The sequence below is a fragment of the Anopheles merus genome, chromosome 2L (genome assembly GCF_017562075.2).
Source record: "Anopheles merus strain MAF chromosome 2L, AmerM5.1, whole genome shotgun sequence".
In the NCBI taxonomy this organism is placed as follows: domain Eukaryota; kingdom Metazoa; phylum Arthropoda; class Insecta; order Diptera; family Culicidae; genus Anopheles; species Anopheles merus.
The window spans coordinates 14,674,597-14,736,681 of NC_054083.1; the positions used below are offsets into that span (position 1 = coordinate 14,674,597).

At 45.1% G+C, this 62,085-nt stretch overlaps 1 protein-coding gene across 5 annotated transcripts; it reads left to right on the top strand.

The window, feature by feature from the left end:
• Window positions 1-5,801: 5,801 nt before the first annotated feature.
• Window positions 5,802-51,577, top strand: LOC121591691 (terminal nucleotidyltransferase 5C). 5 transcript variants are annotated; one of them, XM_041912488.1, is made up of 3 exons: window positions 18,974-19,000; window positions 19,903-19,983; window positions 46,179-51,577. In XM_041912488.1, exons 1-3 carry the CDS (start codon window positions 18,989-18,991, stop codon window positions 48,054-48,056), a joined length of 1,971 nt encoding a protein of 656 aa, XP_041768422.1. In that variant the 5' UTR covers window positions 18,974-18,988; the 3' UTR covers window positions 48,057-51,577. The 5 variants fall into 5 exon arrangements, with proteins under 5 accessions (XP_041768424.1, XP_041768422.1, XP_041768425.1 ...); XM_041912490.1 differs by lacking the exons at window positions 18,974-19,000; window positions 19,903-19,983 and adding an exon at window positions 5,802-5,999; XM_041912491.1 differs by lacking the exons at window positions 18,974-19,000; window positions 19,903-19,983 and adding an exon at window positions 19,173-19,498.
• Window positions 51,578-62,085: the final 10,508 nt, after the last annotated feature.

The following is a 62,085-nucleotide window of genomic DNA, read 5'->3' on the forward strand; positions in this document are numbered from 1 at the left end:
GAGGGATCTTTTCGGAAAGCAGGTCACGGAAAAGGGGACGCTCTCTGTGCAGCGTGCCCCATATGCAGCCGAGAGGGAGTGTGATATGATTTAGTTTCACCAGGGACTGTCCGAATTGGCAACAACAAACTTTCCGTTGAACGGTCGATCATCCGAGCGATCTGCACGCCGATTCATCGCATTTCGTGTCGTTCCTTGGGGATCACGATCCTCAACAACAGCAACCGTTCGCCATTGCCACAGCGCAAGCTTTGTTCAGTTGGCTGGATGTTGCCTTAAACCCTGCCCGGGCCCGGTCAACAATTGGTCGGCGGGTAAGCGCCGAAGCTTGTGAGAGTTGTTATCAGCAGCACAGTTTGTGGGCTTTTTTGTTAGCCGCAAATGCAAACCCGCACCCCTCCCTGCACGGTACGTCAGTTGGTGGTGTTATGTTATCAGTGTGCGGTTTTTCTTATCGTTCCTTTTTTCCTCTTTTTGGTCATGCTTCTCTGCTTCTTTGCTGTCCGTTTTGGTGTTGATTAATTTTCGTGACTATTACTATCGCCATAAAGTCTTGTGCGCACTCAGGGCAGTTAAGCTTCCCATTCATTGGGGGTGCTGGCAATAATCTCTGCCCACTTGCGCCAACCTTCCCAAAGTGTGCGGTCAAATGTCATCAACTGAAACGATTATTCTTCTCTGCTTAAGCTGCGTACGGGGAGACTCCCCGCTCGGTCGTTCTTCGATTGAGATTTCGTCGATTGAGGTTTAGAATAAAGTAAATGTCAAATAAAAGCTTCGCTACGAACGTTTGCTTGCTACACATTCGCCGAGCAAGAATTATTTGTTACCCGGTTCGATGGACCGGTTTTTGTTGGCCGAACCGACGGCGGATGTTTGGTGACGTACGATCGCGTACGGGAGATTGGGTGGAAGAAAGCTGATAAACGACCATCCCAATGCCCACCAATTTATATTGCCTCCTATGGGCCACAACAACATAACACAGCATCCCGAATCAACGCACAAGATAATCCAGTGCTCACACGCCGGCTGGCCGATCGCTGGACGGTCTCTCTGCGCAACGATCGTCGCTTTCGAATCTCTCAGGTATCTCTCTGTTTCCATTTCGCATTCTCCCTACACACACTGCCGTGATGTCAGTTGGTGGTGGTGGCGGCAGTTCGTTTTAATACACGATCCATCCGGGAAGATGGGGTGCAACCGGTTTTTCTATCAGGCTTGCGAAGCTGTTTAGCTGGTCGATTCTGTGCCTCTTTCTGTGTGCCCTGCAACCGGAGAGGTAAACAAAACAAGCAGATGATGATGAACTTTGATAATGAGCCACTTAAATTCAGCTGATTTTCATGTGAGTTGTTATGTTTGCGTCTTTGTTTCACGCTACTGCAATCGAAATCAGGCACCGAGCGGTATGTATTGTCAGCTTTTGTTTAGCTGTGCTACTTAAACGCAATAAGCCTTCTGATGGTGTATCAAATGGTAAGCTAGGATATTTACTGAGCGACAGACATAAAAAGCTGTTATGCGTAGGAAGTATGATACTGTCTAAAAGCTCGAGCGAGCACTGTGATAAAAGCAAGCGAATTACATCGCCAAACCTGATAAGAGAGATCCGTTCTTCAGACGAATACTTTGACCATTTTTTGTAGTGCTATTTGTTTCAATTTCAAACTCAAGTGCCGTTGGATCGCAAACAAGAGTGAAACCTCCATTCGTCGCATGCGGTTCAAAGATATGGCAACAAAATGGAAAGTTTAGAACCCTGCCCGGATTGCCTGCGCGCACCACCTGCCTGGGGCCTCCCCGCACTGAACCGGATTTGGCCCTGCGGAGTTCAAATCTTTGTTTGCCAGCGTCGTCAGATTCTGAGTGACTCTCGTTCGCGCGGTTGAGAGTGGAACTGTGAGTGGTGCATGCGTCGCTTGCTCGCACAGTTATACGCTTCGGATACCAAGCCGACGAAACCTCTCCCAACGCTACCTGCCTCTACTGCATTGTAGCGCTAGTGCTGTGTTTGAGATTTTCTTCGGTTTCATTGCACTGTGATCCTGCGAATGATCAAAATTCAATAACATTGGAATAGTCCAATGCAGCTAAGAATCGTTTTTCTCTGAGGGTGAAACGAAAAATGGGTTTGGAAAACCTTAAAGCTACGTTATCATTGAAACTTTTGAAACGGCTAGCATATACGCATTTTTGAATGACTTTTGGATGTACAAGTATTTGATGAGGTGTTTTACATTTTTCGTCAACGAATAAAGAAAATATTCAAAGCCATTTGCTAAAATCTAGGATAAAAATACAATAATTACAACCATAAAAAGATTCAAAATCTTCCACGGTTTTGATAAGTAAACACTATCCATGTAACGTTGTTTCGTGCATTATTTCATAATTTCAACTCCCTTTATTATCAGCTGTGTCTGCCACATAGTGCGGCAAGCCTGGCCCCCTAAGAGTATGGGACGCTCACCGACCGAATGAGTGCACCGTGAGTGCGGTGCTGCGTGTCTCAGCGCTTTTGGCTCACAACGGTCACCGCTCGGAACGTTCGCCAGCAACGATTTAGTATTTTTCGAATCAGTCAGTATTTAGTTGTTGTCGAGAGCGCAATTGGTTGTGTGTAGAGGGAGTCCCGACAGTCGCGTTTTATCGACAGAGAAGTGAAGAAAAGGTGCAGAGGAGTTATTGTACGTACGAAAAAGGCAGCATCAGTATCAGCAACTTCAGCAGCAGCAGAGCACTAGCAATCGCCCCAGCATCAGCAATCGAAGCAACAGTGTGTATCCATGTGGTGAAAATAGATAATCAAGACCAAAGCAGCGGGAGCAAGAGAGTGAGAGAAAAAGGACGAGCTTTGAGAAGTGAAACAGTAGAACGAAGGAGAAAACCTGAATCGTAGACGTTGTGGGGGAGTTAAAAAGAATAAAAAAGATCGCACACCATCTGTGGCAAATAGGCATAGACGGCTGTTAGCGGTAGTCGAGGGGAAGAGACAGTTGCAATAGCAGCAGCCGTAGCAGCAGGTTGAAGGCAGCATCATCCGCACGGTAGCCAACGTAGTAACAACCTTCCACCAGAAGAAATTGCGATAGAAAATCGAACGCCAAAGTTTCACTTCGAGCTAAATAAAATAATCTCCTTCAATTGACCCTCACAGCGCATGCTGCCTCTTCTTGCAGCCTATGGGTGCATATTTTTTGCTCTAGTGTCTCTCGAAAGCCTTCATTTTTTACACACATTAATTCGTCTAGGTAGCATTTATTTGTGTGTGATTTTATGTGTGTCTAAAATCAGTGTGGCAATTTTCTAAAAAAAAAGGTTCACGTTTTGAGCCTCCCCGATGGTGGATCATGTTGCCATATTTGTGGCCTGTTTGCTTGTGCTCTTTACCACCTGGTCATCTAGATACGTGTCTTTGCATCCAATTTCCTTTGCGTGTAGCTTTTTTGCCCCTTACGTACAGGATTGTAAAATGGAAGTGCGTTTAAAAGTTTCTACGTGTGTGTATTTGGGGCTGCGTGTGTGTATTTCGTGTGCGAATGTATCTAGTAGTTGAACTCGCGTGTTGGCAACGTTTCAGTTCACTCTTCAATACACAGACATATTTCATGATGTTTGATTGCAGTAACCAGCAGCTAAGTTGGACTTGTGATTGATGAGGTTGTTTCAGGCTTAGATAGGCACATAGATTAATTGATTTTTCAATTGACTTCTAAAAAGTGAATAGCTGCTTCGTGTGTTCCGTGCCGAAAAAGATGTCGTTTGTAAAAAATGGCTTCAAAACCGACTTTTTCTCTCAGATTCTAACCTATCCTACATAAATAATAATGCAGACCATAGAAGAATACATTGCCTTATTGATGATAAACTTAAATAAAGCAACATTGAACCCTGTATCTGTTCGTACTGAATAAAAAAATACTTTTTGGAATAGATGAAAGGAAAAAAAGAATGGATCGATTCCCGCATATCCTTCGCCCTACGTGTTGTCGGCGTACGAGAATAGCAGAAAACAGAGTGAACATAAAATGTTGAAGTGGTTAGTGTACGTGAGGTTGAAAAATAACGCAACCCAGTATGAACATACGTGACCCACCACCCGCTCGCGTATAAGTTAAGAGGTCAAACAGGCTGCAGCCCCGAGGCTTTGGTTCCATCTTCCATACTGCCATTGCGAATACACGCAAGGCCACAACACACCGTCAGCAAATGACGAAAAACTGATCAAATTGGGTAGTTCATTGAACCTTTGTGTGGCGAACCCTTAGTGTGTCATAGAACGTTCGGTTACCTGTATGAAGTGGTGCAGAACGTGGTAGCAAGACGGCATAGGCGCAGTCAGTCGAAAGTCCATGCCTTCATTTATTGATCGGCCATCGTGGCGATGTTTTGTCGTGTGTCTATCATTATTGTAATCATCATCATCATCATTGGTGCTGTCGTGTGTTAGCGTGGGGTAAAATGACAGAGCATATACCATTGCAATACGTCGCGAATCATCAGACAACCATCAAAATGTAGAATATAAATCGATACGCTTGATATGTATAATCGATTTTGTATCTAAACTTTAAGTTATAAACATTTAATAGCTTTTGTGCTCTCTTTTCTTGCTGCATATTAGGAAAGCACACACACGTGTCTGTAAACGAAAGGAAAGTCGGACGGTCTGGGGTATGTGTGTGAGTGTTGGTGGGTTTGCATTAAATCTAGCAGAATAATAGAAACGATAATCGCAATCTGTTGGTAGCGCATCCGAGTAGGCTACCGAATTGTGCTATGACAGATCGACACATACACATACAATTCATGAAGTTTTCTCTCTCATCTCGTGCTTAGAGGTGCATAAAAATTAGAAATGAACCATTAGAGTGAGTTCCTTTTGTTTCCGTGTAGTGTGTAGGGAAACAAATTGGGTTACAAAGCTGTTGCATGTGCATGAGCTCTCAGGGTTAGCACAGTCTACAGAACTACAGCTTTTCCTCGTTGCAGAATGTGTTGTGTGCATGTTTTGCTCCAATTTAATCCACTTTTTCGTGTTGCAGTTTCAGATTCCAGTGTGGATAAGCCGACCAGCGCAGGCAGACAGTGGTGTGACAGCCCCGTTTGCCCTCTGTGACGATCGCCAGCTGCAAGGTGGAATAGATCCAGCAAATAAGTGTGCGTTAGTGCGTGTAGTGCGTTAGTGCCAGCGAGACAAGGACACGGTATCCAGACACAAAGTGTGCCCCCGTTTCCCCCAACCCACCCCACCCTAGGACTCTCAACCGTACTGCTACGCGAGCTCCGAAACGACGAATATCGATCAGACGAGTGCTGCTCAATCGATAGGCAAACTCGAGATCGGTTCGCAGCATCGTTCAGGTGTGGTGTGTGTGTGTGTGGTACAACTGTTAGCAGCGAACAGTGCGTGCGTGCGTGCTAAACGATTCAAACATCTCCATCTCTCTCCCACTCCCATCCGTCGCGTTGTGCACCAGTGCTCGTCGTCGCCTGATCCCGCGGTTTTTGCTTCTTTTCGTTTTTCGTTCGTTCGTTCGCGTGCGGCCATCGCATATATCCGCAAGTGCAAGTGCAACCAGGTGTACTCCACATAGCAGTTGAGCAGGGAAGGAAGTCTCGGAGTTAAATCGGAAGCAAAAGAAGCGAAGCAAACGGCTTAGAATTCGCGAGTGAAAACGCAGCATTAAGAGAGTAATACAATCGGCACCACTCTGCTGCTATTTTGCGGAAGCTGCTCCTCCGGTGTGCGTGTGCGGCCTGTGCTTGTGTACCGAACCGTGTGTGTGCACGGTAGCAGTGCGGCAACAGCAACAGTTGTAGTAGTAGTATTAGCAGTAGTCGACGTGGTGCGTACGTGTGTGCCATACGCGGTAGTAGACGGCTAACTGTGTGCCCAGCGCAGTTCTCCTCCCATCCATTCTTTTCCCGCGCGGTGTATCAACGGAAAATTGGTTTTCATGATATCTGCTTGGATAAATCCCTATAATGAGAAGGTATGTGAAAATCTCGTTTTATGGTGTAGTGCATTTGGTGTTATAGTTTTGCTTTAGTTACTGTTTCACTGTTTCAACTAGTTGCGACTCTGGGGTGGATCGATATGACGATTGTAGGCAGCGGGGGTGGGGGTAGTTGGTAATGAGGGATGACGCGTATAAGTATTGTTCGCTTCCATATGGTGGATGTTGGGAACACGTGTCGTGCGTATTTTGTAACGTTCGTTCAAGGGTTTCTATTTGCTTTGGACATTTTTCATTCTACAATTTTTTTCGGAATATTGTACCATGTGTTTTATGAAATTTCATTTAGATTTGTGTGTGCAGAGATTTTGAAGAAGAAACGTTGTGATCAGTAGAATGGTTATACTGGAATACCATGTTATTTTCTTTAAAAAATCTTTTAGACAATTTGCATTTCCGTTTCATACTTAACATGGAATTGTGCACGAGTCTTTTATTGTTTGCTTGTATGGCACTATTTTATACTTTATTTAATGCGAATAATTTATACAAAAAATGCTATACAAACAGGTAATATGTGGTACAATGAGAGGCAGCTCGCGAGATATGGGAAAAATCCCACTGCTCCCTAGTTGCTATCGGGTTTTCGTTGTCCCGTAATTGCACCGGCACCTGCATGCATTTTCGGAGTGAACAGCAAACGGCGTACGATTCGTTTTCTCTACCATTTTTTTTGTTTCCACTAACGCGAAGAGAGTTCAGTTCAGTTAGAAAAGAAAAAAACAAGGAGAAGAATAAAAAGAAGAAGAAAAGTAAAAAAGAAGCGCAACACGTGCTCCGGTTGGCGCGCGCTATCCAGCGCGAATGCGCGTGACCGCGTGCCCATACGCAACCGCGTTACTTAGCGTGTTGTGCTTGGGCGTACAGCAGGAAAATTGTACCGAAAGCAGCAATGAAACTTCGCAGATCAAACGAAAGAAAACGCTCTTGCCGAGCGCGTTTCGTACCGAAAGAAAAAACAACAACTATCGGTACGGTTTCCGATGCAGTTAGCAAAAAGGAAAAAGGAATCCGATGCGTGTATGTGTGTGTGTGTGTGTGTAGGAAAATACGTCAGGGAAATGGAGAAGGAAAATAGTGAAAATTAGCTGGTAGCAAAAAGTGGACGCGAGACGAAATCAGACCCAGGGCCCCCAATATCGACGAAGCCTCATTTATACTGACCCACCACCCGCCAGCCAGCCCATCCCTTCCATCGTGCAATCGGCTAAATTCAGGCAGCTCAGTGAGCCATTAACGCTACAACGCATCCCGTTGATGGTGGCGGCGGCGGTGGCCACAACGCCGGTCGGTGTAACAGGCATCAGCTTTCTCTGTACGGCTCCTCAGTCCGCCTCCACTCCCTTCCTCAATGCTCACACGCTGCAGTAAAGGTTGCCCAAAGGCAACTGATAGCGTACCGCTCGGGTACAGCGAAAGAAATTCAACAAATGGTTGGTGTTTGAGTGTTTGCTAACGTGCAACAATTTTGCCACCCAAAAACCTTTCCTATCGCAGCCAGGCTTTGTAGGTGAGGGGGAGGGAAGAGAGAGTGCGTGTGTGTGTGTGCCGCACAAATGAATTTCACTCATGAAACGCGTTTTAAAAGCGTTCAAACCACGTCCCACCCTTTTCGTCAGTGGCCCCGCCGTTTGCTGGAGACGAACGTGTCACACCGTTTCCATCGTCACTGAGGGTGACGCTCTATCACATGTCCCCCCTGGAAGACGGAAAGCGGTAATAAGTGTGTGTGCGTTTGTTGTTTTGCACAAAAGTGTCTTGTAATGACCGGCAAAAAAATGGGGAAAAATCGAGAACTACCATGCTAATCTAGCACTGTAATGGGCGCCGGGTGATGGGGCGCGCCACGTTATCAGCCTTGGTTGCGTGGGCGAATTGTTGCGATGGCGCAATTAGGTTGAGGTCAGCGCGTGTGCTACACTCATGCAGCGCATTATCGCTTGGTATATTATATTAGGCGTGTTAATAGCTTTGTAATAGGCAATTTTCGTCGCGACACATGAATGAATGCGTATTATTTGTCGGCCCAGCTGGATCAAACGCATACGCGTGGGGTTGGTGGCCCGCTGCCAAATAGTGGGGCCCTCTGCCTCGATAATGCACCACCATTATAGCCCGCCATTCGTCACGGTAGAGGTGAGAATTTGTGAAGCCAGACCGTTTTTCCCTCCAGCGTAGGCGCACTGGTTAAAGGAAGATCCCATAACGAGAGAGGCGTTGATGGTATATGAGGTGCGAGTACTCTATGGGAGAGAGGCACGGACAATGTCTCTTGACGCATAGAGTCTCTGTTTTGTTAAGACAACCTAGTTTTAGGTGTTGTAAAGGTGAAACAGAAAAAAAATGGATACATGCTCAAAATTTCTCGCATCTCGTGAATTTGTACCCCACTGTGGGGGTGATGCGTGGGTTGGAACAAATGTGGCCACGACGACAACGACGGCGACGCCGGCTTCTACTGGTTCTATTATTACCGTTGGGTGGGCCATTTTCCTACAGAACGGAAAATCGAGATACGAAGCAGCAACTTGTTTTGCAGCATTTTTCGAAGAATTTTTACGAGATTCTAAATTATTTCTTTGTAAAGATCAAGAAAGCAAGATGCAAAAATTATGCATTCATGTTGCTTTTTCGGATCCTATATTTGGCGTTATTAATGATCATTCATCAATAATTTATTTCAATTGAAATAGATGAAGACTAGCCGTAAAACGTGATACTGGTGCATGCTGTTGACTGTTCGAACGATGATCGTGTGATCAATCGCCTCGAAATTTACAGTTTAACCAACAGTAACAGTGTCTCATGTGTGTGTGTGAAAAGGGACAGATACTGTCAACCTGTGCTGTTAGGTAAAACATTGCACAGGTTCACAGCGAACCCGCGGCTGGTGACGTGGCGGCGCGCACACTGAATGAAAAGATCGCGTTGTACACCGCCACATCACACAGCACAGCTCGTCAGAGGCAGTGTAGAATGCTGCTCAACAGGCGTTCGTTCTAAAAAAAGATCGGCATAGTCGTATCACGCCACCCCCATCCCGAGTCGTGGTTTTTCCTTTCCCCCTGCCACATGCTGGCACGCTGTTGTGGCGGCTTCTTGGCAGGAGCGCAGTGAAAATTTGCTGTGAAGAATTTTCACCGAAAAACGGATCGCGGGGAGGGTTAAAGTAAGTGATGTTTGTCTGCCTGCACCTAGAGTCGGAGCGTATGTGTGTGTGGCTGGGCTAGCTTGAAGGATAAGTGCTGTTGTTGCTTTTGGTCGGTTTAACGAGCGACGGAAAGGAAGCGTTAGGTAAGGTTAAATAATGACAAAGAAATACGCATGAGCGAACGAGACACGCAGCCTGGCTTTGGTGATCTCTCCCGCTCTCTCTATTTCTCTCTGCTCTGTGATGGTCACTGATTGCATTGGCATTGGTGTAATAACAGCCTTGCCCCCTTGTAACGTTACATTACGCTCTGATGACTTCCGCTAAAAATGGCAACGGGTGTAGTATCGGCTACCGAATGTGTTACAGGTGTCACGCAGTAAGACGGTCGCCCTTTTGCACGTGAACTATGGTGAATGATAAAGAGAGCATGAAGAGTAGAATGAGAATGGGTTGAAGAGAAAGGAGAGCGGGGGTAACAGGTAGTCTGCACTTTAGTGCACCTGCTTTTGTCTGGGACGAGGATGCAAACGGTCCGCGAGTGCTACAAGATGGCGCCAAGGCTTTTCAATGATGTGGTGTGGTGGATTGTTGGTGTTGAACATTCCCTGTTTCTACCTTGCTTCTACCGAACTTGTACAAAGCTTGCATCCAATCGCAACCGTAATTTTCTTTTCCCCGGGAGCTGAACAAATGAAATAGTGTTAATCCCCTCCCCCTCCCATTACGTACAGCGTGATAGTTCGTCCCTGATTATGTAATGGGTAAACAGTTTTGGAGTACGCCTCTCTGCTGCACGGTATGACCTTGATCTTATTCGTGCACACACACTCATACACAGAGACACAGCGCTTGTGAGTGCGTTCGCATTATTTGCATGCCTGCGATATGTGGAAGAACGTCAAGACGGGTGCAGGAAGAAGAAGAGCGCGGTGGAGATTTGTTTCACTGGCAGTAGTCGTAGTCGATGATTGTCGTTAATTAACATGAGGTCCCTCCTCCCTCCCAGTGGCCATATTTGCAAATGGTGTTTTATTCGCCATCAGCTGCTACTGCTGCTGCTGCCTCAATCCACTCAATCCACGAGTTATTTTACGTTGCGTTGATTGGATTGTGCGCTACATGTGTGCATGGTTCTGGTTTGTGTGTGTAACTTTAGCGTTATCGTGTGTATGGTTGAACTCTTATTTCAATCAGAGATTGCTATCGCACGTGTGTGTGTGTCTGTATGTGGTAAAATGGTGTTTGCATGTGATTCAGCGGCTCCGGTCAGAGATTGATCGATAGTTGAATGATCTCCCACGCTTTATGGGTGGCGGCTGGTGAGGGGGAAAACGTTTGGCGTGTGCCTGGGAAAAAGCATTCCCGAGTAGATCTGGGTGGGCGAGCATTAATTAATCTTCAATCGATGGATTGTGGAGAGGTGCGGAAGGGTTGAGCTGGGCTTTGACGATTCAGCGTTGAGTGTGTTTTTGATATTTTTTTGTTCTGGAGTCGTCTCCGGTGCATTTTTATCGCTTTGTTTTATTGTTCTGCCGTTGCATTTTCAGCTTCGGAAAAAACATAGTCAGGGGGAATGAAAAGGGATGATAACACTCCCCCACACACACACACTCACACTGGACACATTGCAAGTGTGAAATGTGACCCACAACACGTGTTCCAAGCGCGCCTGGTTGTTTATCGGAAACATGCAGGATCACGCGTGTGTGTGTGTTTCGCTGATTTTAAAGTGATGGGATTTCCCTCACATTGTTAGTGCACTCAATAAGTAAAACCAAATAAATGTAAGGGAAGTTTTTTTTCGTTGCTACATTAGAATGGAAATAAAAAAAAACAACAATACTGTCGCGAATATCATTTTAATTGCTGTGCATGCTTCATCCTTTACGTCGTGCTCACGGCTTTCGTGACGATATATTAAAACCGATTTTTGTTCACCACACTAGCAACTGAACAAAACAATAAATGCACACTTTGTTACTGCAGACGACCTCTCCATTCCACTCCCCCTTCATTTGGAAATTAGTTGCTCTTCGATCAAATGCACGAAGCGGCGTCTTCAACACACACGCTCAAAACCTTGAATGATGGTAATGAAAGTAAACCACCATTTCAAGCTCATGCTGCTGCTATTGTATGTCGCAGTAGTAGCAAGGCGGTGCCGCGGGGTTGATCAAACAGAAGAAGCAGAAAAAGAATAAGAAGGTGAAGCAACAGAAAAATGCATACATGGAGCCCCACGCCACACCGCACACTGTCCATGCCCATTAACGGTTGGTGGCAAAATTATGCAAGAAAAACTCCCCATAGAGCCGTGTTAGAGCACTGCTGCCTCGTTGTGCATGCATAGCTGCGCCGATTGGAATGTGGGTGGGGTTGATGTTTTTTGTTGTTCACTATTTTAGTGTGTTGTATTTGTTGCTTGCTTACTCACAGCACCGTACACCAGCATATTCAATGCTTCTTGGCAGTGCTGCATGCCGGCAGCGACGCCACCATTGCACCATTGGAAACTCCAAAGTGTGTTTGTATGTGTCCTGGTCGAAGACGCTCCGTCCTCTAGCGCCAGCACTTTGCCCCTGATCGACGGAAAGTGAAACTATCCGCTATTCCGTTCCAAAAAATGACAAACATGTGCCCGGAATCGCTAAAAAAACGGTATGCCATGATGGGGGGGCGAGCCAAATGTGTGTTTCTTTGCGCTGTTAAATGCAAATATTTCAATCGATGGTAACAGTTTTCGAGCTAACAGCGTTTGAAAGGGAGTATGAATGAGGGAGGATAGTGGGGTCTGCTGGGTTCATTAGATTGGTCCAGCACTTGAACGCGTCATCATTGAACGACAGCAATTAACACATTCGTATGCGTTTGTGGGAGAGAGAGGGCCACTGTGGACAATGATGCACGATGCTTTCACGCGATGCAATGGCAAGTGAAAGTAATTGTAGCGGTGCCGCGGTTCAATACCACACCACACGCGCATTACACGATCAATCGTTATGGACGATCAGTTGCGGGTTGGCTCTGGCTGGAGTAAGAATTCCAAAGCAAGCTAACAATTGGTTGGTTTTGTTGTTACTGCTGTTTGCAGATTGTACAATGCCATAATGCGATGGTATGTGCAAATAATTTGCATAGTGAATGATTTGGCAATTGTCTGAGGGTCTACATGACGCAAGTCTTCCTTATAGATGACTTAATGCAATGTTTAATGCTGTAATAAGCTACTAGCGCCAACACAGCTTGCTCTGCCTTCTCTTACGCACCGTGGAGTACAAAACACGCCAAAACAATGAGGATGACTATAAAGACATAAATAAATGACAAAATTTTAGTTGTCGCGCTTACTGCCGTATGCCAGTAGCCACAGAGAGCTCCACTATCAAATGACACTGCAAGTTTCCATCTAATGTGACCCATTTTTTTGAAGGTTGTTTGCTTCACAGTGCTTGCTCCTCTCACAGGGCAACAAACCAACAGTAAGCGATGCGAGCCTTGACTTTGAGTAGAGATACTTCAACAGCAACTGCTGATTAGCAGCAGTCTAAAGCAACATCAGGCCGCGTTATCAGCAAACGGTCGTGCCAAGACAGCACCACCTGACCGCAACATTAACATAACCGAAAACAAACGGTTCGATAACCGAAATCTCTCTCGGTGTGAGAGAGCCTGTATGTAAGTGTGTGTGCGCGCGTGCGTGCGTGATGCCTAAAGCGCACTGTATGGAATGAAGCCACCTTCATCGTCCGTCCATCCACCAACATCGTCCGATAGTGCGGGGTGATCGCATTTCGCGTTAGGGGGGCCTTATCAGCTTGCTTACCAAATCCATACGCGGGGTGGAGAATGTTAAGTAAAAAAAAACGAAAACAATAACAACCAAAGAAACAAATAAAGGGGAGAGCCCCGCGCCGTGCTATCTTCCTTTGCTTTCATGGTTTATGACCGCGACTTACAGCGAATTCGCGAATGTTAAACACTTGTTGGAGTATGTATCTGTGTGTGGCTGTATTTTCCTGCCCGCGTAATCCCGATTAGAGCGTCTGATAAGGCAAATGCGCGATGGGATTGTAACGCCTTTTTTGCTTTGTGTCACAGGGTGCAGACGCGTTGCCGAGGAGGCCCTTGGCCTTTTCTGGGCGTAGGTGCTTTCTGCTGAATGAATGGTTGTTTGCTCCCTCGCTTTCTTGAGGACTAGGTGGCTGGCAAGGCGCGGGTATTTTCCATCCAACTCCATAGTGCAGCACATTCGATCGAGCTCAAGCACGGGGGGCGATCTTGTTTTCGGTACCGCTGATAAGCCGCCAAGGGTACGCCACAAAGAGAGAAAGAACATTGATAAATTAGTGCTACCGGTCGAAGGGGGGCGCACTGTTGATAGTGCTCGAGGGGACGTTAACCTTCGCCCACCGGAGGTAGACCCGCTTACTGGGCCTCTAGGTCCTGAGTGTAAATCTGGCATTTGCGATCGCTTGTTTGGTGATTGGTGTGATTAATCTCGAACAACTAATTGCATACACAGATTTGCATCGGCCGAAAGATTGTTTGGGTGTGTGCTTTTGCGCGGAGTTTGCACTTTTCTTTATTAGTGCTGGCAGCATGCAGAAGATAGGCTCGGCTAACTAATAGGGACGTGCAGCACTACTGAATATACAATGAATATAGAACGTCAACATTCATTGAGGATTAAATTATGTACCAAATTAACGAAAATATATTCTTCAACTAATTTACCTGTTCCTTAAAGGCATTGTAACTATCAAAAATATCGCAGACTGATATTTATAATACTCGTTAAAAGCAATCATAAACTTCATAAGGCTTGCAATTGAATATAGTTCAACCAGTGGAAGATTTGGGAACACTGTTAAGTATTTCGCTTTAGTTGATGTCAGTCTAATATTTTTGACCAGATTTTTGTGTTAATGTTGTAATCGAAACAACTATAACTAGCCCTTTTAATGTTTTTTTTTACAACATTGTCGTAATTTTGTTATTTCCACACTTGATACAATTTTTTGTGTATCACTTTACGTTGAAAGGAGGATAATTTAAATTCAACGATATCATGATCATGTTCAACATCATTAAGAGCATAATGTTGCCGATACAATGAATATATTAACCAATCAAATAGTGATGTAATGTTATATAATCGTTTATCTCTAAAGAACGCAAACGATTTTAATGACAAACATGTTTTTATCCTTTCAAACATTTCGCAATGCCTTTAAACCCTTTCAGAAAGAATCTCCCCCATCAAAGAATGTGTTTGATGTGTCATTGATGCCCTAAAAAGGAAAACTCGCTCTTTTACCACCGGTTCGATTTGGTGCCGCCCGCTATCGTAACTTGTCGGCGACAGCTTGTCGCTTGTGTACCCTTTTCTCTTTTCGTACACACCACCTCTTCATGAATGAGAAACTCTGTGTGTGTGTGTGTGTGAGTGTGTGTGTGTGTGTGTGTGTGTGAGTGTGTGTGAGTGAGTGTGTGTGTGTGTGTGTGTGTGTGTGTGTGTGTGTGTGTGGTGTGTGTGTGTGTGTGTGTGTGTGTGTGTGTGTGTGTGTGTGTGTGGTGTGGTGTGTGTGTGTGTGTGTGTGTGTGTGTGTGTGGTGTGTGTGTGGTGTGTGGTGTGTGTGTGTGTGTGTTGTGTGTGTGTGTGTGTGTGTGTGTGTGTGTGTGTGTGTGTGTGTGTGTGTGTGGTGTGTGTGTGTGTGTGTGTGTGTGTGTGTGTGTGTGTGTGTGGGAAGTGAGAGGGGGGGGGGGGGGATAAGTGAAAACCGGCCGGTATTTGTTTACCTTTCCGTACGTCCTGTATACGTGGCATTGCAGGCAACCAGGGACGGTCAGTTCCGTTCGTTGGGGGCCGAAAATAATCTCTGTCGTTGTGTTTGTGATGTGTGTGTGTGAGTGTGTGATGGTGTACATCAAGGGGAAGAGATGCAATTGAAAATTTGGTAGACAACCAATGAAAAATAAAAAAAAACCCCTCCAACAAGCTAACTGCTGTTCTACAGCCAGATTCCGAACACCACACAGTGTAGCATGTAAAAGAGAGACAGTGTAGCATGTTTACGTGCTTTACATACAGGCTGTTAATTTTAACCGTCCACAAATATGTTCGATGCACGACTATGTGGAAAACTTTTTTTTGTGCCTTCATGACGCGGTGCAGCAGCTTTGGGAACTGTCAAAAAGTTTGATGTTCGTTAAGATTTGGAAATTTGAAAAGTTTGTCATACACAATCTCATGAACGAAAAACTTTAAAGCTGCTGTCACTCGCCCTTCTAATCGTTCCGTAAGGGATTTACCATGAGCGGGTACTTTACCGTGTACCATACGCTTCCGTTCTCATCACACTACAACACCAGCACAGCTTGCAGACACAGACATTGAGCAAATAACCATGCGCGTAGGTGATGATAGCCGACCGTCCTAAGCCCGGGGTAGTGATCAGTATGCATCATACGGTATACCCTTGCCAACTAGGAAAGGAATTCGACGTTGAAGTTGTCATGCGTGGTGTTGCTTTTTGTTTGTTTGCTTTCGCTATTTCTCCTGTGTTGTGTGCATACGCGCGCCATATCACGTTGATTTACCTTGCGCTAGAGTGGCTGCGCGGGATGGGAAAGGAAACAAAAAACTGCAGCGGCGATGTACTACAATTACATTCGCCGGCGTAATCAATACATGATGTGCTGATCGCGCCACTGCTGCAGTCGCGCGTTAGTTCCCCTACTGCGGTTCTCCCGCGCTGCGTTGGCGTCCGATCGTGGCGGTAGAGGCTGGCGAACGTGGCAGAAATCGGCGCGTCGCTAGCACACTGCTTTTGTCGCACACCGGGTCGGAAACGACATCGGTGTACAAAAATATGCACGGCTTCTATTTTTATCCCGAAAACGTCGCCGCCGTCGTCGTCGTCGTGCAAAAGAAGACTGCCGTCCATATACACGCGGCCTGTTCCCTTCCCAATCCGATGTCAACCACTGAATTTAAAGCTCTTCCTATTAACCTGCTACAACCAAACCATGGCCGGTGCATAGGTTTTTTGTTGTTGCGGTTCGTAAAGCAAACCTATCCCAAGAATGGATGGGAGCTACACGGTAAGGAAGGTGACTACGGTTTTATGATAACTTTCCTCTTTTTCGTGCAGCATTAAACCCCCATTTAAAAAAACATACACACGCGCACACAAACACTCACACATACTGAAAACAATACAGCAAACTCGCATCTATTGATTGCGGCAAACTCTAGCCACTGTTGCTAACAACAAAAATCGTTGACCAAGCGTCATCCTTCACGCGACTAAATCTCACACTCTCTCTCTCTTTTTCTCGTGCTCGTCTCGGTTTGGTATCTTTGCCAATGTGCAGTGGAGCAGAAGGGGATGATCCTTGAAACGGCCAGGGCTGCTGTGATGATGCATTTAGCCCGGTGTCTCCTCTTTTACTCTGGCTCACGCTCTTTTGTCTTGCAACAACTGTCGCCGCAAGTGATGGCTGCGTGGCTAAGAAATGGTCAATCTATCAGGTGTCGGTTGTTTGTTGATATTGAGTCGTTCAAAAACTTGTTTTCGGAGGTGAAAGTTACAGGCGAAGGAGCGTATTAATTATTACAAGGTTTAAACGTAATTCAATTTTGATTAAAGTTTGCAATGTTATATCCAAAACCAAAATAATAGATTATTTTCAACACGTCTCTGCGTTTTATACTACGGAGCTTGGAAAAATCACCTGTGAAATTTAACTCTTTTTAATAAAATCAACCAAAAAAGTAGGCTGATTATCGCAGTGACTCGGTAAACCCTGTAAGATCAGAATAATTTTGATTCATGGTTTTGCCACTGATTGTTGCTATAATTATATCATTGTAATCACTGCACATGGAAAAAGGGTTTAATAATCTTTCGCGGATTTACTTTGGTTTTTCGTTATGTTTTCTTTACCGTGGTGCAATTGGCTAGTTGCTGAGTGCGATTTTTTTATCGTCTGCCCATTTTTGCTCCATATGTGACACCAGACATTTATAATTAAATTGGCGCCCATGCACATGTACACATACACACATATACGCCCATGCACACATGCACAACGAGCGCTGGGTCACCACAGCACAACTACACGAACCATCTACCGTCTCAGTCGACCGTACTCTCTAGGGTAGGCCGCGCAACGGCCAAACACTAGAAGGCACAGCAATGGGAAAATGGGTAAAAGGTTTTTCCCGACCGACGCGAGCCGCGTAGGACTCGGCTCCAGTCACACCAACAGACCCGACCGACCAACCGACCGACCGACCGGCTGGCTGGCGGCAGCGGGTGTGCGGTTGGGCGACTGCGTCGATCAATAGTGTGAGACGGATGAGAACGTGTGTTACGCTCGTCCGTTGTGTCTCCCGCTACATTCGCATGGCCGTCCAGATTGTAGGAGCACTTGGGTGGCGTACGGATTTATGTGGCACCGCTGGCCTGACGTGACAGTATCGGAAAAGCGGCCCACCATTAGCTTTTTGATGGCTTAATACGGAAAGTTGCAAGGGGAGAATCGGCATAACCGTTTGACAGTTTTGCTGTACTGCGTGTCAGCGCAGCCACAAGGGCTGAGGGTGATGTACTGGTGAATGCGTAACATTCACAAGACAGAACACGGTTTTGGTATTTTTCCTTGTTGATGGTTCCGTGAGAACGGAAATCCTTACCGAGGTCAGTCACGTGGGCGCCCAACACTTACTGGAGCATGGCTTCCCTGCATTCTAGGTGGGAACATTTTTTAGCTTTATTTCCGTAAAAGAGTGTTCCTTCTGGCTGTGGGTACACCAAGCGCGGAAATAATCGCGGTATCTTTACATTTTCATGCAGCTAAACCCTCCGTTAGCCCACCCCTCCCCACGAAATGGTGCCCGATTTTCACGCAACCCAGCCCGCGACGTCGGCGCCATCGATATTTTCCGAACGTGCAAAATTACACTTGTTGCTTACACCGTTGCTCCATCGTGCTCCAGTGGGCTCCAGCGTGTCCAGACGCAGCGAGTACGAAGTCTCAATGCAGGTCAATAATGTAATCTGAACGCTGCTGGAATAGTCGGGGCGTCTAATGTGTACTTTGTCGGGTGCTAACGGCCCCTTTGCATGCGGTGGAGTCGTTATATGGGCGTCCGGATAAAACTCGGCAAGAGTCGGCATGATTCCTTTTTACGATCCTGTGTTTGGTTAATTGCTGCTGCGCTGCCGTGTGGTGGGAAATTTACGGGGTGAGCTTTTTTACGGTCACTGACGGAGGTTTTTTACTTTTTTCAAAATAGGAAATGGTATGGTGTTTGCAGGGAAGGCAAAAAGGGTCTGTTTGAAGGTCATTTTAAGCAATTTATGTTTTTTTAAACTGTAACAATCACTCTCATGCCTTAGGAAACAATCTAACGTTTACAATGCACAAAATTTTCACAACAGGTTAATATAGCAAATATGTACATTTTACAAAATATGGATTCCTACTGCACAAATGTACGCTCCCGAAATGTTGCCAAGAGCGAACGTGTGCTCCCACTTCAAAGTTTCGCCCTCGTATTCGGCAACAGACACTCACACATGAGAGGTAGCCACTCATTTTCCGACGAAAATCTTCGGTAGGTTGTTCACACAATGAGTGCCCAGTGGATGGGAGTGGATAAGCGATCGGGAAATTTCTATCCCGTAGGGCACTGCAACGCCACGAGTAGCCATTTCTAGCAATTTCGAGAGTGAGCGCGGGGAGTGATCTATCTGTTGTGCTAGAAGATCTCATCAGATTCTCTGCCACGTTTCTCACGTGCATGGTTAGGCGTGTAAGTCTCGCATTTTCTCTTTCTCTCTCTCTTTCTCCTTCGGCTCTTTCGGCATACCAAAGTGCGTGGGCGGTCAAGGAAAAATCACCCCAACGGCCGCACGCTGCAGTGAAAAATAAGGACCGAGAAGGACACACAGCGCTTGCTGCGTTGCGTTACACTCTCTATCTCTCTGTGCATTGCCTCACGGTGTATTGCCACGGCAAGAGGCAACGCGGAAATATTGCGTCTTCGGAAACGTGAAAGTGAAAACTCAACGGACAGACGGCCGCAGTGTGTGAGCGCACACGGAAAACGCTAATACACGCGGAAGCACACTGTTAATTCGTGCCGCACACCGTACCATATGGTACGAGAATTGGGCGCATTTCCAGCAGCCTATAGTGCAGTGGCGCTGTGAATCATTCTCATTGCCGCATCGGTTCCGATTGTCCGAGTGTGTGTTTATTATGTTCTGAAAATAACATGCTGAGACGCGTTGGATCGACTGCCAAAGAGGTGTGGAAATATGTGTGGGGTTTGTGTTTGTGCTCTCTGTGTCCCCCCCCCCTTAGTTCGTGCGGGTTTTTTTAATGTTGACTAAGAAGACGATGCTGGCTAGTGTTGTTTGCTTTTAGCGCCTTCTCAGAACAGCTAATCGATAGTGACTGGTGGCAAAAGGCTATAAAACAATCATTACGCGTGCAATCGAAAGAAAACATTAAAAAAAAACGCTGTAACATATGGAACGCGTTAAATCGTGTATTAATAATTTTGAGTTCAGAGACTTTTGGAGGATTTTACGTAATCGATCAACTCGATGTAATCAGCTTAGGCATTTTTTAGTGTTTGTGCTGTGTCAAACAAAATATGACTCCATTTTATTAATTATGTTTTTCTCACACTTTTCTATTTCTTTACAGGTAAGGATTGACTTTAAATTGCATTTCACAAAAACTTACTGCAACTGTAAGGTACTCGAAACTGCGGCATCATCAAAAGTGGTAAAGAAATGTTTTTTCTTCTATTTCTATAAGCTATCAAACTGCACTTTTGAACAGTTGAAAATATTTCAAAAGTTGAATATTTTGAACGATTATCATTAGAGGATTATCATTACCGACCATCCAATTTTAATCCTTTAACTTTTGTTTGGAAACAGCTGTTTGCCAGATCGCTGAAACTGGTTCAAATGGAATGCAGATTATGAATGGAGGTTTGGGTTGGTGCAGTGAAGCGCTTGGGGAGAAGACGACGGGTAAGAAGGTGTTGTATCAAGACTTGGACAACCGACGAAGGCCGCTTGACTACTTTCACTTTTGCACCTGACGAAATCACACCGCCAAATGTGGGGTTGACGGGGCCTGTGAGTTGTGCGCGGCATCATGCAAGCACACACACACACACAAATATATACACACATGATGAGCATATTGTGCAATAGGCGTATCGGAATTCCCTCCCTTCCCACGCTTAAAACAAGATTCGGTGGGGCGTCGGTGTGTCACGATTGAAGGGGTAGCTTCAACGGGAAAGCTGATACTGACGACCGACCTCCAACGCGCGCCGGTTAACCGACGATCAAGCTCGCCTCCAATTTGTGGTTTGGTTGGGTTTTGTTTTCTTCCCGACGACCTTGACATTTCGTGCGGTTAGAGGACGGGACAAGGAGAGCTTCCTTCTCCTAGAAGCTGGGGTTATTTATCCTGACGGCAGGTTGGTTTGTTGCCGAGTGACAATTGGTTGTTGGGTGCTTTGGGACGCAAAATGTGGGAAGTAGGGATGATGATGATGATGATGTAGCCGTCAATTAAAAATTGCTTTCCAATATTTGGGCTTTGAAGTCGTTAGGCTTCCTTGAATGAAGGAGAATAAACACAGTGGTTAAATCAACACACTTTCAGATTGTCATTTATATCATTCCTGCTGCGTAGATTGGAGATACGTTGACGCTGTTTATGGAAGCATAAACACACAAGAGGCGAATATACTGTTACTGTGTAGGACGATCGATACATTCGCCGTTGGAATATGTTGACCTATGTAAAGATTGAATCAGTGTAAGATGGTTTAACAATCATTGTAACGAAAGTTCAGCAATCATTGTACAGCGGCTGATGTTGATGTTGATGTTGTTGTGGTTGAGTCATACTTATTTCTATTTTTAGTACATGGATTATTTTTTACTTGACATAACATCCACATCTGGTCTAGCCCAGCAGACACGTTGTCTGATTGGAAGACTATACCATGAAGGACCCTAGAATTTCAACTACAAGCTGCGAGGTCGTAGGTTCACCTCATTGAATTTGGCTCATACGCAAAGTTATGTCACATTCTTTAAAGCCGCTAATCACAAGGGTCCCGTTGCTGTGGGACTGCACAACATTTCCGACGCTTTTGAGCACGTTAACAACGTGCCGGTGGCATATTTTACCAATCACACGTCCTACGGTAGGGACGCTTGATCTTCAAACGCGTCGTTCTGCGCGTTCGTCCCGATGGCGCAACTCCTTCAAAGGCAGCCCAACATTAAAGGTAATCGTATTGAGAGCATAATGTTTTGTTTTTCATTTTTTGTGTCTTCTTTGAGTTCTCTTTCAAACACGTCCTATGGCGAAATCATTTCAGGGTTCGTTTGCACAATCGTGCGCAAAACATTCAATCAATGCACGCGCAAAAGGGAAGACGCGTATATTGTAAACAAGTCATTTACATTACAAATCATCGTCCCTGCCGGTACGTGGAAGTGAACCATGGTAGCACACCGATATACGCATGTGTATTATATTTGCTCAGCTTAGCAACAAATCACAATTGGAAGGAAATCGAAGAAAAAAATGGAAATAAAGCAAAAACAAGTTCTTTTATATACAAACACATTGGGCGCGGAGCGATACACAAAACAGCCCCGACAGGTCAACTCTTTCGATCGGTGGTACTGAATTTTGAACTAAAACCCCATAAGCTGCACGTGAAGAACGTGCAAAGAACATTTTCTTGGAAAAATAAAGACACTATGCCACTCGACGAACGTCAAACAGAGGCGCAACTGTTCAAACACCACGGCACCTCTGCGCATATGCCGCGTCTTCCTGCAGCTCTTGTTTTCACACGTGTAATCTTAACGCGTACACACCGAGCACAGTGCACCGTGCAGGGATCCAATTCTGTGGCGAGGTTTCAATTTCATTTGACGACATTGAGAGCAATTTGTTCGTCGGTGAAATCTCATTACAATAGAAGATCTACCCGAAAGCGCACTAATGAGGGTTTGCTCGAGATGTGTGGCATTTTAAAGAAACCAACCAAAAGACTTACACATGTGTGTGTGTTTCCTTATGAGGGACTGGACTGGCCCACCTTTTATCATACGTTGACCTTTGCGTAACCTTGGAGCGAGGATTTCATGATAATTGAGTTTGAAAGCTACGCAGCGCCTTGCCTTTCAAAACTCTTCTAATGCTTCGGTGCACAGGACGACGGCACACCAAATGTCAAGTCCTAACGCTGAATTGTTATGGGGCACAAAGAGATGATTGGGAGTGGTTGCCTAGTGTGTGTGCATAAATCTGCGATTGATAAATGGTTCCGTTTTGGAGAATCTATAGCAATATTTACCTATTGTTGAAGCAATGAAAATAATGGTCATTAAAATTCAGAATGTCTAATTGATTACCAGAAGGGACTGTGGGTGTTGATTGTGTGTATTTTTCTTCAACGTGGAACAAATTACGGATTAAAATAATTGGAATAGTAATCACATTTTGCACTGTTAACCATTGACAAAAGAAAATTTCAGCCGCATACCCGATTTTGATGCCAATTTTTGTGAGTTGCAGTACTATGCGATAAAGTTACACGCCATTGCAAAACTGTTCGTTGATCTGTTGTCTTATATTTTTCAAGTAATGGATAAAAGAACTTCACCTAAGAGAATTAATTCTTTTAATTGATATTACCGGTTCTGCACCAGAACATTATCCCTCGCCCGCACCGAAACACAAGAAAGAGGCATCGAGGTTCATTGAGAAGAATTGAAGTTTGTATGTAATGAAAAGTTTGTGCAACTTTCACCCAGGGCTAAAACAAGGAGTGAAATTAGTGGCGATGTAGCAATTGCAACAACGAGCATCGTTCATTAATTATCACCAGCCCACACCGAGGCGTCCCACACTTGCTATTGATAATGACTTGTCGATAATAAAAACAGCTTTGACGTAGTTCGGAGCAAGAAGGAACCGACAGCCACGGAAAACACTCGGAAAGGTGTTTTTGTCTTGCGATGCCTGAATGGAGATACTCCGGCGCTTGTGTTGACTGTTTTACCATTACTCCTTACCTTGCCGAGTAAACAGTACGACACACAGCGCACTTTTTTGTTAGTTTTGTAACTTTATTTTCGAGACATTTTGGGTACCCTATCTGCATACAAACAGCATCAGGAAATAGAGGGTGATGGAAAAAATACCCGTAAAAAACAAATATACTATGTTTCAATAGAGACATATGTTTGTTATTTTTTTTTCGTCTGCTGATGATAGTTACGAATGGGAGAAAACTGGTGGCGAAATCAACTTCGCTTTGGGGGGGAAGGCACGCATCTTCCAAGTGGGCAGGATGATAGGGAACGGACAACGCAATACCGATAACAGCGCGGGCACCATCACACAAAATTATCAATCATCGAGAGCCTTGTTCCTTATTTCGCTGGTTGGTTTGTTGTTTTTGTGCGCTTTTTCTTTCTATCAATTAACTACCAATAATTGGTGACATGAGCCATCCATCAGCAAGTGAGCGAGGGAACGCAATAGCCGGGGTGGAGAATGAAGGAGAGGCCTTCCGGTTTGCTGATATTGTGTAATAGGCCATAGGGTGGGTGACCGTACGGAAGAGGATGAGTTTGGCGCTGTTTGGTGCTGGTAGTTGGAGTGCATTGAAGCAATATCGGTAGACCGATGAGATCATTGAACACTTTTATCGAGCAGTAAATTTTTCCAGTTGATGGGGATAGGAAGAAAATAGAAGGAGTGGGAGACGAAGATGTGATAATTCAAGGACATTCTTGATTGGAGAGAGTGTCCCCAGATGGATGATGCATTTTATGTTACATTTTAATTTGTATTGAGCTAGTAGAGTTGCTTGAAGGTGTAGATTAAAGCAGAGGAATAAGTTGGGGCCTTTTTTATGCGCTGTCAAACCGTCAAGAAGGGTTTATGAGCGGATGGTTTCGAACCATAGCTGTGATTTACCCGTTCCGCCTTAACATGGCTACAGACGGTGTCACTTCGTGCGGAACAATTTGCCATAAATAGCTGTCCCATGGAAGCCGAGCAACATGAGATTCATCTAATGTGCTGTCAGCGTCATTCCACTGTGTTCAAGGTTTCACGCTATGGTTAAGTTGCGTTTGGCTACAGCGGAGGGGAAAGGGAAAACATTCTTTTGCGCAGCACAGGTGAGAACCATTCACTACATTGCATGCCAACAGTGGTTCTTCCTCACGTGTAACTACGGCTCCGGCCGACCATGTAAAGGGCCATAGGCTGCCGTTGGCTAGAAGCCTCACTAAAGTCTGTGATTGCTAAAGATTTGTAACTCCTCATCAAAACTGGGCAGGGAAGGGGCCGGGCAAAACGTGGATTAGCGGTGTAGGAAGGTGCTCAAATGAATGAAAAGATTGAACACTTCTCGGCTCCCCTTACCACGGTGAGCTCCAGAAGGTGTTAAGACAGTGGGGCACGACGATCACGATCGGAAGACATGAAGGTTATCCAGTTCTGCTGCCGGGGACACGTACGCTCTAGCGGAAAGGAATTTCTTACGATCACTTTTCGAGCCCATGGTGTATTTTCTTCGGCCGGCTTCGGGGAAGCACAGCGGCAAAGTGTTAGCCTCCTTACGATGTTGGTGGTGGCAGTGGAAAGGGGGCCAATTATTGCGCGCCCCATCCTAAAACACAGCTTATGTTTTCAATGTACGCAAATTTATTCCCTTCATCGGTGGCAGTTCGTTACGAACAGTAAACAAAGACAGGCAAACCTACATACTGGTTCCAGGAACACATTCCGCTTGATGCCTGCTGGCAGGCGTAATCTGGGCGACAATCACGTGCCTGCGCCTCGTGCGTTTAGAATCGGATTAGAACAACAACTTGGCGTCTCCATTCATGCTTATCATTTTTGTTTTTTGGTTTGCTTTAACATGCTTAGAGTTCGTTGGCTTGTTATAGTTTGGTGCGCCTCACTGTTAGGCATAAGGGCGTACAGCATATTTGCTTTATTTTTTTTTATTTAATTAAAGTCATTTTTATGCATTATTTACATACAAAACAGAATATTTTGTAGTAATAACATTATTTGTTTGTTTTGGTGATATGTTTTGAGAAGTGAAGCGATCAAACTAACTTATTTGGGGGATGTTCGCACTTGAGCAATTCCTTAACATCTATTGGAATTTGTTATCCTGTGTTAGAAGCCCAACATATTTGCTAGTTTAAATCGAGTACTTCTTCGTGACATTTAACTAACTTTCCCTCTGTTAACCAGCCAGTAACATTGTGTTCAAATTTGACACGTTCAACCTTTGTATCCACTTATCCAAATGACGATTGTTTATACTCAGTTCGATGTGCACTGGCCTGGCACAACTGTTAACAAAAATGGGAAAAAGTTGGTTACCTTCGTGCCATTGTTTGTCAACAGCAACATTGCAATGTAATGTACATTATTTTTGGGTTGTTGTGGGTGTTTCTTTTTTCCGTTGTGCAGGTGCCACAATTCATTTCTCAATTTATGTTTGTAGCATACATGACAGATAGTAAAAAAAACAACTATCAATAAATAATAAAATCAAATAGCTCTGAAATCAATCGCTTGGGAAATTCCGCACGTTCCGCTCGTGTGTTGTTCTGCTTCATTGCATGTGTGTGTATATGGAGTCTTTGGAGGAGGGTGTTTGGTTACTTTGGCGTAAACGGCAATCGAATGGCGCCCGTAATTTCCTCGCCCTCTAGAGATCAAACTGTCCGAAATAATTGAACGAGGCACACCGGCCTTTGACCGATTTGCGGGTTCAATCCTCCTCCAACTCTCTCTCCCTATCTTTTGCAGTGGTAGACTTTGTTTCGACTCAAATAGTGAATATGCCTGTGTGATATGCGCCTTTGTCATCATCAATTGCCACCATTCCAATAAACACACTCCCCTATTGACTGTGTCACTATTTTTGGGTGCTTTTAAATAACTGACCGTGTTTTTTTGTTTCGTTTTGTGTTGCTTTGGTCAGCTTGAAGAGAACACACAAACACGCAGCCATGCACGAACTGTATAAAAACCAATTTAAAAACATAAATTTGGCAATTTCATTCGGCCTGACCCGTTCGTGGTTTTGCTCATTGCACAAGCGATTTTAGTACGCTCGATTGAATGTGTTTTTGGGGGTGTTGTGATGAATTAACACCACCGCAGCAACAACAAAAAACTGACCACCTCATTTCCTCATGTCTATCCTCACCTATCAGTATACATCCCTCTGCCCCATCAAACGCTATTTTTATTAGCCCCATGCATCGATCGGCACAAAAAATTGGGCTGGAGGCGCGCGTTGGCTTTGTTGGCGCCTTTGTTCAGTTGCGAAAGTGTGGAAATCGCATTTTGTACCGGCGTTGGAAATCGAGCGAAAACACTGTTTCGCTTTTGCTTTTGCTGCCTTTTAGGTTATTAGAGGGGCGGCAAATGAAGAAGAAGGAGAAGAAAGAAAAAAAAAACATTTCCAGCACGATTCCGTACTGCGCCAATGCAAGCAGCGGTCTTACTTTCGATGCAAGAAGCTCGCTGTTTTTTTAAATGGTTTACTTTCAAAGGTGTACGATTGCGCGCTTTTCCATGGCTGAGAGAGGTGTTTTGTGCGGCACGAAGCAAAAATCAGCCGAAATGTAGAACCTCTTTTGCTACGTAATTACATGAAGAAATATGTGGGCCACACACATACACAGACAAGTACACCACACAATGTTCAAAGGCCGAAAGGGCACAACAAGGGAGAAGAGGGAAAGGACAATGAAACGAACGCACGCTAGTTCATGAGGAAGGAAACTGAAAGTTTGGAATTACGTTTTGCATTAGAAATTGAGTAGAAATTTAGCTTTGTTCCAGTTCCTATATTTCATAAACACAATAATATAAACTTAGTTCAAGTTTGCTATTATTTCATGTTTAATTTGATACTCTGATGTTGGAAGTATCGTTTCAATCAAAATATAACTGGCCTGGCCGTCCGAATGAGAATTTGAACAAACAAAAAATCAGATTTAGTCGAAACCTTGCTAGTTCTCGGCACCATAATATGGCTTGAAAGTAGCTTGTGTCACCACACAACACAAATTTTGCTTTTTGTTTTGGGCAGCGTCCGTAAGGCGTCGCAAGCGTGCACCGAGCGAACCAAACAGGGAAAAGTGAAATAGCTAAAAGCGAGTTCAACGTGCCGATCGATTTTCGCCTTGAAAAATGGCGCATTACACCATGCAGTGCCCGCCACCTCCACGCCTCCTGCCCGGAACGTAAGTTCGACCACAACAGCGTCCATCTGACCTAGCGCGCGCACGGCGGTGTGCGTTGCGTCCCTCTCGGTAGGTGTGCAATTTACTTGCCCCGGCGAGAGATTGCGAGCCGCACTAATTGGGGCGCGCTTATTATCTTAATTGAAAATTGTGCACCGTGTGGCAACTGGCTCGTTGCTGGCAAAACATGTCTTTTGCTAGGTCTAGCTGCACTGCCACGTTAGTTTTTTTCCTTCTTGTACTTGTGTTTATACTCATTGAATTTCCAGCATGTCCTGGCGTGTGGCGTTCGGTTTTCTTCGGCCATCAGAAGCGGACCTCGTCCCGGCTGCCCGAACACTATTCGACCAGCTTCTCATATCGTAGGAGAAGAGGGACGAAAAGAAGAACGAAAACAGCAAAAATATTTGTGCGAAATGGTACGTTAATTCGCAGTAATCGCACCGCAAGATCGCATCGCAGAGGCTTTTGCAGAGCGCCGGCGAGAAAGAAACTCGGGCAAAGTCGGACAATCGGCGTGTGCATTTATTGTTTGGGTCAGTAGGCCTTCGGACGGCGGGTGAATGCACCAGATCCGCCGGCCATTCATCGGAACGCGTGCCGTTGCTGCTGTATTTTGTGGTGCATTAGCGTGCACCATCGGTGCAGTTATGCAACGGTGGCGGCTGCTACTGCCCGTGCCACGGTGACGGTGCGGTGAAAATCCAACCAGTTTCATATTTTCCTCGGCGCCCGTCTACGCGCGCGCTTGCTCTTAATCCATTCGGGTCGAAAAAGCATTCCCCACGATGATGATGATGGTCCACAGTGCTTTACAAAAGCCGTCTCCCATCATGGGCAGCTGGTTGCTGGAGTGCACGGGATAAACGTGGGGGATAGGAGAAGCAGTGTCGAAAAGTGTTGGGTTGATGAAAGCGATCGTAAAGCGTAAGAGCGGCTGCGACACGACAGCGGCGACGACGACGACGAAGAATGCGACAGAGGCTGCAGCAAGTCCACGCTATGGCAATATCAGCCGTATTGTGTACAGTGTTTGGAGGGGGGGGGGGAGTGGTGAGTTTATGCTCAATCGCATGGAAGCATGTTGACATGCTTGATTATCCACCACAAACCGTATGTCCGACCCTTCCATGACCGTTCCCCACCTCCTCCTTCGTTTCTCTCTGTAACTGTGTGTGTGTATGTGTGATGTTTTAGCCATTAACTACTCGGTCGCGTCGCCAATTGCCACGTGCGATTCAACTAAACGCGCATAAAATTCACACATCATCGCGCGGGTAACGGGCTCTCCGTTTCTCCGCGTGCTTTCCTACAGCAATGTGTTCACGATTGCACAAAAGCCACGCTCTTTAGCTCCAGTAGGAGCAGGGCGGGCGCTCGCCGCGCGCTACACATGAATGGCCGGTGATGATGATCGTCATGCTGTTATTGCATTAGTTTGCCTCATGCCGATTCTGAATGGAGTGTATTAGAAAAGTTTTGCTGCTTGAGTAATAATGGTCAGCGTTCGAGGTTTGTTGGTACGTGCGTGCTTAAATGGTAGTGAGATTTGCATGAGTATTGAACACGTAGCGTGAAGTAATTTGGTTTAAGATCGCATTTCTATTTCTAACATAACGGCAAACTTCACTCACTTCGTAATCAATCTGCATCGTTGTGATATTTAATTCTTCGAAAAAGAAACAACTCATTCATACTGAAAGCCCACGGACGTGCAAAGATCGGGATATTTTCTCGCTGTACTGGAATATAAGGTTCCTGTTTTATAACTTCTCCATCACACAAACGGAGCCGCTGCTTACGGTGTGTCGTCTTCCAGTGCGGCCATACATCTGTTGCATCTGTTTCTAGCGAGCATGGAACAGCGACAGTGTATCGCTCGCCGCTCTATCTCTCTCTATTAGCAGCACGCTGTCGTCGTGGCATTCGTGGTGGTGGTGGTGGTGTGCACTGTTGCCGATCGCTTACGTAACGCGCAGCGGCCATCGCTCCATCGATATGTCCACCATATGCCGGTCAGCTGTTTTTCTCATCCACGAAACCTCGGCGACGGCGGCAATGTCGGATCGCCAATTGTCATTGCTAGCGACAGTCGGGGATGGTTTTGCCGTCTTTCGTAGGTATTGCCCGCCATCTTTCCCGCTCTGATGAAACGACACGACGGATGCCACCACCATCGCCGGCTCCTACAGCAACGTCGGTAAAGCTGATGGGAATCATCACAGGCGTCCATTAATCGAATTAATCATGATGATTTTATAAATGTAATAATCGGCTCCCGGGGGGCTGCAAGGAATGGATGATTGAGACTCTGCGGCAGACCAATTGGTATACGAGCGTTGTGGAGTGGTAAAAGTCGGGTGCTGTTGGAGCTAATCTGCGCCTAATGGCTTAACGTACGGTGTATATTTTTGTGTATGCGGTTACCAACCAACGGTCGCGCTCCAATTGGGGACAAACGAATGATGTGTTAGTTTTATTTTGCAAGATAGTTAATGGAAGCGAGAGCACTGACTATTGCGATGAAGGCACAAAAATTGTGTTTTTAATTGATGCCTTAGAATTGAAATTGTTGTGGAAGTGAATTCATGAATGTGCAAAACAAAACCTTCTAGAACTGTCATGCTACAATGTTGCTCTCTAATATGATTCAAATCCAACGATCATCCCCTTCCGGTTTCTACCACAATGTAATCGAACCTACCCTCTCGTCAATTACCTTGTGCTGGAATTATCTCATCGAAAGCGTGACATTTAATCTAAAGCCACCCACGAAAAGTCCTGCCGTGCGAACTGTGTACGTATTTTGCACCAGGGCCGGTTTTAGTTGCTCTTTCTCTTACTCTCTTTTTCTCTTTCTCTCCCTCTATCTGTATCCCCAAGCTCCAAACGGGTTCAAAGCTCACGTAATCATACACCTCTCACGGTCAAGCGGAGTGTTAGGGCACAGGGGCTTTTACAGGAACGAAAAAAAAAACGGAGCAAACAGGTTTCCGGTTCGGTACGCTCCACCTCTCTCGGAGGGCAACAGTGTGCACAGTTTCACTGTCAAGTTTACGATAAAGCAGCGTCACCACCCAGGGCTTCCACGTACCGGATGCAGCGACCGACCCGGTGTGCCTGTGATATTTGGCACTGGGCAGAGGCTCGTGCAGCTCCGGTGCCGGGGACCGGTTTTTGTGTTTTTTCGTACCCCGTGGGCGATATGTTCACCGCTAGCACGCGTGGGTGGATGTTATCCTGACGGCTCGTTACCGGGGTGACCCACGGGCTCCGGACATTACCGTCTCTTGCGAAAGGTCTGCGCAATGGTAGTGTTTCGTGGGTCTTTTAATGCCTTAGCCTAGGGAAACATCTGGCACGAGGGTACCCGTTGGACGGTTGGTTGGCTTTTGCCATGACGCGAAGGTAGCGGTTGATGCTGATTATTTTAGTTACAGCAGCCCTAAAGGTGGCGGTGGGTAATAAATTATGCGATTATTTCTCACTTTTACGCCCGTCCAGTATGGTTCAGTGACCCTCTGTCTTCAGGCAACAGCAGTGACACGTCCCTATACCATCAAAGCAGCCATCAAACTGCTGGGGATACCGGTTGACGGGCGCGAAGTATTGCTAAAACTAGGGACAACGATCCGAAAGGCACCCGGTACTATAAAAATCGCCCAAGTCCCGTCATCCTCCCTATTCGATGCGGCATCTTTCGGCACCTTTCTCAGGTGCGTTTCGTTTCTACGCTCAATGGTTCGTTCAATCGTTCATCAACCTCTTTTTCTCGTGCTGACCACAGAAAGTCAAGATAGAAGACAAGCCTCTCCAGCGGTTATGCAAGCGACAGCGAAAACCAAAAACGAAACGTTTTGCATCGAACGCGTTTATCCGTGCGGATCTTCAAGTAACTCGTCTGCAAAATTGGCGGCCAGTCGGCAACGATTTTCAAACCGTTGGGGCATTAGGTAAGCTCGTATAATGAGTTTCTTCGGTGGCCGTTGCCTTCGTGACGGTGCGAGCCGACCTCAACATCATTGGTTGATTGGATTATTTGGGCCTCTCTGAACCCTACCACCAGAGGTCTCGACAAATGAAGGGAGGGTTTACTCTCTAGTGCTCACCTTATATCATAACACTGATGAAACTGCAGATCGGATAGTGAAAGTAAAGTGCCATTAAAAGAGCTAGTAACGGAGCAAGCTTCGATTTCAGTCATAATATTTTTCACACATCACGTGATATAACAATATAAGGCGCTGCGTATGCTGGTTTAGATCATTTGTTCAACGTTCTAAGCGACACACTATTGACCGTAGATTCAAAGCCTGATGATGACTATGTTTATCTCTTGAGCATTCTTTTGAGCGTTACTAAAACGAGTATTATTTCAGATATTTCAAATAAAACATGCACAGGGCTGTGATGTTTTGCTACACATCTGCTTTCTAAACTTAAGGTTCCAGGGGAGATTAACATTCCAAAACGATACGGGTTTGAAGTGGTTCAGTTTGTTTATATCTTTTTAAAAAAAAGCTATATTATGTTGCTACAGAATAGAATACTGATCAAACAAACACATTGTACTAGAAATGGCGGTACAAAATACGTCAATCAGATGGCGACGTCATTGGCATTGTTTTTGCCTGCGTTTGTACAAATATTTGTTTTTGCAGCCTACAAAGAAGCCCAATGATACCGCCCGAACAGGAGGATACTAATCGAAATAAAGCGACATTGCTGCAAAGGCCAAACTAGCAGCAAAGGGCCACAGGTGTGTGGGGCAGTAGGGAACGCGCAAAAAAGCCTTAACCAGATTACGGGCCCCGGTGTGGCCACGCAGCCAATGGTGCACATTTTAGCATTCCTTTAGCATTCACGTGATGTGCTTTGGAAAACCATACCAAGCCCTGGCAGGCGGAAATCTCACCCACACCACCGAACGCTGCTGGAACGGTGGTTAGTGGACGCGTTGATAAATAATAATACTGTATCACTTCAGAATGCCCACAGCTGCCCTACCTTTTGGTGTGTAAATGGGGAAGAAAGAGCGGTAAGGGTACAAAAAAAAAATACAAAACGTGACCATCCTTAAGCCAGGCGGCGTGTTGGAGTGTGGTTCAGGCCACTGTCGGCTGGGTATCGCTGCAGGAAGTGAACTGTGGCTCGGTGGCGGGACACGCACGACCGCACCGGGAAAAGGCGGAGGCAAATCAGCAACGGTATTCAATTCCGCCGTTTCGTGCTTTATCGTTGCAACAGTAGCGCGGTTGTTTCGAGATTGTGTTAATAAAGGTTGCGGTTTGTTGTATAGGGGGATGTTTCCTAGCCGGTGTCAAAAGCCTTGAAAGTGGTAGGGGTGCAGGATGCTCGAAAGAAGCTGAGGGCACACGAAGAGATCATCGCTCTAGCGCTTGTAACAAAGCACAAGCTGGCAGCCTGTCTGTTTGATCAGTACACACGCCCTCGCTGGTCTATTGGTTTGCAGAATATTGTGAAGGAAATAGTGTTCGAGATAAGCAACACACCTTCCATCAGAACCTGGGTGACTATTCGATTGATTAGAAGGTCATAACTCAGCCCATCGTTCCGGATTGCAACCCGGACGCGGAAGAATCTGAAATATATTTTGCGCAACTTCTGACCATTTCAAGCTGATCTGCGATTGGTTGTTGACGAAGCCTCCACGCTATTGAGTTTTGATTTGACAACGTTCAAGGAAGTGCAGAAAATTCTTCGAAAAGTTTAGCATCTCGTAAAAATTTGGCGACTTGTGGCTAAAATTTGCATTTTATAGCGCTTGATAGGAGATGAACACGTCCTGCCCTCTACCCACCCATCCGACAGCTCATTTCAATTAGCGATCGATGGGAATCCGATGCAAAAGATGAAACCGGTTTTTCCACGAATGCTTCATTTGCATCGAACAGAGCAGGCTTACTTTAATCCAACCAGAATGTCATCTCCATCGAACCCGGGTCTCTGACATTTTAGCTAAAGCACACACACGCTGCGGTTTCGATTCTAATACGTGGCTGAGATGCGGGAACACCTCATGAATGCTAGAAATGTAGCTGCCAAATTCCAGCTATTCTTGAGGTGCATTTGCAGCGCAAGTTACGGCGTGAGCGAGGCATCGAGGGTTTGTGGCATGGTATAATACAAAATGACTGCCAACTCCCATGGAGCATGCAAAAACACGACACCGAGTACTCAGTCAGTAACGGTCGGGCAGGGCAGCCTTTAATAACCCATTACAGTTGTTGTTGGCTGCTAATACGGCGCAACACTGCACTGCACTGGAAACAGAATTGTGCACGAGCTCGATGAGTGAACGGCACATGTTTTCGATACACACAAACCGGATGCTTGACAACTTTACGTTCCATCAACCAACAATCTGAACCAATTACTCGGCAGGGCAATACTACTCATCGAGGCTAAGTGCATTTAATTCGAGTACTGTAAGGTTGCTAGCTACAAATGGGTTTATATCGTTGCTCAATTTTTGTTTGTCCAGTACACATTTAGAGTTGCTTAAGAGGAGTAAATGATGTTTGATATTATGTCTAATGGGAAAAACAAATGTTCACAAATTGCGTTAATTTCCGAACGTGCAAAACAGGGGTGCAGACTTTCTGCACCTTCGAAAGAGTTGCTTACACTATACGCCATCGTTTCGTCATGTGCATGTATGTGGTGATGACGGTGCTATAATCAAACTGCAATTAATTTCATAGTTCACCTACATACAGCAACATTGTATGTAACAATGGCTTGCTTGTTAGCACAATACCATTGGCAGACACTGGCCACGATTACTATCACCACTTTATTGGTAAAATGTGTTACACTAAAAAAAACTCAAATAGAGCACGATTACTTTCACTCGTTTTGTTTTGCCAACTTTGTTCCATTTCACAATAATAGAAGGATTAGGTAGTTTTTTTTTCTTTTCTGAATTATTTCAACTTTGCTCGTGTCCCGTTGGTTTGGAGTAGAGATAAATACGTCCTCGGACGTCAAGGCAAACCGAGCGGAAGTGGCCGGATGTTGTATGGATCAAGAACTGTAAGCTCTCAATAAACGATTCGTCGCAACGTTGAGAAGAGAAGGAGCGGTTTGATTGACAAGCAGTAAAAAAAATCCGCCAACACAAATTTGTTGCCCCGCTGCTTGACTTATCAATCGTCAAGCCGCCCCGGAGATAAAACTGCCCACACTCTGGTAGAAAATCGGTCTCAGATCCTGATATCACCCCGCGGCGGCATTGGCCAGTATAGAGCGTTTAGAAGCAAAAAAAAAATCATAACCAATCCTCTCACCGCCGGAACCAATCGCCGGAAGACCTTCTTCACGGTCAAAACTAGTTGAAAGTGTGGGATGTGAAAACGGGGGAGACGAAGATGGAGCACAATTTGTTTGAAAAAGAAAAGACCAAAGTCAAACAACAGATTGTTTGACTGCGCGATCGGGAATAGTAGCAGCAATTTCCATGAAACGCGTACCAATCGACTGCATACAAATGTGTGTACGCCCCCGGACTCTATAAGGTGTGTGTGTCTAGATGGGTGGGTGAAGGGTGTAAATGCACACCGAACGTGGAATCAATAATTAGCTAATTGGATAATAATTGGGCCTGACCGTGTGTGAAGTGCGCTCGCTGTGCTGCATGTACACGTACCGAACAACCCATTCCAACTTCACTGTTAGCCGAATGTACGAAAGCTGCACGAAACTGTTGAAGAGCTAGTTACACCCGGTGTGCCGATGCTAGGGCGTATCGGCAGATTTTCAATTTCATTTGCAGCCTAGAGTTTCAAAGATCTCTTGCGAAGTCGGACGCACATATCCTGCTCAATTCTCGCATTGCACGACGACGTTGATTGGCGCTGTAAGTTCAACTGCAACAAAATGTCTAGATGCTTATCGGCCGTGTGTACGCAAGTGTGTTGCCCTTGGGAGAAATATTGTGATTGATGGCTCTTGGACACATGGTGTGGCTTGAGTCGGGCGGGCAATGAGTGCACTGATTGGTTGAAACGCGTGCTATGTACAAAAAAAAATACTCAACCTCAACAGAAGATATATGAAATATCATTCATTTCCATCATCATCTGCGTCCGCTCCCGTGTGCAGGCTCCGTTTCCCGTTGAATGGCACGATGCTTGTCGAAAGGTAAAAAGTGGTGGGTGGATAATTTATTTGGGACTTCCCGATGTTCAGAAGCTCAGTGCTGCACGCCTATTTAGCAGTGCGCCAATTTGATACACATTCTTGTGTATCTTTGCATATATTCGCAGGACGCATTTTGCGTGGACGTGGACGAGCAACTTGTACACTCAGTATGACACCGGAGTTTATGTCAATAGCCGTAAAACATGACGGCAAAACGCATATATGTACGCCATAACCATTTAGACGTCCATAGTCATGCCCGGGGATTGATCGAATGAATAACATGACAAAACAAAACACGCATATAAAAGAAGAACCTTATAATCACTTTAAATTCGAGAGTATTCGGTTGGTTGGGTTGCGGTCACAAATTGTTGGCGACCAGAACCGTCCCAGCCTGGCTGCCCAGGTGAATACTCCAGGAAGCAGAGCTAAACCTGACCGAGGAACGAGCGGTAGGGAGTGAATCCATTTTTGTGCCATGCATGCTTGCAACTGCCCGATCGGATTGTATTTATGGTTCGAGTGCATGCAACAGATTATGGTTGCACATTCCCTTTTAGTTGCAGTTATCAGATCGTTAGCTACATGTTGGAGTTTGAGAACCACTGAATGGAATGACCCGTTCTATTTATTAATGTATACATTTGTGTGTGTATGTGTGTGTGTGTTTGTTTTTGCTCTGTTACTGCTACTAATAAGCGCTCCGATTGGGTTCTAACCGTTGCATGTTAAATTTGGTGCTCCTGATAGAATCGCGCTGCACTAGACAAGAGCACCGAGAGTATCCAGGGCGTATCAGGGTGTAATTGAAAGCGACAAGACCCGCGATACAGAAATGATCTGCCATGGACACTGGGTAGGAAGGCAGGGGAATAGCACTACTAGCTCGCCGTCTACACACAGGAGGGATAGTTCAGTGCACGTTTCCGCCACGACGTCCGCGTGTGTCACGCTCCCGGTTCGCGCGCGTATCGACGCAGTTTGCAGTTCACGTGTCCGGACGTGTTCGAGCGTTCCCGTGTACTTTTCCACACTTTCACCGACCGTGGGGCGGAAGGTGGAGTTTGGACAGTGATATGACGTGCTGGGTGGGAGGGCATGTTGCGGAAAGTGTTTGCGGGTGGCTGTTTGGTTGTTCGGTCAATATTGATTTGCGGGACTCTCGTGTGGGGTTTCCGTTTCGAAGGGCAGGGATCCGCGGCGGTAAATGGTGAACCCTCTTCAGGTGTGTGCAATTAACGATGCACCGAATGGGCGGGCGAGCAAGCGCGTTATTTTCATAGGTTGTTTTTCACCATTCTGGCGATGCAGCGTGCTGCACACCTGACCCGGGCTTCGAGCGAAACCCTGCGAGAGTGTCGCGTAAACGGACGGTTCAAAGTCGAATGGCGGAACTCGGTGTCGGTTTTAGGTTTTGTGTGTTCCATTTCCGGTATTTAGAGGGGTAGGGGTGAATACATTTGGATGTTTGTAGCCTTTCGTTGTGTTGCGGTAAATTAACACACTCAAAAAATCATTGTGTATGTACCATCACTCGATGATTTGACAGAAGGTATCGAGTATTAGGTTACTTAAATGGGCAAAATGGACATGGGGCTTAACGTGCAAAAAGTAAGGCGTAGATGGGCTAATAGAATTGAGTAATTGTCTATTGCTATTTTTTTTCGTACAAGCGGCTTTTGTTCAATTGTCATTGTCGCAGAAATATTAATGAACAGGGCTGAAGAAAGTAAGCAAAAAGTGAAATTAAATTTAACAAGGAAATGATTGTCTTTCGCTAATTTTGGGTTTTGTTGGTTGGGAAATTTCCGATCGATTTCATAACGTTTCGTCGTTAATAAATCGTGGGAAATACCATCCAAATTTCCTGCGTTTTTAATCACCCTCTCGGATGATGTAGATAAAAATACGTTCAGACAGGCGATAAATGAGCGGCAGGTTTAAACAAAAGACGTCATACTACAGCTGTTCCTCAGCTGATGTTGTGCAAAGATTACTAGCACTCTAACTTGTTTTTGTATTTCTAGCAATTGGCGCAGCAGAGGTTATCGCTGAATGCTCCCCAATTTGTAACGAGTTTGTAGATGCTCAACAACGACGACAACAAAAACATTACTGTTTATAGCAAGCGTCATGAAGAATTAAGTGACTATGGGGTCCTGTGCAAAAACTATCGTTCTCATCTACAAAGCAAATGTTACTAAAACTAAAAAAATAAAACAAGCAATTAGTGCTCTGGAGAGCAGCACTGAGCTTGTAATACAAGTTCTAAGCGTATCTTGTCGTCTGTGCATATAAACACACACACGTACAGTCCCCCGGACACTATCTTGCTCGATCAGGAGGTTTTTGCGCATTGGCAAAGTTGCCAGTTTTGATCGTGTACTAGCACGACTACTTCATTTGTTTTTTTCTGTCTTTCTTTCTGTCTTTGATAAAACGCATTCCTTGTCGTACGACGTCTCCGGGTGTCTGGTATATTAGTGGTAGACGGGGCTGTTTTATCTATTGTCGAATCGGTGCAAGCTCCATGTTTCCTGACGCTCGCAAAATGTTTGTAGTGCTTGAAACAAGATAGAGCCTTTACATTACAGTTTCGCTGACATACGTTGAGCTTTTCTATCACAACGTCGTGACAGGACGATTGAAATTTGAGAGGAACAAACAGGCTCGCTTGATACACGATGTACACCGCCGTCTAGCAGTGTGATTGATAAGCGAGCGATGGTAATTACCGAACCCCGTTGTGTCATCAAACATACCCAAGGTGCGTGTCTGCGATCGTATCCTGTAACGCGCTGATTGTTAAAGTTTATCGTCCATTGTCGCATCCCAGATAGATATCATAGTAGGATAGATATGAACATACTCACACAGCGTTAAAGAAATTTAATTTGAATCATTTGTAGCTCTAAACATTTCATTTCTTTGCCTTCGGCGTTAACTCAAGTCGCACCCATGCAGCCCGATGTAAGCACACCTGTTTGAAAATACTCTAAAGTGTAATTAATAACATGAAACGACGAAGTAAGAAGACCTTGAATCTGCCACCGTCCGGTTGTCTTGTCTTTTTTCATTCGATTCCGTTCTGCGTCGCTGCCCATGATGTGTAGCAGTCCTTTCTGCATTGCTGCTGCTACCTACAGACATCAAGGCTGTCTTTACGTGTTTGGTTTCCCAAAACCCTTCCAGTGAACGAGCATCCATGAGGTGGAGGAGTCCCCTAGGGCTGGCACTAGTACTATTACTACTCGTCAAGGGGAGACGGCAGTTAATTTCATTTGCTGGTTGGTGCACTTTCGTTTGCACTATTTTTTCTTCGTCGTGTTTCGTTTTCTTTCGTTGTCCTTCTTCTGCTGCATCCCGCATGCAGAGAGATGCAAGCGGTGGGGCAGGAGGTGGCTGGCCAGGGGATCTGTGCCGGTTCCTTTTATGTATGGCGCTGCTGTGCGTGCTTCCGAACTGGCGTGACTTGCCCTTAAATGCATGCTACTCGCCTGTATTGTGGGTTTTGAGATTGCAGCAGACCAATTAGGCCTTTCGTGTAGAGAGAAAGAGAGGGAAAAAACAAAGCACACACACAAATCGAGGTCATTTCAATGGTTGAGCCCTAGTAAAAGCTGCCATGTTTGCAATTTTCGTTTGATTTTTGCTAGAGTAAAAAGAAAAATATCATCATTGGCAGCACCAAACAACAATAAACAATCGTTTGTTGATATTGTTTATTTCGTTTCAAAACAGTGTCTCAATTTACCTATTTACATGTCGAAACAAGACACTCGTCAGCATCGAGGAAATGGACTTTAGCAATCACACTAAAACATACACACATACGTGGTCAAACGAGCCGTAATTTAAAGCCCACTGCAAGATCGATATATTATTTCGTCCTTGCCTAACCTTGCCTATTGATCCCCGTGCGGTTTAGATCGGCCGTGCCTGCCTCGGCACTGTCCATAATTGCATAATGTTCGACCGCTGTGCGAGGGGGTGGTTGGCGAGTGCCCACCGTCCCGATCCGTAGCGATTGGTGGCTATAAGTGCTCGCCGGTGAGCGTCCAAACTATTATTAATTTTCTTTCCACCATGCACCAAGCCAAACCCACCCATCTACTAGGCGCGTGGGGTTGGTTTCTCTATCAAAACGACTAGACACACTCACACACACACTCACACACACACACACACACACACACACACACACACACACACACACACACACACACACACACACACACACACACACACATACATACACTCACACACACTCGACGTTCAAGGATCTCATCGAGGTAGGGCCAGGTGAGCGGAACAAATATAGGTTAGATTAGAACGCATACACACATACTTATATCCTCGATCCGGGGCCGCTGACCTTCGAGCGCGCTTGTGCAGCGCTGTTTTGTATTTGTTGTAATGTTTTATTATTAATCTTTCACCTGAATTTAATCGAACCCTGCCAAGGAGTGTAGCGGCGGCGGAGGCGGGGCCCACACGCGCGCACATGGCGCACGCGTTCCCTTTGCCCTCGAAACACGAAACGGACACCCCTCGATTCCTTCGCAGAACGCAGGGGGCAACGCAGAGCGAACGACGAAACTGGTTTGTGCGTTAGGCCACTGCTGCCACCGTACTTGCACTGGTTCGCAATGGTTAACTCGGTTAAGTCCGGCCACGAAGGTAGCCTTCACGCATTTGATTGGGTTTTTTTCTGTCCCCTCACCCTCTCCTCGAATGGTCGAACCTTCCACACTAGGTCACACATACACACACGTTGCATATCGGGCAGCGGGTGGCGTTGTTGCTCCAGCTCTCCAGCTCCCAGGTTGGAGAGTTTGAAAACCAGGTGGTGGCAGCCGTAAAATAGGTGAACCTAAAAATAATCTCTCCCTGCATCGCGTTGTTTCAGGCTCTCGATCCCGTTTGATATCCATTCGGCGGGAGGCTTGGTTCTTGGTGGGCTTATGCAATAATACGATCGATGGAACCACTTATTATAACATCCGGCGCTTTTCGATCGGGTCACGTTTCGCTCAGGGGCACAAACACACATGCACAGCGCACGGCAAAGTGGTGGAGTGTGGTGTTTGGTGTTTGCTGCAACTCGTACCACACATCGACTCGTAGCGTAACTGATCGCCACAGCGAGTTCGTTTTAGTTCCTTCTCGAGCGGTTCCGACACGGTGCCCACGTGAGCCGATTTCATTTGCGTGCCTGTTCGAAACACCCGAAAAGCAAACATAAATGCCGCTGGCTAGTCGAGAGTTGTGAAGGAATTTACAAGTTGGTCACAACCAATAAAAAAAAAAAAACAACCAAAACCAAAAACATTACTGCTAATTTGCACACACCATTTGATTCTTCCTGCTTCGCAACCTTTACCAAACTCGGATCCGGGTCGTTTATTGTGCTCCACTTCCGATCGGAGCACGTTGCTGGCAAGAATAAACAGCAGCGAAGATGCCGCCAAGATCCGGCAAACATTAGGGTCCTTCTGTTGCATTTACGCGAATACCGTGTGTAGAGCAGATCTGTTCATTCGCTCCTGACATTGACCTAGTGCGGTATACCAAGCTGAGACGGCAAAGGTACACACTAATCGCACGATCGAAACACACCGTCACCGAAAAAAAAACACCCGTCTCCAAACAGGCCTCGGGTGTCCTAATGGTTTTCAAAAAACGCTCCGCTGCGTTCTGTTCAAGGTTTGCCCCGCTTGAGCCGGGGCAAACCGTTGGTATTCGTGCACGTACGCCTCACGCAGTTTTTGACGTACCTAATGAACAATAACAACAATAACAAAAACATCCAAATAGACGCCGAATGGCGTGTAGAGTGGTTCCGAGATGCTACTAGCGATCGCTCTGCAGCAAAGCCCTTGGGAGCGGCCCTGCGTGTGACGTTCGTTGCCAAGATCTTGATCTTGGCTGTGCAACTGGCGGACACCGTCTTCTCACCGATCTCTTGCCTTTCGGATCCTTGAGCTGTTGTACCCATAAGTACATCCGTTTTGGGGCGCTAATCGATACAGGGAGATCTTTCCCGGGCAGCTCCATTCGCTTTAGAAGTGTCTGGCAGAAATTAGAATTGTACATAGGATTGTGCGCGGGTGTGCTGTTTCGTATTTGGATGTCACCAACGGTATGTTGGCGCGAGGAGTGACTGGGAATTTGCTGTCGCATTGATGCGGGTATCGAGGCCGTTGCACTTGGAGGTCGAATTGAAATGCAAAAAGTGCCCCCGGGCGACGGTGCACCAGATACGCGAGCGGCTGGCGCACGACTCGACCTCCAGGACACACACACACACACACACGCATTCGCTACTACACTGTCGGGGTTGGGCCCGGTAGGTATGCAGAGCCCGTAACGTCAGACGACGTCTCACCCTCTGGGGTCTCTGTGTGCGCAGCTAAGAAACATGTGCCGGCAAACGGAATGGGATTCGAGTGAGGTGAGAAGCTACCATTCTAGTCAGGTAATGTGTGTTACGATTGGGCCACTCCGGCATAGTTTTGCATGCAATTCCGATAGAAGTCGTCAACACCACTGCGCGCGACAGTGCTGGTGCGCGGGTATCAGAGGTGAACCTCGTTGTCGTCGTCGTCGTCGTCGCTGTCAACCTTTGCATATCGACACCCATATTATGTCAGACAAGGGGAACGATTTTAAACTTCTTCTCTCTTTTTTGTACCTGAGCTTAATAAAAAATTTCGGACGGTGGCATTTTATAGTGCGCAACTGCTGTCTAGATGTCGTGTTGTTGCACCCTTGAATAATTAGATTAATGAATCGGCTCTGCTGTTGATTGTTCCATTTCGATCACCCATCCAGTAGAAACGTAAGGAATTTTTGTACACGTGTTGTGATCTTTCTGCACATCTAGACATATTTACATGGAAATTGTTACATTTTGGACAGATTGTTTCATAAAAAGAAGCATTTGAGTGGATTTAGTTTGCTATTAGAATTGTTAATTAAAAACCCTGTTAGAGGTCGACCGTATAGCAAACTGCGTATGTATATGCAAGAATATGTCAAAACACATCTATCTAAACAGCATAATTTGCAGAATACAGATTTTTTGTTGTGACAACAGTGACCACGGAGGAGTAAGCTGTACAAATTCAGCCAATCTATAAATTTGTGATTATTTTCCATCGCTACAAGACACATACAGACACAAACACACTCACACACAGTTCGCAATTCTCGGAAAGAATCTGCACACTTTCTGTGTCCCTTGCTGACCTTCCAATACAGATTGTTTAAAAATGGTTCAATCTAGCAACATCAATTTAGCTTGAAAAACGTACAATTTGTTAAAAACTTGAAGTATTACACAGACATTTGGAACGAAATATTTGGAACTAATACATTTTCCCCAGAAATCCTATTTTATGGACGTAAAGCTGGATAACAGACCGTTTGATATCGTTTTTTTCTCGGCTGTCTCGGTATATTACTTAGCCGATAACGTTTGGCTCTTATTGAGCAATCAATTGCAGCACTTCTCGGGAGTGGGAAATGAAACGCGACCGGATGGTTATTTCTGTTGCGCAAAATTAGCACGTTTCTGGTCGCCCAAAACTCACAGCAACAGCAAACGCGTGAAACGCGTCAACAACTTCAACCCGCTATGGTTCGAAACTGTCTAATTGATGAGTAATGGCATGGTTTTAGCACGGCAGCATCTAACTTGCCGGTGGTATTTTTTTGTGTGGTGTGCATGGCAGGCAAAGAATGACAAGCTGTGTTGGAAAGAGTGCACAATGTTACCTGCCTAAATGTTGTTTTATACAGCTGATAGAATATTTTAAACAAAACATGCAAAACCTACTTTCGTCTTGTGAGGATGTGAAGATGGAACGACTGCGTCCAACGATGTGGGCATGTTTGCATGAAGCATAAGTACTTTTTTGCGAGAAAAGCAAAACAAGCAGACAAAAACCAGCTAAAATAAACGAACAATACAGCACGAAGCACCCCAACACCACAATAAACGGCCAGCAATGCGTCAATAATCCGATGGTGGTGTGGTGATGGTGGGGCGGTTGGCTAAATAGGAGGAAAACAGAACAAAAAACAAGATCTCGGATGGCCACGGTGCGCTCACGAGACGCAATTATCGGTTGACGGGAGTGGCCTCGGGGGTTGGTGGGAGCCTCAAATAGTGGGGGAGGTGAATGGGGTGATCCGCGCGGAATAGCGAACCCAAATGAACTGCGAGGGAAGCGCTGGGGAGGAAGGCGACAAGTGGCGACGTTGTTTTGTTGTGTAGCACATAAACCCCCCCCCCATACCCCCCTGCTACTATGGTGCGTTTTAGGGGATTTTTGTCTCCATCATTGGGGGTGGGGGGTTGGTGATTAGGGGTGTCGGTGTGGTGGTGGTGTGCGATCACTCGCGCGAGTTCCACCACTGAATGTGTGAGAGAAAAATGTGTAAAAGGTCGCTGCCGGGCGCGAGAGAACCGATTCCCCGGAACGGCTGGACGGCCAAGGGACCCCGGTGTGGGGGTAGGGGAGGACGGGGAATCGGCTTACAAGTGCCGCCGAGCTCTTTGCTCACTGTGTATCTCTCTCATTATCTTTCCCACTCTCGCTCTCTCTCTCTCTCTCTCTCTCTCTCTCTCTCTCTCTCTCTCTCTCTCTCTCTCTCTCTCTCTCTCTCTCTCTCTCTCTCTCTATCTCTCTCTCTCGCGCTGTTTGTTTGAGGCAACAAACATTCTTGTCGAGAGCGCACAGTGTGGACAACGGTAGCAGAAGGGTCGGCCCCCAGCATTCCTCCACCTGCCTGCTTCCATGTGCGGTTCCTTTCCCTTTTTTCCGTAGGCTTTTTCAAAATGCAATGTGCCGACCGACCGACCGCCAACGCGAACCGCGACTAGGCGCGCACTGCTCAGTGTCGTTTCGAACGACAGCGTGAGGTGGTGCGTTTCACGAATTCTCATCGCCGCGGACGATAGACCGTTTGATACGTAACACCAGACCACACTTATGGTGCGGTGTGACAAGCGAGATTAGAGTGCAGCCGAGAGTTGCGTGTGTCTCTGGAATGTTTTTTTTCGTTTAAGAAGAAGTGCAGTTCCGTTCCCGTTGTTTTGGTGCTTTTTCCCTTGATTAGTGCAACTAAAACCGGCAGTGAAGAAGCACTTGTGCACGTTCTGAACAGTTTGCTTTTGCGTTCCCAAACACGTGGAGAGAAAGAGAGAGTGTGTGTGTGTGGTGTGACGTGCAACGCGACCGGAACCAATTTACGTGTCGATACTGATCAGTTTAGCCAGCCAGCGGGAGGAAGTGTCACCGCGGTGACCGGTCGAAATTGTGTCGATCACCCACATCCCTGCAGGTATAACCATCGCTTTTTAGTGCATAGTTTGAAAAATTCCCTTCATTTGTGGTGTTTGGTTCGTGGGGGACTGTTGATGCGAAAGCCGCAAAAAATGCTTCCCAAAGGGAAGGGGGTGAACAATTACGCGTAGTGAGTGTAATTGAATGTGAAGAGTTGCGAAGGAGACGGGCAGTGACGACGACGGATGAGTTGGGAAATTAGTAGGTAATAGGGGATGAAATTTGAAAGAATGGACCATTTGGTCTTCTAGTGACGTCGATAAAAACCGTCTATGTGTGAGTGTGTAACTAAGCATAAGCAAATGAATGAAAAGGGTTACTTTGGACGCACGGTCTCTCCTCCCCTCTTATGTCACTGAGCAACCAATTGAATTACAAAGCCTGGTTGGCCCACACAAGCTTCCTTTTGCCCCGTTGTTTACCGGTAGCAAAGGGCAAATGATAAGCGACGTGTGTGTAGAGTGTGCTGTTCTGTGCCTGCTTAGTAGCGGCGTGTGTGTTTCTACGATCTGACGACCCTCTCGCCGGTTGTGTGCGAAACGTGTCTTGCGGACGTCATGCCTACGAAATTACCGGAAGGAACCGACCGATAAAGTAGTTAGGTGTGTGTTCGTGTGCGGCTCATATATGATCGCGACCTATTAGTGACGTGTCTGTGACCAGTAACATTTGTCACTAAATCGGTGCACTATGGCTTCAACGGAATACGCTTCGTTTGTTTGTGTGGAGCGCTGCAATGTTGTAGCATGCTGTTGGGTCCCCTCCGTTGCTGCTTGAGTGATTCGACGCAATGTAACACAGAGATTCGTTTAGTGAGTTAATTGAGACACGATAAATACATGCCAGTGGCATTTTTCTTCCGCTATTACAACGTGCTGCTGCTGCTGCTGCTAAGTGTGGTTACACCTAACTCCAGATGATTTGGTTTTTCGCCCTACCGCTAATGTGGCGCAATTTTTAGAGTGAATTTTTTTTGGGTTTTTTTTATGTTTTGAGAAGCAAATTGTGTTTAAATAGCTTCTGGATGAGCTTTTGATGCTTTTTCGATGACTTTTAACTGAACATTCCAAGGCTAGACATTCATTAATTTCCTTCTCTCGCTTCGTTCTTTCGTTTGCAGTGCGGAACTTTAAAAGTTCCCGACTCTTACTCCCAACGGATCATGGACAGCTATCATGTACAGACGCAGCAGAACAGTTACGGCAGCAGCTGCACGAATGGCAACACCGGCCGCCACGGCGGTGCCGCCGGACCAACGACGACGATCTACACCAATGCACACGCCTACCCGGTGGCTTCGTTCAACTACGCCACGATGAGCTACGCGCACTCGGAGGGTGGCTCCGTGTCGCCGCCACCGTCGCCCCGCTCGAACAGCTCCATCTCGTCGGCCTACTCGTCCGCGTCGTCCACGGCCGCCTCCCTGTCGGCGGCCTCGTCCGGCTCGTCCTCGTCGTCCGCTTCGTCGTCCTCGTCCTGTATCTCGTCGGCCGGTTCGGAGACGGGCGCCTCCTACGAGCATCTAGACATCACGGCCCAGCGGTTAGCGGTGCTGTCGTTCGAGCAGGTGATGAAGCTGAACGACGTCATGAACGAGCCGGTGTCGATACACGGCCGCGGCAACTTCCCGACGCTCGAGGTGAAGTTGAAGGATCTGGTCAACATTGTGCGCGAGAAGCTCGAGGCGGACGTCGTCGCCGGTGGTGCCGGCATGACGGTAAAGGACATCCGTCTGAACGGTGGCGCAGCTAGTCATGTGTTGGCGTCCGAGCCGCAGCCATACAACGATCTCGATCTGATTTTCGCCGTCGACTTCAGCACCAGCCGGAGCTATGATCGCGTCAAGTCGGCCGTGCTGTCCTCGCTGCTCGACCTGATGCCGGAGGGCGTCGTCAAGCGCAAGATCACGCAGTGCTCGCTGAAGGAGGCGTACGTCGGCAAGATGGTGAAGGTGAACAGTGACGGCGACCGCTGGAGTCTCATCTCGCTCGGCAACTCGCCCGGCCACAAGAACGTGGAGCTGAAGTTTGTCGACACGATGCGCCGGCAGTTCGAGTTCAGCGTCGACTCGTTCCAGATCGTGCTCGACTCGCTGCTGCTGTTCTACGACTGTGCCGAGATGCCGATGATCACGGAAAACTTCTACCCGACGGTGGTGGGTGAGTCGGTGTACGGCGACTTTCAGGAGGCGCTGTACCATCTGCAGAAGAAGCTGATCTCGACGCGCCAGCCGGAGGAGATCCGTGGCGGCGGGCTGCTCAAGTACTGTAACCTGCTGGTGCGCAACTACGTCCCGGTGGACCCGCAGCGCATCAAGACGCTCGAGCGGTACATGTGCTCGCGGTTCTTCATCGACTTCCCGGACATTGGCCAGCAGCGCAGCAAGCTGGAGTCGTACTTGAAGAACCACTTCTTCGATGAGGGCGAGGAGCACCTGCAGCACCAGTACCTGATGCATTTATTCGAGGTCGTCGAGCAGTCGACCGTATGTCTGATGGGACACGAGCGCCGCCAGACGCTCATGCTGATCGATTCCCTTGCCATGGAGATCTTTTACCGCGATCAGCAGCAGCAGCATCAGCAGCAACAGCAGCAACAGCAGTCATCGGCCACCCACACTCAGCAGCAGCAGCAGCAGCAACAGCACACCACGCTTCAGCTGCAGACGCAAATGTCCCATCTGTCGCTGTCTCCGCAGCAGCTCTCCCCCCAGTCGCCCACACTGATGGCCCATTCGCCCAACCACCATCAGCACCAGGCGCAAACACAGCAGCAGCAGTCGCAGCAAACATCTCCACAGTGTGCGACGTCGGCACAGCAAGTACAACAGTCCCAGCAGTCGCAGCAGCAACAGACGCAACAACAGACGACTGCGATCGCCCAGACCCAGGCCATTGCACTGGCACCGCAACCGGGACTGCTGTATGCGAACGGTATCTACTACGCTCCGCTCATTCCCTACACCCAGTGCACGTGTAACAGCTGGATAACGACGTGATTAGTGAGCCCGCTGCCGGCGGTGGCAGGCCACAGTAGTAGCATCATCAACATTGCAGGCACCGACCTTTCGCCGGAATTAACCGTCGAAACATCACCATCCACACCACCAACATCATCATCATCGTTATCATCATCATCCTATCTTCCCGGTCCGTCACAGTCCCCAGCGCTACTATTTTCACCCTCAACAAGCGCAACGATCACACAGGAGTGTCCTTTCGCCGCCGGCTGCACGCTCGGGAGTCGCCTCTCGGCGCCCTACTTCTCATCGCCGGCTTGCCTAGCAAGTGATGCGGCACGAGGATCCGGCAGACAGCAGCAACAGCCCATCACAACCGCCACCCTTTCGATTGTTCCGGTGGATTTGCAGTCATCGTCTCTGTCACCAGCCTCACCAACGGCATCGTTGTCATCGTCGTCCCCGTCATCGCACCCATCGTACGTGTACGCTGTCCCCGGCGATCACTGCTACTACTACTATCCCTGTCAACCAGAACTTCTGCTAGAGGATGGTTCCGAGCGATGATCATTCAATACATCAGTAAGCGGAGTCCTACGAGGCTGTGACTAAAACGAAGAAGAATGCGGAAAACAGGGGAAGCAATGCATGCCAAAAAACGTATGCAAAACAGCAACAGTTTTGGATTTTTGTGAGTAGAAGCGGATGAAAAAAGGGTAGGGAATCTTCCGAACGATTTTTAACCTTCTCTGATAGTCGAGGTCTGTCCTGTCTCGAGGGTTACTATACAGATGGTCACGTTCGCAATAACGATTCACAATGCGTGCTTGCAGTACTGCAACTGCGTCTTGGGCGCCACCGTTTTGCGCCACGACCCTAGTGCGTAGCGTTTAATTGATAAGACGCAAACCGACGGACAAGCAAACACAAAACAATATGGCGATCGAATTTTAATACTATGCAACTATGAAACAAAATAAAAAAACAGCATAATATCGAAGGTAAAAACGGGGGACGACAAAAACAGGAACAAGATGTAGACTTTGAACAAACCACCAACGCGAAGCGAAACATGCATTGGCATGTGCGGTGAAGTAAAATTGAGCGAAGCGTTAGATAAAAAAAAACAACACACAACAAACAAACTACTAGTACAAGAAACAGGAATGGGAATTATATTGCGTAGCCTACGAATTTGAAATATCTGTACGTTACAAACAAAATAAGTGGAAATATAAATTTGAAGTATTTTATGAAAAACGTGCACCACCACCATAAGAAGCTAAAACAAAAACAAAATAATTAGAGTATCTCAAAAATGGACGAAATTATCGCACACATGTCCCGGGATTGTTGCTATCGATTGGTTTTGTTTGTAGAAATGATGCATTGTCATCTGTTCTTGTGGCATCTTCAGTTTGTTATGCTCATTTCAACACTCGAAATCTCATGTGGAGCTGTGACTATCATTCGAGTGCTGTTTTTTTTTGCTAAACATACCAGTTTGTACATGGTGACCGCTGAACAGATCGCTGAACTATCGCACCTGTTTACGTCATTGTCCAAAGTATCCGTACTTTGTGTGTGTGTGTGTGATTTTAAGGGGTTTCCCCACTTTCTATTCTTGTGAGGATCGTGCGGAGAAACGAGTTAGGTAAGCCAGAAGATGGAAGGGCGTAATCGGACACTGTGATTTGGGAAGGGTGCGGGAGGATATTTGTGCGTCTGTTTGTACACCGCGCGAACGCGGCACAATCGAACCGGGCAAACCACTTAACGATAACAAGCAATTCATCCCAAAGGCTCATTGCGCGGGAACGTGTTCATTTCGATGTAACTTCTATGGTGTTTGTTCATGTTTGTGTGTGAGTGTGTGCGTATACAAGGCTATTTCCGGTGTGCTAGTCTTTTCTTTAACCATGTATGTTGTGACGTTTGCTGTCGACCCCCATCAACTTACCCGTGGGGCGATTGGCGAAGATCATTGCGATCTCCGCTTGGTGTATGGTATATCGTGCCATTGTTTTCGGACTTTGAAGTATGCAGTGAAAGCAGAGAATATTTCCGTACGGGACATAACGCACCCATAGCTAACCATTCGCGATCGATCGTACTCCATTTTATGTGTAATTAAAAATTACTACAGAGCCAAGCAAACAAACAAAACCCCACACCAGCGCATAGATCTGTGCATGTACTTATCAGAGACCATTTTATCCGCCCGTCTTTTGCATTACCGATCGCTGAAGCATACGTGGGCAAATGTTACCACTTTTAACTGATCCCGCTGGCTGATGGCGAACAAAATGAGTGTCCAGCACCACAACCGGCAAATGATGCTGTAAATAATTGTAAAGAAATCACGTACTGAAGACTGCTGTTTACATAAGAACAAAAAAAAAACCCAATGCATCACGTGGTGAATGCATTCAAGTGCGCGATTGATGAAACACACGACGACACTATGATGTATGACTTCCCTAGGGTGAGTGTTCGCTCAATTTTGGAAGTGTTTCATCCCTACTCTTTCTCTCCTTATCGGCGAGGCAGAGTAAAGCTGTTGTAATAAATACAACAACAACAAAATCTATCAAATGTACGAAATTCGAAGGCCACAGGATCTCACAAACGGTTTGCCGAAGCGTTACAGCGTCTACGGGAAAAGCGTCCCTTAGAGAAAGGAGTCATTCGACCTTTCAGCGCTTCCGTGGTTGTTGTGGATGTTGGAACTATCGGGGATTCGGGAAGGATGCGAAAAACTAAGCACAGTCGCCAACGCGAGCGACAGAAAACTACAGATCAATAGATATACATATATTTTGGATTGCATGTTTGTTGAGGAAGCGCTAGGCTTCATTTATTTACCGAAGCGTCCAGCAACCTTCCCTCTTCTACCAGGACATAGAGGGAACGTGGGGTGGGTAGCAGTGGACGGAGATGTACATGGGATGGTGTAGCAAAAATGGTGTAGAAGGTGAAACAGAGAAGCTTAAAAAATGAACGGTGAAATGCGAAAAAGTTGTTATGCAAAGTTGGCGAAAGAACATATGAGAAAAGAGGAAATGGAGAAAAAGAAGATGACTAAGAAGCAGAAGAAAGAGAAGAAGAAGAAGAAGAAGATGAGATGTCATAAGAGAGATAATAAAAGAAACAGATGACGTGTAAGAAGAAAAGCAAGAAGAAGTAAAAGAAGAAAAGAGTAGAAGAAGAACATCAGGATGAGAAACAAAACAAAAAAATCTAATTACTGAGACATGGCTGTGTTTATTCCTCCTCAATTTGTTTTTAAGATGCTATAGATACCAGCAATGCGTAACGAATGTTGAACGGAAAACGAGAGTGAAAATCTGGCTTAGTAGTGTGAGCGTTTCTGTGGGAGAGAAAGAGTTTCGTGGTCGTTCGATAGACATGAATCGAAAGCGGAAGTGGACGGATAAGAAAAGAAGTGGTTTAAAAACGCAGAAGATAAGCATTAATAATACACTGCGACACGAGAAACGTTCACGGAAGATGCGCGAAGCACGATGCTGCTGCTGAAAAGGGAGGAGATCAAGATACAAACAAACAAAACAAAACAAAAAAGGCACTATTGTAAACGCAAGAAACCCGATAGACTGTTGGGATGTTGTAGGTGATAACATCGGCGATAGGAGGAACACACACGACACTCATTGTTAATGCATATATGCTTTTAAACTAAATATTTGTCCAAATGTTAATTGACTGATGTGGCTCGTGACTTCCCGCTCCCCGCTCCCCCTCTCCTGTGGGGGGGCTGAGCGCTAGAGAGACAATGAAGGGACGGGATGGGAGTGTGCTGTATGGGTGTTAGAAAGAAGGGATGAACACATCAGCAGATTGAAACGAGATTTCAGAAGTGTGGCAAAAATAAGCTGGTAAATGTACGTATTTTACTTAACATGTTGAAATGTTGGCACATTCGGTTAATGAAAAAAGGGTCCGAAAACAACAACAAGAGAGTTAAAGATTTGCTGTGTATGTGTGTATGTGTAGGTAAAGAACAGAAGAAAACAGTACAGTAGTATGCGTATACTATTAGCCCGGAGTACGATTGAACATGAAGTGCGTGTTGCTGCCGTGGGAGTTACACGAAGCGAGCAGCAAAACTCACATCAAACTTTCCAATAGCGCCATGTCGAGATAGGAAGCAAAAAGTAAGAGTTAAAAAAATGAATGTTACAACATACAAAACTATAACGCTACGGTAACAGCAATTAAAACTACAGAGAAAAAGCAAAAAACAACAACACAAAACAAGAAACCTTGCAAAAAACAAATAAGTAAAGAAAAAACAAGACATACACATACAAAAACATATAAAATTATTGCAACAGACATAAAAACAACAGAAAAAATAGTAAAGTCTCAACAAAGAAAACAAAAACACAAAAAAAGTTCATCATAAATAGTGTTAATTAAAAAAACAACCATACAATGACTACTATGCATTAAACGATTTATCCAAGCTCTATCGCGTTACGAGAAGCGTGTTAGAATAAATCGATGTCTTGCCAGTTAGGGACCGCACGAGCCTCTCTGAAAGCTCCTTGACGAATGGAATCGGGAAACCAGAAGACGACGGACAAACTAGTAGTAGACCGAAGACAATACACACCGCAAAAAGGACACACACTCTTAAAATTCAACACTAACTTCCAACTCAAATCCATCGCTATTCGAAAGCTTACGACTGTTGCTAGCGACAAGCAGGCAAGCAGGGGCCGTATTCTTATCAACACCTTGCTACGCCCATTGTTTGTCAAGAAGGTGCGATCGGGAGAGAGAGAGAGAGAGAGAAAGAGAGAGAGAGAGAGAGAGAGAGAGAGAGAGAGGGAGAGGCGCAAACTAAGAACAAAAACCGCCCGCCAGCACGAAAATCGACCTGATCGGTAGACAACTATTATTACCGTAATTCTTTGTTTTTTTTTGCTTAGTTTATGATACTATGTTGATTAATTTATTAGGTTAAAGCGAATAATCTACAACAAACGTTCAGAGAACAAACCATACAAGCTATGTTGTTCCATTCGAACCACTCTCACTCTCTTTTGAGTGGTAGTTTTTTTTTCGTCAACGGAGGTTTCATGTTGGTCTCCCTGTACCTTTTTTTCACCTTCATTCGATATGAATTAAAACCAACGTGAAACTGGAACCGGTAACCCCGAAACACAGTGCAACGATCCGCGCAGAAGCGGAAAAAACAACCAAAAAAAAGCCACGAACTTCAATCTAAATTACTGACTCAAAACACACTATCGTGCTTTTTGCACTCCGCATAGGAGATCCTGGGTCGTCTCCGGATTGGTCCTTGCGGAAACCGGAAGTAACAGCTTCTGGGGACACAATAATGATTTTGTACATCATTATTGCCATCCTACAACGGAGAGTTGATGCAACACTCACTCACACATACACACACCCGGTGATCGTGGTTATCGGATTAACGACTGATTGTAAAATCCTGAAGAGAAATTGATAATTCGCATTAGGACAATACCTTATTTTTTGAGTTCTATCCTACCGGGTTGGGTTAGCAAGATCATGTCAAGTGCGCGGAAAGAAGGCAACCAACGGGAGGGCAACTCCGATAAAATGCGAAGGAAGACAGCAGGAGCTCAGTGACATGAAACGGAATATTAAAGAAAACGAACACACATACATACAAACACACTGACCTGCAGAAATCAAGAAATCGGGATGAGACAAAACACACACAACACATTTTTTGCATTCCTTTGGTTCTTTAGTTTGTAACTTCCATTGCTACTAATACTGTTCACGAAACACTCTAATCAGTAAGACCAATGTACGGGGGTTCGGCTGGAAAATGTCGCAAAAGAGAGAGACTCTTTGCAAAACACAGAAAAGTTCCCCCCGCATGAACACTTTTTAAACTGCAACAGACGTAAAGCTCTCGTGAGCAGCAAAATTCCAAACCTAACACTAAACGAGCATTCAAAACAGAAGGCAGATTACTGGAAAATACACACATACACGCTCCACACGCAGAAAAGAAGAACCGGGTGTTGACAGCTTGCAAAGCAACTTGAAAGGACGGCGTAAGCAAATGTCTAATGAATGAATAGCGAAGATTAAACAGAACAAACTGGAAAGGTGTAAACGATTCCCAACCATCTACAATATTCGGTGGTAAAAGGATTCGTTGCAAGCAACAACAAAAAAAAAAAAAACAACAAACAAAACAAAACAAACAAACCCTCTTCTACCTAATACCTTTAAATGAATGTGAATAAATCTATGCGAAAGATAAATACGTATGACTACAAACATACAAAACAAAACAAACAAAAATACCAAGGCAAGGACATTGAGATCGTGTTAGATTTCTGTCAAAGCGTTCTAATCTAATGTGAAGAGTATAAATAAAATCTTACACACAAAAAAAAACAAACAAACAAACAAACTATATTGCAAAATGCAAGCAAAAAAAAGTACATTCAAAAATTGTATGAAAAATGTGAAAAAATACATAAACTTGTGAAGTTATTACAAACTAGAAATATTACTAAGAAGCAGTAGTACAGTACACAGTACCATTAGTAAGATGTAAGAGGCATCCGTATTGCGATTTAAGGGCACGCACGTTTTCCGTTTCCGTTGCCCTCTGTCTGCCGTCCCTGCTCTCGGTCCCATTTTCCGACGTAAGGGGAAGGGTAGGTAAGGGGTGCAGCGGAGGTTGATCGATCGATCGGGAGGAGTGATTCTATTGTTGCGACAGCAGTGTAAAATGTTTTAAAGACAGGAACCTGAAATCAAAACGAAACAAAAAAGTCCATGGCAGCGACTATGCAGATACGATTAGGAAGGGCGAAGCAGCAAACACAGAAGAGGTGGTCTTTTTCAGCCTTTAGCTTACGAAAAGAGCCGAAGATACACAAGAACGCACTGGTCTCACAACAGTAAGCCAGCAAAATGATACACAACAAGAAGCCCACTTACAGCAGGACGGCAAACACACAATCTAAGCAAGTCGTGCTGTAAAAAGGGCGAAAAGCTAAAGAGCGAAATGCATCTGAAATAGAGAGGGAAGGAGAGACAGTGAGCGAGCTGCTGTAAATTGCGAACGCGCGTGCTGTAAACGTAATATTGATGCAATATTGTATCGTATGTGTGCGTGTTTCATTTCTCTTCATCTGATCGAGATTTGCGATCGAGATTGTGTCGAATGGCAGCGTTTGTGAGTTTGGACAAGGTTGGGCTAAAAGCTAAAGCAAGAGAGCAATCGGGAAGGGCGTGAGGAGATAGAAAAGGAGCTTAATCGGGAGTACATCATGCTGCACTGTAACGGACGGCAAAAGAGTGTTTAAGTTTGTTGCTTTGAGTATCTTGAATCTGTTCGATATGAATGCTTTAATACGACAAGAAAAAAAAATTGTCATAAATTCTTCCCATTTATAACACAAAGAAAATCTTCCCAACTCGTATCGTTTCCTCTTTCTTCGACTACTACGACCCCTCCGATATTGCTACTGCTATTCGTGTGGCATGATGCACTCTCGACAACGCACCCTTCCAATAGAATGGACACAGGAAAATAGGATATTCTGATGCTAAAAATCATAAGCAGCATTAACAACAGAAAGATAGTGTGGAGGGAGGAATATCGCGCTTGCTGGTGGGTGGTGTAGAGAAAAGGAACATATGAAGCATGTGTCATTATATAAAACATAATTTAATTTACTATTATTACTATTGAAATAGAAATAATGATTAGTTTTTTCTGAAAAATACCAATAAAAATGATAAACAAACACAAAAAACTAAAATACTACAATGTACAGATTTATTGCATGTTTACAAAGTATGATGACATTTTCTGATCCGTATTTGCAAAGTCTTGCTGTTGCATTTTTTGTGTGTCCTAAAGCTTTAAAAGATTGTGCTTTAAAACATATACGCCCCGATTGCTTAAAATAAAATAATAAAGTAAAAATAATATAAGCATAGAACTGTTTTTGTATAAAGATCTGTGATCTGCTGATGGTTCTACGTTGTGCAGTCCGCATGTATCCAACGGCGCTGCGCAACCAAAGACTTGACCAAATGAAGGTCAAAGAGAAACAACAAATAATGGCGTGTAAATGCAACGTAATCGTAAGCTGGGACTGGTAAGAAGAAAAATATGGCTGAACCATTATGTAACTAGCTATAACATGCACCAAAATCACGTTGTTGCTCTTGCAATTGTTCTGCTTATCCCGCTCGGATCGGCGTTGATTTCGGAAAGGAAATGGCTTAAAACGAAAGCGAAGAGAACAGATATGGGTGAAAGAAAAAAGCACGACACGGCGCGACACGGTTACGATCGCTTGATGAGCCAGAAAAGATGATGCTAGCAGGCCCGACTGACCTACAAAGGTAGCCAACAACACACGAACGGTGGAGGTGCAAGATAACCCTTCGATGTTCATGCAGGAAGATGGTGTGCGGTAATATAATTGGAAGATGTAAGTATTGAGTAAAAACAAAAAAAGCTGATTTGAAACTTTCGTGCAATATTCATATTGTTTTTCATTATGTAATGGGAACGAGATGAGATATCGAAGTAAATAAATACATAAATAACTTAAGTAATAGTTTAACCTAATTCTACGCTGAATAAAACAAAATTAAAACATCGCTACTACTGCTACGCACATAACATTACTAGCACAACATACGCAAAAAGGGCAAACTTTAATAATTTTAAATAAATAAGTAAACAAATAAATGAATAAATAAATAAATAAAAATCAAATATGAATACAGTGAAACCTTGCTAAGGTAAATCTTCAAGGGCATAAGGTAAGGTAAGGTAAATCCACCAGCTTAAAAAAAATCTGACAGAAAGGCGAGATAATCGCGCATCTTTAATGGACCCATCCGAGTTTAAGTGGACGATTGAATGTGACAAGATGAAATATTTTTTATCAATTTGCGAATAGAACTATTTATTTAACATAGTTTATGCAAAATAAAATACAACACTCGTATCTCGACACGACTTTTGAAACAAATCCTCCAGAAAAAGCAGTTTTGTGGATCTAAAAATAAGCGGTTTGCGCTACCGCGAAAATCTCACGAATACCGAAGTTGGGTGAGACATTTACAGCTTAGAGACTAAATCTTAGAGAGATACAGTGTAACTTGACTTCGATCCAATTTTCGTTGTTAAAACAAACCCTTACCTAATCGGTCCAGTGAATTTTATTTTTAACAATTTTTCCTTCATAATGTAATTACTGATGTAGAAGTTTTCGATTTACTATTAAAAAAGAAGATAGAATTACACTAAATGCTACACAAATGCATAACGAGCACACATACATATGTATAAGCAAAGGTTGAGAATAAAATGATATACACGTAAATATGAATTCGTTAAACCATCAACAGTTAACTCAATAAACACTTGAACTAAACGTGCTCTAGTTGATGCTATTATCATATGGTACCTCAATATTATAAGATTCGCGTATTTTAATGTAAAAGTCTTGAAAGGCCTGTATAGGCCGGCATGTCCGCGTAGGACGTTTACGCCAAATAGAAGAATGTAATGTTGAGTTTACCCATATGAGATATTAGCATTTGGCATACACAGCCATTTTCATTAATACTTCTAACACAACCATCCAATTACAACATTTGAGAATAAATCAAAAAGAAGAACATTACGGTGAAACTTCTTGGAAAATACTCATCGTATAGAACCATATTCTGTTATTTTTTTTATTTTTCCGAAAAATATTAAAAAGAAATAAAAATCGTCGTTTTGGACACAATATATTTCGAAAAATATAATAATAATAAAAATAAAAATAAAAACAAACACTGTTTGATGAATAGCGTTTAATTAATCCAATTTAATTTTTCCTTAGCTTTTCTATTTGCATTTAATTTCCCTGTGGATTAGTTTCTTAAAACTGTTTTAGTAATCTTATGTTTTTACTAGTTTTTGTGTCATGCGTTTTGTTTGCTGGTTAACAGAAATAGATTTGATACTTTTCTTCTTTTTTTGAATTTTCTTCTATTTTAACACGTTTAAATATTTTATAAAATGTACATATCATCTTTTCACAGGAGTGATTTTTGGTTTAACCTGCAACAAGCTTATCATATGAAGCTGGTAATTATACTACACGGTTATTGAAGAGGAAAATGCACCGACACAGTTCTTCTGTTTAACGACATTGCAAGGGTTAGTTATGCTACTGAGGATGTGCAGCGGAGCGACTCAACACTTATTAGTTCGAAAATCTGGGAATCATAAAAAAGTGGAACCAACCGGAACGGGCTTGTGAGAAAGGAACAAAGCACAACGGGCGAAAGATGGTAGGCCGTAGGTTAAGTCCAGACTACCGGACCGGACCGATCCGAACGACGCCACAGTGGCGAAAGGAAACCGGGAGTAGTAAGTTTGTGAAAAAACAACAACAACAATCACAACAACTATCGCAAACCTGGTTGGGTGGGACCCTCTCGCGCTTTGTTAATGCAGCAACGCCACCACAATCATTTTCGTCTCAGCTAAAGGTCAGCAAGTCACGGCATGATCGCAGATTGCTCCCCGGCAAACTGCTGCAGACGCGCAACAGAGCAGAAAACGGACAGGGAACGACTTCTCCACTACTACCACCAAGCGGCAAGGAGGAAAAAACCAAGGAAGAAGGAACAGACAAACCACGCTAGGGTACTGCCAAGGAAAGGCAGTGGATAGGCACTGGGGAAAGAGGATTGGATGGAGCATATAAGGTGAAGCGCAAAGAATCGTACATACAAAATGGCAATGGGAGGTTCAGTTCGGGCTACGCACTGTATGCCCGTTCAGTGTTGCCGGTTCCCGCGTTGCTCGCTAAAACAACGTTGTTGTCTTTTGTAATGCGTTTGCGTTCGCTTGTTTCGTTCTTTCGTTCGTTCGTTCGTTTGTTTGTTATTTTGGTTGTTTTTTCTCTACCTTTGGTTTCGTTTGTTCCGTTTTCAGGGGGGCCGGTTTCATGTTTCTGTACGGTTTTAATCACCTTGAGCTAGTGAAGTTGTTTTTCCTGTTTTGTTTTGCTAGCCTGATGCTTTCGATTTGCACTAAAAGTTGGGTGTCGGATTCTATGTGTATTGCCTATCTAAACATCATAAGTTCATCATAAGATTCACCGTGTTTGTGACAATTGGATGGTACTAAAAACCAAGCAAAAGCTCCCTCTTGAGCACATGGTATGGCTGCGTGCGTGATCGTTGGACAATGGCTGCGTGCGTGTAATTAACAATCCTCTCTTCAGCACAGCGATCGTCGCTTGCGCTTGGGGGCCTGATGGAGCATGTTCTTTGGGTGGGAACTGCAACGTTTTTGTGTGTGCCCTTGTCCCGTCCGCTACCGAACCGGAGTCCGGACCACGCACCATGGGCGGCGGCATGCGGTTGGGCGCGGTTCAGTGAGCCGGGGTGGGTGGGTTCTGCCCTTCTCTTGTGCACACCAGAACTGTGGCAATCGAACCAGCCAGCAGGTTCGTGGAGAGGGGCAGTCGCACAGCAAGCGCACAAGGGGGACGACATCCATCGATGTCGAGAAGTGAAAGGCATCATTCAGACTTTGAGGCTTGCGAGGTTCGCCTAGTCAACTGCATCACCTCATCGCCCGCAACCCCCGTTTGAACCCTCCCCCCGCAAATCCGCTGGATCCTCCCCCTCCACACCTTCTACGGGGCGGACAAAAGAGAACGGATATCGCAAGACTTCCTTCGCACGGACGAAACTAACCGCCCTACTCTCTAGCTCCCCCTCAACCCCCCTCTCCCCACCTGTGGCATGCCAGCAGAGTGTGTTGTGTAGTAGGTACAGTGCATCCGATCGGTCAGCACAACCCTTCTTTGTGTCACGGCGTTGCTTTTTACACGCTTGCGGAGGGTTAGGCAGTTAAGTTCTCGGGCATTTTCTTCACCTCAGCTCTCGCGCTTCTCCCGTTGCCAAGTTGGACGATGATGGTGAAATGTAGTCCAAACGCGGAGCCGGAGCCTACCGACCGGGAAGACCTTGACGGTGGCAACTGTTATCCGAACCGTGCAACCTTTTGGGAATGGGCGACAGGGCAGGGAATGCAGTTTAATCCGCGTCTTGCACGCTTCAGTTGCTGGTGCAACCGGCCACTTGGACCGGGCAAACAAAGGGCTGCTGAGAACCGGTGACCGGGCGGGCACGGGAAAACGTTTACCTGGAGGGTCGTCATTCTGACCGTTTCCTTTTCAAGAAGACATTACAAAGAAGGAAGCACGAGAGTGTGAATCGATTCTTTGTGATGAAAATAAGTATATCTGGGATTGATTTTTATTTATTTACTTATTTTTTGCTGCCGTATTTGCTGCAAGTAACTGCTGCGGTATCCATTCATATTTTGTTGCAATTTTCGAGAAAGATCGTTCCAAGCGTGTTGATCGTGATCGTAAAACTAAAGGTAGGTGCAGATTTCTTGCTGTAAAAATGGGTAATTGCTAAACGCAAGGCGGTCACCGATGATTTTTTAATCTTCTTGAGGAACTCCAGATAAGTTCCCAGACTTGGACTAAAAACAATATTGCAAAGGTATTTAATTTAAACTATCATCATTTTGCCCCGGTCTGGTGGTAAAATCGTCAACTCGTACGACTTAACAACACGCCCGTCATGGGTTCAAGTCCCGAATAGACCGTGCCCCCATACGTAGGACTTTGAATATCCTGCTTATGGTAACAAAAAGTCACTGAAAGCCAAGCTCACTTCACTAGTGAGTACAGGCAGGCCTTGACCGACAGCGGTTGTTGTGCCAAAGAAGAAGAAGAAGATCATCATTTTGAGTGAGCAGCAACCACTAATGTACATATTACAATATTGGGTAGATGGAATGGAATTTCGGCGTTGAAACGAATTTGCGAGAGAAATTGAACTGATATAGATATAGATTGCTCGATCTAAGATAAAAAATAGCCTATATTATTAAGTTACCTGAGATGGTTTGAACGAATAATTTCAATCGTTCAAACAGAATAATTGCATTCCAATTGATTTATTATTTATTTAACGATTTCTAGGTTATCAGTACAATTCCATCTAACCAGTCCAATATGCCGAATAGATTGTAATTTTGTAAAGGCGGGCGAAGTAATTTGGAAAAGGATTCAACGTAAATAATATTGCTGAAAGTTGTGAGTTTGATTGAATTGGGATACAAAGTTTAACAAGGACAATTATTCCCAGCAAAATTTGACAACTCGTCAATTAATGAATGATGTATGTGTGTCAATTCAAACCTGAATTTTTCTTTCAAAGAGAAATAAATTGTTTAAAAGCTACTTTCCTACTCTAAGGGCTCGAAATGAATTAAGTTGTCCAATAAATTGATTATAAACTATTAAACTGGATTTGAATGAGAATGTAACATCGTGTAATCGTGTAATCGTGTAACTTACAAAAATAAAAACAAGCATTCGTAACTCATATTTATTGAGTGGAAACATAATTTAAATAAAATAATAAAAAACGAATAAAATTTTTTAACGAGAATGTTGATATTTTTACATTGCTGTTTAATGCAATTTAAATAGCATGTAGTTCAAGGGTAATTTTTTCATATATTTAACGATCATTACCAAACCATGCGTGATGTTATTGTGCACAGTATTGATATTTTATGAAGTGTTTATATTATTTGACTTACTGTTCCTGGGGCATCTCTTACGAAAAATTGTCTAATTTTCAATTAATTTTGCTTGCAATTATTATTTTAATCAATTAATACGGTTATTTAAGGTGCAATTGTAATCTGTTAAGGAACTTTTGCAATTTTTAATTTAAAAAAAAAACATGAATATATCTGTATGAAAAAATAGAACGATTTTTATATAGTGGGGGCAACATGCACCTACACTGGGGTAAAATACACACTAGCAACGGGACAAAATGTAAACATCAAAACAAAGGTGAAACATATTTTGAATGAATCAATACCTACTGTAACAAAACTCATTTTAGTTTTTTTAAACTGGTGCATTTCCAATCTTCTAGGTACATTATGGCCCAGTTC

Coding starts and splice junctions, on each gene's coding strand:
- LOC121591691 (XM_041912488.1), top strand. Junction 19,984..46,178: donor CTGCGGCATCATCAAAAGTG/GTAAAGAAATGT, acceptor TTTCGTTTGCAG/TGCGGAACTTTAAAAGTTCC.